Consider the following 72,089-nt stretch of genomic DNA (forward strand, 5'->3'; position numbering starts at 1 on the left):
GAGATTGATTAGCAGAACCAAATATAATATCATCAACATAGATTTGCACAAATAAGATATCATCTTTATAAGTTTTGCAAAAGAGAATTGTATCTACTTTACCCCTTACAAACTCATTCTCCAGGAGGAATGAGCTGAGTCTCTCATACCATGCTCTGGGAGCTTGCTTCAGACCATAGAGTGATTTCTTCAATTTGAACACATGGTCTGGTTTCTTTTCATCTTCAAAACCTGGGGGTTGATGAACGTAGACTTCCTCTGAAATATAACCATTTAGGAAGGCACTCTTCACATCCATCTGATGAAGAACTATGTTGTGATTCACTGAGAAGGAGATCAACAGTCTGATTGCTTCTAGTCTTGCTACTGGAGCAAACGTTTCTGTGTAGTCTATTCCTTCCTGCTGGCTGTAGCCTTGTGCAACTAGCCTTGCCTTGTTTCTGACTACATCTCCTTTCTCATTCAGTTTGTTTCTGAACACCCATTTCGTTCCAATTACATGGACACTTTCAGGCTTCTTCACTAAGATCCAAACATCGTTCTTGGAGAATTGATTTAATTCTTCTTCCATGGCCAGAATCCAATCCTTATCCTGAAGAGCTTCATCTATGGACTTGGGTTCAATTAAGGACACCAATCCTTTCAGACTGAGCAGAGTCTCTTCAGAGGGTCTGAAGGCTTATCTGGTTCTGACTGGTTCATCTTTGTTGCCCAGAATCAATTCCTTAGGGTGAGCTGCAGTGATTCTGCTCTTCTTCAGAGTCTGTGAATCAGAGGGACCAGCTTCTTCTTCTGGTTCAGCTTCCTCTGGAGCTTTGCCTTTGTCAGAAACATTTATACTTAGATATGCAAATTTCTCAACTAGCTTTAACTGGTCAGAGTCAAGCTTATCGTCAAATTTAACATGAATAGACTCTTCAATAGTCTTAGCATTAGTATTATAAAATCTAAAACCTTTAGATCTCTCAGAGTAACCAAGTAATAGACATTTAGAAGACTTAGCATCAAATTTATGCAGTCTATCCTTAGTATTAAGAACATAACAAACACAACCAAAAGGATGAAAGTAAGAAATGTTGGGTTTTATGTTCTTCCACAATTCATAGGGAGTCTTATTCAGAGTTGGTCTCACAGAGATTCTGTTCTGAATGTAACATGCTGTATTTACTGCCTCTGCCCAAAAGTGCTTAGCCATGCCAGTTTCTTGGAGCATGGTTCTAGCCATCTCCTGAAGAGTTTTGTTCTTCCTCTCAACAACACCATTTTGTTGAGGAGTTCTGGGACAAGAGAAATTATGTGCAATTCCATAGGAATCAAACAGACTCTCAAACTTGTCATTCTCAAACTCTCCACCATGGTCACTTCTGACACGCACAATCCTACAAGCCTTCTCGTTTTGCACTTGGGCTTTGAAGGTAGAGAACACAGCATGAGACTCATCCTTGCGGGTTAGAAACTTTACCCATGTCCAGCAGCTATAGTCATCAACGATAACCATCCCATATCTCTTGCCACCTATAGACTCAGTTTTCACTGGTCCAAAAAGGTCGATATGCAGAAGTTCCAACGGCCTTGAGGTTGAGACAACATTCTTTGCCTTGAAAGGGACTTTTGTGAATTTGCCTTTCTGACATGCTTCACAGAGAGCGTCTGAAGCGAACTTCAGATTGGGTAAGCCCCTGACAAGGTTTAGCTTGCTCAGCTGAGAAATCTTTCTCATACTGGCATGCCCTAACCGTCTATGCCATACCCACTGCTCTTCATTAACAGATAGGAGGCACTTCACATTCTAAGCCTCCAACTCAGATAATCTGATCTTATAAATGTTGTTCTTCCTCTTGCTGTTAAACAGAACAGAGCCATCGATCTGACTTACAGCCCGGCAGGACTTTTGATTGAAAATAACATCATAACCCTTGTCAGCTAATTGACTTATAGACAATAAGTTATGAGTTAAGCCGTCTACCAATAACACATTATCAATGCATGGACTACTATCTACACAAATACTACCAGTACCAACAATTTTACCCTTTTCATTTCCTCCAAAGCCAACTTCGCCTCCAGGCTTAAGTTTTAGCTCTTGGAACATACGCCTTTCTCCCGTCATGTGACGCGAGCATCCACTGTCCAGATACCATGACTGGTGTTTCAGTGGAGCTATCAAGGATATCTGCAACATATATAATCTTGTCCTTAGGTACCCACTTTTTGGTCCTTTCTTGTTAGTTACCCCAGAGGTTCTGATCACCTTGGGTTTCTCAACATGATAGTGTAAAGGAATTTTTGCATGATATTTAGACATGGAGAAAGATCCCTTTTTAAGAGGGGTTTTAGCAACTTTAGCAGGTAAAGGATCAGGAAATATGGTACCAGAGGGAACAAAGCATTCATACAAAGATTTAGCTTTAGACACAGAGGGCTCATTTCTAATTGGTTTAGAATAGCCAATGCCATGCATTCCATTTCTGTTTACGCCATAGATCATTGAAGCCATTAAGCTTCTATCTACGCTCTTAGCCAGGAATCTTTGAAAAGACTTTTCATACTTAGATTCATTTCTACAATCAGAGGCATCACAAGTAACTATTTCTTCTAACTTAGCAATCTGGTTCTTAAGCACAGAGTTAGAATTGATCAAAGCATGATTATCATTTTTCAAATCAGAAATAATTTTCTCATGTTCAGAAGGAGTCTTAGAAACAGCAGATAAGTTCTTTTTCAACTTCTTATGCTTAGACAATAAAGAATTATACTTATCCATGATATCAGACAAAGCATGTTTCAGTTCAGAGGTAGAGAAAGAAGCGAATACCTCATTTTCATCGTCTGAGTTGGGATCTCCTTCTGATTCTGAGTCAGAGTCAACAGCTTCTTTTGACTCTGCTCCTTTGTCTTTGACAATAGCCATGAGTCCTTGGACTTCACCATTAGAGTCAACATCCTCTGACTCTGATTCATCAAATGTCACCATCAGACTCTTCTTTGTCTTGAAGTGCTTCTTTGGCTTCTTGTCCTTCTTCAACTTTGGACAGTCACTTTTGTAGTGCCCTGATTCTTTGCACTCAAAGCATGTGACTTCCTTAATTGATGACTTCTTCTAGCCTGATGATTCAGACTTTCCTTTTGCCTTTCCAGAGCCTTTGTACTTGCTCTGCCTGTGCTTCCAGATGCGGTTGAGTCTCTTGGAGATCAGAGTCAGCTCATCTTCATCAGAATCTTCTGATGCTTCTTCAGATTCTTCTGCTTCAGCTTGGAGAGCCTTTGACTTCTCAGTCTTAGCCTTCTCAGATTTGGATTTCAAGGCTATGGACTTTTTCCTCAAATCTTGCATCTCAGAGCGCTTCAGCTCATGGCATTTCAAAATGCTTATGAGTTCTTCTAAACTCATATTCTCGACATCTCTCGTGAGCTCTATTGAAGTCACTAAAGGCATCCAGCTTTCAGGAAGACTCCTGAGAACCCTTATGACATGATCTTTTGTTGTGTAGCTCTTGTTGAGAGGTCTTATGCCAGCTACAAGCAACTGAAATCTGGAGAACATTTCTTCAATGGACTCATTTGGCTCCATGATGAAGGATTCATATTTTTGGATCAAAGACAATGCCTTTGATTCTTTGACTTTCTTGTTTCCTTCATGAGACATCTTCAGAGATTCAAAAATGCCTTTTGCAAACTCACGATCTGTAATCTTCTGGTACTCCTCATAAGAAATAGCACTTAAAAGAATTGCTCTTGCTTTGTGATGTTGCGAGTACAGCTTCTTTTGATCTGCAGTCATCTCTGACCTTGGGATCATCTTGCCATCTGCATCAACTGGACGCTCGTAGCCATCCACAATAATATCCTAGAGATCTGCATCGAAACCCAGAAAGAAACTTTCCAGTCTATCTTTCCAATATTCGAACCTTTGACCGTCGAACATGGGAGGCTTTCATTGTAACCATCTCTTTGAGTTTCACTGGTGGTGGCAGCCATTGTTTTTCACACCGGCCCGGATCACTGAACACTTTTAGGTGTGGTAATCAGAACTTGCGCTCTGATACCAATTGAAGGTATGAAAAACGGTAGAAAGGGGGGGTTTGAATAACGTTTTCAAGATAAAGCTTCCACCTTAAAGATTTTGACAAATCTTTCGAGACCTTAAGAGTTAAAGATAAGAGATAGAAAAGCACACAAGGATTTTATCCTGGTTCACTTGATAAATCACTCAAGCTAATCCAGTCCACCCGTTAAGGTGATTTCTTCCTTCTTAGAATGAAGGCAATCCACTAATCAGGTAAGAGTTACAACTGCACTTGAAACCTACAAGGACTAACAATTACACTGACTTAGCTTACACTAAGATTCACTCTCTTAGTCTTCTCTAGGATCCGATCAACCTTGATCTCCTAAAGGAACTAAACAAACTGTTTAACAAAGAATGTTTACAAGAGATTTGCTTCTGAAAAGCTAATAGTAAACACAATGAAATTCAGATGAAAGAATGCTTGAAGGTTTTGAATATGGCTTATGCTTGTGTGAATTCTTCCAACCGCATCTTTCAATCTTCAGTCTCTATTTATACTCCAAGGATTAGGGTTTGAACGCTGCATGGAAATGCTACCGTTGGAGGGCAGTTCTGGAAATTCCAGCTTCTGCTGTGTCTGAGATTGTTAGGTAGGTCGCCAGGATAGTACTGTTGCTTTTGTACTTTGAAAGTGACTTGACCTTTAGACCTAGGAGACTTCTGATCAGGGGAATGCTTCATGTTGGAACTTGTGAAGCCGGTTGATCAGAGTTAGAGGGAAAGCACAGATCCTCTGACCGTTGTATCTTCTGATTCTGAACTCAGAGGGAAGTACATGGTCTTCAGAGTTTCTTGCTTCTGGACATCAGAGTTTCCACTATTCAGCTTCTGGATCTTCAGAGTCTTCTACACCATCAGAACATCTGAGCCTTTAGTGTTTCTTGGTTGTCAGAACTTCTGGATCTTCAGAGCTTCTAGTGACTGAGTCCACATCAGAGTTTGTGTAGCTTCAGAACTTCTGAAGCTTTTCCACTGTTCATATTGAACATGGTCAATGCGAAAGCGTTGCTTGGGTCACTCTTTATGCACAGTGCTTCTGATTTGTGTGAGACTGAATCAAGGTCAGAGACTGAAAATAGCACACTCAGAAAAACACGTTAGAGTACCACAATTGTTCATATCAAAAGATTAACTTGTAATCATCAAAACATAGAGTTGTACTACTAGATCAAAACTTGATCTTACAACTTTGTCAGATGCTGAGTACCCATTGGTACTTACTCTGAGACAAGACAGCAAACGTGTGTCAGTTTATTTTGATGCATCATTCCTTGTGCCCCTCCAGACAATCTGTTGTAATGATTGTAGATGTGCTTATTCTCCACCGTGTGTTTTGTGTATTAACTGTTCATAATCATGTCTTTAATTTCTAGCCATTGATTTTACTTTTTCCTTTACAACCAACAACGGTTACTTTCTAAAACCACTACGCACACACGTTCTCCACCACTCTTGTTTTTTGCTTCTCTCTCCTGTTTACAAAACCCTCATCTTCTCTGTAAACTCTCTCTCTCCTGTTCATCCCTCTTCTACCCAAAACCTTCAACCTTCAACCTTCAACCTTCAACATGGTTAGATCTGGAAGTTCTGATTCTGCTAATGGAAGAGTGTTTCCACAGTTGGTAGTGGGTCTTCCAACAAGACAAGATGGTCCAGTTCTCCGTTCCAGATCCACCGAGGCTACTCAAGCAGAAAATCAAGAAAATGGGAAAACGATTCCAATTACTCAATGAGACTGTGCAGTTACTTGTGTTTTTCCTCCAAAAGAACTTCAAGTTCTTGCTGAATGGCGTTTTGACCTCGACAACATTGCTGACAATGGAGTTGATCTTCGTCTTGAAGTTCAAGCTCAAGGCTGGGAAGGATACTTCTATAGACTACCTAGTCCTGTCTATGTCAAGTTGGTCAAAGAATTCTGGAAGCATGCTGATTGTGATGAGCATCATGTGGTTTCCTTTGTTCTGGGCAGGAAGATCATCATCACAGAGCAGTCTTTTGCTAAGCTTCTTGGTTCAGAAACCAGTAATGGTTACAGGTTTCAGTTACAAGAATCAAAGGTCAAGACAAAAACCAAAGAAACCGTCAACAAGGCCCTTTACTCTACATGGAAACCAGGTAAAACTGATTGCAAAACAAAGGAGCTTCGTCCTGATCTGAGGATTTGGCACAAGATTATGTTGAACTGCATTAATCAAAGGCCAAAGGGAAGTTCTCCTGATTATATCAACTTCACTCAGAAGGTGTTGCTTTTCTTCATCAAGGAACACACCAAAGCCTGTCTTCCTTACTTTCTGTTCTCCTATCTCTAGGATTGCATCAGAAAGTCAAGAACTACTGCTTCACCCAAGTCTACCATCAAATACATTCCTTTTGGCAGATTGTTATCTGATTTCTTCATTGAGAGCAAATTGATCAAGGATCTGACCACTGTTGGATGCACTGAAGATCTTTCAATCATTGTTGGAGATATCTTCACTCCTACATCAATGAAGAGGATGGGCCTGATTGATACAAAAGCTGAAGCTGTCATTGCTACCACAAAGGGTTATGTGAGTAAAAGAAGAGTCCCTCTGAAGGACTATCATCTCTGGTCAAAGGCTGATGATCCAGAGGCCATCATGTACTATCTTGATGATCTGAAGAGGCAAGGCTATGAAATTGATGTGGATGAATTCTTCAAAGCTCAGACCCCCCGAATTTTGAGTCTCCTAAGAAGAAGAAGACCAAGAGAAAGCAAGAGGACACCACTGAGACAAAGGATCCCTCTAATGGTGATGATGATGATGATGAACCACCACCTCCGAAGAAGAAGAAGACCGTCAGAATTGCAACCAGAGTCATTCATCTGGAACTAACTCCGGAGCCTACTAGGGCTGCAATTTCAACCAGAGTCACCAGATCTGCAGCAACTGCTTCAAGTAAGTTTGTTGCTGTTTCAGATGATGATGATTTAAGTTTGATTGATGCAATTCCTACTGAATCCAACCCTGATGCTACCACAGCCATACCTTCTCCTCTTCCTGAACCTACACCAAATGTTCAACCTTCATCCTCTCACATCCCACCACCAAGACCTTCATTCTTTCAACCTTCCATTCAAGAAGAACCCCTCTAGCAAATGCTTCAGAGTTCCAAACCCTCTGAAACACACCTATTATACTTCCATACCCTCCAACGGCCTCTGAAACACAAGCCCTTGAAACACAAACCTCTTAAAAGCCAGACTCTGAACCTCGACCCTCTGAAAAGTCTGACTCTGAGCCAACACCCTCTAATCACTCTCATCAAGAACACTCTGATAGAGAACATCTCTCTCCTGCTCCTTCTATCTCTTTTCCTACCAAAGTTTCTTTTTCCTCACCTTCAAATAAATCTGAGGCTACTAGGCAATTCTTTCAAATTGCTAGTCAAAGGATCTCTGAAATTCCTGAATATTACCTGAACGTTCCTAGCCCAAGGCAATATCTTGGACCCAGACCAGAACCTCTGGTTGCTCCTGATTTTCCTATCAGAGCGGTCCCTCTGACTTCAGTGTCACCACCTCGTCCTCTTTCTCCTCCGCCTGAGCAAGAAAAATCTGTCTCAAACCACTCTTCAATCAAATCTCCAAATCCTGAGATTGAAACTGCTAATCCAAACCCTGAGACCAATGTCTCTGCAGCTCAGACTCTGGATATTGGCTCTCCTCATGGTGCCTCTGAAGCTGCTAGTAGTAATCACCCTCACTCACCTGAAACCAATCTCTCAATCATTCCCTATACCTATCTAGGACCAAACACCCTACTTGATTGCATCAACCTATTTAATCAAGAAGCATCTATCAAGATTCGCAATGTGCATGGTCGCACTGATCTCAGTGAGAATCAAGTCATGGTTGCTGAAGACTGGGATCGTCTAAGCACTTGGATACATGACCAAGTTGAAGCAATGATGGGTTTTCTTACTACTGAGAAGGGTAAAAGAGTTGAAGCTGCTGGGAAGTGCTTCAGAAGAAGAGAAGCACTAGCTGAATTGAAGTTAAGAGACCAACTCTTGGCCCCAATTGAAGAAGCTAAGAAGAAGAAAGAGCAAGAAGAAGAAGCAGCAAGGTTGGAAGCTGCCAGGTTGGAAGCTCTGGAACAAGCTGCTAGACTACAGGCTGAAGCTGATGCTCTTAGAAATCAAGCGCTTGTGATTATTCCAAATCCTGATATTGCCTCAACCTCAGCTCAAGTTCCTCACTCTGAACAAGGCTTTGCTATTCCATCCTCTGATCAAGCCACTTCGTCTACTTCTAATCAGCCAAGTGTAACACCCCGATTTCGGTGGCGTCACTTTAGTAACCAAAAGAAACTTAATGCGGAAAAACGTGAATATATATTTTTTTTGATAATATAAACAAGACTAAAATAAATAAACGCAAATGCGAAAGGCAACAGAACTAATATACAATATATATAACATCCCCCGCTGTAAGTAGCGACCTCGTCACGAGTAACCTCCAGTGACGGAAAGTGGAAAAATGTAACGCCCGTAGGCAAAATGTACAATCCCAAAATGATAGGTCAAGTGTCTACACAAGCCCTCAAAAATAAGAATAAGTCAGAGCTATGACACTAACACCCAACCTTAGTAGACTCTAAACACCCATCCCCCATACTTCCATCATTGACTCTCATCTGGTCATGCATGAAGTCCGGGTCCACGTCGAAGGCTCAGTAGTAGTCATTTCGCTCCGGGTCTTCCCCGAACGACGAAGAATCACGAAAGAATCCACCGACGACATCTGACAAAAAGGGCATACATAGCCCCCCAAACACAGGTAGCACGTGCAAGGGTCAACTTACGGAATACAGTATGGAGAATACAAGACATCAGGTAAAGTATAAGGGGTATATATATATATATATATATATATATATATATATATATATATATGTTGTATATATACATATAAGTTCTGCATTGTCTACCCTAAGGTTTAAACATAGCATGTTATCAAATCTCTAGTACAATTCAATCATCAAAGCACATAACGATATTTATCAACATCTACTCATCAAAACACATAACGATGTTTATCAACATCAACTCCTATAAACACATAACGATGTTCATCAACACTAACTCATCCAAATCCCCAACGAATATAATTAGAGTGCATGATATGTCAATGCAACGTCAATCTCGACTATTCCGGAAGAAGTAGGCTGGGCACGATCGAGTCGGTCCTAACACTGGCATTGTGTCGACCATAACCCTCGGGTGTCACTTACAACCTTGACATAGCCAGATCAGTCCTAACCCTGCGGGTCGACTTTTCCCTCCGCTATGCCCGACAATCAACAGGTCGATCCTAACCTCACGGTCGATCATATCCCCCGTCGATGTCCGAATTATCCGAAGGCATAAACTGTACCCGAAGGCATAAACTGTACCTGAAGGCATAAACTGTACCCGAAGGCATAAACTGTACCCGAAGGCATAAACTGTATCTCATGATGATGTCCAAATCATCCGACTCATCTCTATCCGATGGTCAACACTGCTCAACGAGCAAAGAGCATCAACATGCTCGGAAACTACCCGTTTCCCGGCTTATCTCTCAGATAGCCCAACAACACAACTGCTCCCAGAGCACAAGAGTATCAACATACTCAAAACCTCTCAATATCTCGACACTTGGATCCGACGACACTTCTCGTTTTCCAAAAACTAAGATTTGACTCCTAAGCTTTCCTTCGAGATTATTATCATTATTAAAAGGTTTACAGGTTGTTTAATGTCTTATGAGTTTTCCTTACCAAATAGTTTCCACTTTATCTTATCGCAAATCTTATAAGTTCTCGGGATCTCCTAATCCCAAATGACTCCAGAGAATGTCTCGATCCACTAAAAACACCATAACAAGGCCCGAATCTCATTCGTCCTATCAAACTTTCTCAAAACTCTCAAAATAAAATCGGCATGACCTGCCCGCTATTCTCACTACACAGAATCTCAGATTTCATTACAAAAGCATAAATAACTCAGCCCAATCAACCAGCATGTCATATATCCACATATTACGCAATAACCACGTAGCACTTAGCATATAAAGCATGCACCACACATCCTAAATTACCCACTTAGCACTTAGCATGAAATTCAATCTCAAAAGCATTCAGTAGATGAATCATCTACATTGTCAGCCGAAGCCTCAGAAAACATTTTACCAGTCAAACACAAACAAGTGCATAAACAATAAATCAAGTCGAATTCATCGACACCTAAATCATTAACTAGCAAGGTAAGTTGCCCTTACCTCTAGTTATTCCAGCGTTCTCCTCAAACGTTCCTTCACAATGAGCTCCTTGATCTTCAGGAAATTCTTCAAAAGAACCTTTAGAGTAAACCACAGAATTCCATCAAAATCTATCGGAAACTAAGCTATCAATACTCACTAAGGTTACACGAAGTAGTACATACTCCGAGGTACGATAATCTAGCGCGAAAGGACAAGTTTTCGAAAAAGGAATTTTTTCCCCTCCCCCCTTATAGGGCTCGGCCACTATTGGTAATTGTAGGGTTCGATTTTTCTTCGATCAAACTTGGTTCCTATGCTATCATTAGCTGTAACTAAGGGTATTCTAAACTCGGAAAAATTATCGGATCAAAAACTGTCGCATGGGTATTTTGGTCACTATTTTTAACTTAGAATTTCAAAACTGAAATCCCAAAAAGCAAATTTGACAAGGACGTCACCAACGACGTTTATGACAACTAATCCTACTAGCACTAAGCTAAGGCGATAGTTTTCAGCCTAAAGGTTGAAGCTTTACTCCAAAAATGGGTATTTAAGGCATAAATTGATTCCGGCGGAATTTCAACGACATAACGGAAAAACTAATCCGACAGAAGTGATCTTGGGCACGTAGGGAAGATGTTTAGAATCAAAAATGAAATATTCAGGATAGTTTTGCAAAAACCTCAAAACTGTCAGCTCAGAAAAGTCTAGAGAAAAGCTATGGAAAAAGCGATCAGAGGTAAGGATTAGCGACTATACCTCGACACCTTGAAGTAGCAACTGTCGAATCAACGATCAAGCAAGAAATGTAGAAAATCTCTTCTCCTCCTCCCCTATGCAAACTCGCGGCCCTCTTGGTGGAAATGGGTAAGATTTTGTGATATTTTCTCATTCTTGGCTATATATAGAGGTTGGCAAAACGCGGTAAAATGAAAGTTTCGCGAATCTGATTTTTCCGGCGTCATTCTCCGTGAATTCTAAGATAGGTTTTGGCGAAAGAATTCCAAAACTAAAATGAGGTCTCCTTGTATTTTTGGCAACTAATGCAAAGTCGGTGTAAAACTATTTTACCCGATAAGTTGCTTTTTGCATCGAATGTCGGAATAGAAAACTTCCTTCTGAAGAAAGATTGAAATCATCAAGAGAAATGGGTGTACGCGTGTAGAATCTTCATTTGATGTTCCGAATAGAAAAAGTCCTCATAGTCGGGTGATTCTAGGGTTTTGAAATACCAGGGTTTCAGTTTCGGCAAACTTCCGATGATTGGAATCGGACGTTCGTAGATCCTAGAGTTTCGCCTTGAAACGATTGTGATATATGGAAAAAGAGAAGTTCTAACATTTCTCTGAAGATTTTTGGAATTAACTTCCATCATGCCTATAAGTGAAAACTAGCTATATACTAGGGTTTCTGACCTAGGTTTAAGCGTTTAACGATCGGTCTATAACTTAAATCGACTTCGATACAATCCTTTGACTTTTCCTGAACTTTCTCCTTCATAAATTTATTTCATTTGGTAAACTCTAGTTCAGGTTTCCCTTCACGATACATCAACCCTAATCGTGAATAGGATTCTATTTAGTTGGCATAAGTTTAAAAACTTGGGCCTTACATTACTACCCTCCAAAAAGAAAGTTTCGTCCTCGAAACTTAGGGTTCAGTAAAAGCTCCGGATATTATTCCTTGATCTTCTCCTTAGTCACCAATCAAATTAAAACTCGACTTGAGTCTTAATACCTCGTACAGGACAAGACTGACTCCCTTAATCATAACTTCATCAACCACTCATAAGCTAATCACCCTCTTACTATCTAACAATCCATTATTGTCGTCTTCGTCATCAAAACCTTCCTCACTCAAATCAATTTAGGCTTACTGAAATCCCTAACACTTCGCATAAATCGAGGTTTATCCTCTAAAAGATCCAATCATAACTATACCTCAAGTATTCATCTTGATACGAACACTTCCCTTTCTGTAATTTGATCATCCTCCAATCATCCCAATACTTAGTCTCTCGATCAAAACTTGACAAGACTTCATGTCTCACGCGTTCGTGATCAAATCGATTGATCTAAAATCTAAGCCTTCACTAAGTTTGGACCTCTAATATCCTTTAATTCTTCAATACTTCTTAAATGAATATCCATTTCTTAAAACTATAACTCCTTCGCAAGAAAACTAATACTTAACGCGAACTTTTACTTCCAAACTCGACTAATCTTCGATCCAGTTCAAATTCATCTTACACATCCTTCTATCAAAGTCCATCGCCAGTTGTGATTCCGAATATCACCCCCTCAATATTAAGTTGATCAGGCCTAATACATCGAAGGTGGAAATCTAGAAAAACCTACTGGAACAGTCAATGAGTTCCTATCATCCAATAGTCACAAATATCCTGACATCACATCCTCAACGATTCCGCTACGGAACTACACGCCCTCGACATCATACGTATACTATCCATAAGAAATCTCTATGAGATTCATTCTTCAGCTTCTAGCTTCCTTTTAAACGCATCGGTAGAAGACTACTTTCTAGGCTTAGCGTGTCATTCTAAACCTCGTATAACTTCTATAGCTAAAATACGAGCTACGGTCAAATAAGGTATCAATAGGCGTAATAACTATAAGGTCAAAGCTTAGACAGTATAAGTAAGTTAGGTGTGTTTGCACACGCTACGAGAGTAATGGAATATATTATACTGAAATGAGAAAGAATATTTAGAAGGTTACCGTCGTTCTTGCGCTCTCCTCTGGCTAACTTCTTCGATCCTCCTCCGTCCATGATATAAACTCTTCCCCTAGTAGTGAGGCGCTTTCCCCTTGCAGTGTTAACAGATGGCTCCCTCTTGGGCGCCTTACAATCCACAGCTAGATGTCCCACTCGGTTGCAATTAAAGCATCTTGGTCCAGTCGCTGGGCACTTGTCAGCAAAATGTCCAGTCTTCCCACACCGGAAACATGTCACATCCGTGTTGCCGACTTGATTCCCTGCACCTCCAGTAGCAAGGGTCATCGGTTTGTACTGTCCTAGGGTATAACCTTCCCCCATAGGGCGCTGATAAGGCTTCTTCATCTGAAACCTTCCTTTTCCAAGATTGTCTTGGGAGCTCGACCTCATCGGTCCCCCAGTTCCTGCTCTATTCATCCTTCTATTTTTCATCAGCTCCACCTCTGTGGCCTTCTCCACCAAAGCTTGAAATCGTATAATCCCCAACGGCCTCACTGAATCTTCAATGTCTGCTCTCAGTCCATTCAGAAACCGCTTACACATGTAGCGTTCATCAACATGGTTGTTGAAAAACTGGAAGTGCTTAGCCAATGATTCCAGCTTGGAAGCATACTCAGGTACGGTCATGCTCCCTTGACAAAGGGTCAGAAATTGTGCCTCTCGCTCGTCTCGAGCGCTAGTTGGAAAGTACTTCTCTAGAAATGCAGCACGGAAAGAGTTCCAATTCACCTCTTCGTGGTTAGCTCCCATAATTCCTCTGGTACCCTTCCACCAGTACTCAGCATCGCCCAGCAGCAGATAAGTTGCCAGGCCCACCTTAGCCCCTTCAGCAGTCTGCAATACTTCGAAAATCTTCTCAATTTCTTGGATCTACAGATCCGCATTGTCCGGGTCAGTCCCACCCGTGAACTTGGGTGGATCCTACCTTCTGAAATCATTCAGTCCCCTGTTCTGGTCCAGGGCTACTTCTCTCTGAAGCCGGTGTAGCTCACGTGTATCCTCAGTAGCACGCCTATGTGCATTGTCATTCATCTGTACAGTCATTGCTTGGACCAAAGTGGCCACCATCTTAGCAAAGTGGTTAGAGTTCACCATGTTCTGTTAAGTTAAGCAAACAGTCAGTACTCATCATAAGATAGCATCTAGCATGACTATACAATATGATTAAGCAACAACTCCAATCAATTCTATGCGAAAAATCGCTTGCAGACAATCAATTTTTTACTCTTTGCAGAGTCACACAACCTAGCACAGAAGACCTATTCCCCAACAACTCCCGAAAGACTCGACAAGCTCTGATACCACAATGTAACATCCCGATTTCGGTGGCGTCACTTTAGTAACCAAAAGAAACTTATTGCGGAAAAACGTGAATATATTTTTTTTTTGATAATATAAACAAGACTAAAATAAATAAACGCAAATGCGAAAGGCAACAGAACTAATATACAATATATATAACATCCCCCGCTGTAAGTAGCGACCTCGTCACGAGTAACCTCCAGTGACGGAAAGTGGAAAAATGTAACGCCCGTAGGCAAAATGTACAATCCCAAAATGATAGGTCAAGTGTCAGCAACACAAGCCCTCAAAAATAAGAATAAGTCAGAGCTATGACACTAACACCCAACCTAAGTAGACTCTAAACACCCATCCCCCATACTTCCATCATTGACTCTCATCTGGTCATGCATGAAGTCCGGGTCCACGTCGAAGGCTCAGTAGTAGTCATTTCGCTCCGGGTCTTCCCCGAACGACGAAGAATCACGAAAGAATCCACCGACGACATCTGACAAAAAGGGCATACATAGCCCCCCAAACACAGGTAGCACGTGCAAGGGTCAACTTACGGAATACAGTATGGAGAATACAAGACATCAGGTAAAGTATAAGGGGTATATATATATATATATGTTGTATATATACATATAAGTTCTGCATTGTCTACCCTAAGGTTTAAACATAGCATGTTATCAAATCTCTAGTACAATTCAATCATCAAAGCACATAACGATATTTATCAACATCTACTCATCAAAACACATAACGATATTTATCAACATCAATCCTATAAACACATAACGATGTTCATCAACATCAACTCATCCAAATCCCCAACGAATATAATTAGAGTGCATGATATGTCAATGCAACGTCAATCTCGACTATTCCGGAAGAAGTAGGTTGGGCACGATCGAGTCGGTCCTAACACTGGCATTGTGTCGACCATAACCCTCGGGTGTCACTTACAACCTTGACATAGCCAGATCAGTCCTAACCCTGCGGGTCGACTTTTCCCTCCGCTATGCCCGACAATCAACAGGTCGATCCTAACCTCACGGTCGATCATATCCCCCGTCGATGTCCGAATTACCCGATGGCATAAACTGTACCCGAAGGCATAAACTGTACCCGAAGGCATAAACTGTACCCGAAGGCATAAACTGGCATAAACTGTACCCGAAGGCATAAACTGTACCCGAAGGCATAAACTGTACCCGAAGGCATAAATTGTATCTCATGATGATCTCCAAATCATCCGACTCATCTCTATCCGATGGTCAACACTGCTCAACGAGCAAAGAGCATCAACATGCTCGGAAACTACCCGTTTCCCGGCTTATCTCTCAGATAGCCCAACAACACAACTGCTCCCAGAGCACAAGAGTATCAACATACTCAAAACCTCTCAATATCTCGACACTTGGATCCGACGACACCTCTCGTTTTCCAAAAACTAAGATTTGACTCCTAAGCTTTCCTTCGAGATTATTATCATTATTAAAAGGTTTACAGGTTGTTTAATGTCTTATGAGTTTTCCTTACCAAATAGTTTCCACTTTATCTTATCGCAAATCTTATAAGTTCTCGGGATCTCCTAATCCCAAATGACTCCAGAGAATGTCTCGATCCACTAAAAACACCATAACAAGGCCCGAATCTCATTCGTCCTATCAAACTTTCTCAAAACTCTCAAAATAAAATCGGCATGACCTGCCCGCTATTCTCACTACACAGAATCTCAGATTTCATTACAAAAGCATAAATAACTCAGCCCAATCAACCAGCATGTCATATATCCACATATTACGTAATAACCACGTAGCACTTAGCATATAAAGCATGCACCACACATCCTAAATTACCCACTTAGCACTTAGCATGAAATTCAATCTCAAAAGCATTCAGTAGATGAATCATCTACATTGTCAGCCGAAGCCTCAGAAAACATTTTACCAGTCAAACACAAACAAGTGCATAAACAATAAATCAAGTCGAATTCATCGACACCTAAATCATTAACTAGCAAGGTAAGTTGCCCTTACCTCTAGTTATTCCAGCGTTCTCCTCAAACGTTCCTTCACAATGAGCTCCTTGATCTTCAGGAAATTCTTCAAAAGAACCTTTAGAGTAAACCACAGAATTCCATCAAAATCTATCGGAAACTAAGCTATCAATACTCACTAAGGTTACACGAAGTAGTACATACTCCGAGGTACGATAATCTAGCGCGAAAGGACAAGTTTTCGAAAAAGGAATTTTTTCCCCTCCCCCCTTATAGGGCTCGGCCACTATTGGTAATTGTAGGGTTCGATTTTTCTTCGATCAAACTTGGTTCCTATGCTATCATTAGCTGTAACTAAGGGTATTCTAAACTCGGAAAAATTATCGGATCAAAAACTGTCGCATGGGTATTTTGGTCACTATTTTTAACTTAGAATTTCAAAACTGAAATCCCAAAAAGCAAATTTGACAAGGACGTCACCAACGACGTTTATGACAACTAATCCTACTAGCACTAAGCTAAGGCGATAGTTTTCAGCCTAAAGGTTGAAGCTTTACTCCAAAAATGGGTATTTAAGGCATAAATTGATTCCGGCGGAATTTCAACGACATAACGGAAAAACTAATCCGACAGAAGTGATCTTGGGCACGTAGGGAAGATGTTTAGAATCAAAAATGAAATATTCAGGATAGTTTTGCAAAAACCTCAAAACTGTCAGCTCAGAAAAGTCTAGAGAAAAGCTATGGAAAAAGCGATCAGAGGTAAGGATTAGCGACTATACCTCGACACCTTGAAGTAGCAACTGTCGAATCAACGATCAAGCAAGAAATGTAGAAAATCTCTTCTCCTCCTCCCCTATGCAAACTCGCGGCCCTCTTGGTGGAAATGGGTAAGATTTTGTGATATTTTCTCATTCTTGGCTATATATAGAGGTTGGCAAAACGCGGTAAAATGAAAGTTTCGCGAATCTGATTTTTCCGGCGTCATTCTCCGTGAATTCTAAGATAGGTTTTGGCGAAAGAATTCCAAAACTAAAATGAGGTCTCCTTGTATTTTTGGCAACTAATGCAAAGTCGGTGTAAAACTATTTTACCCGATAAGTTGCTTTTTGCATCGAATGTCGGAATAGAAAACTTCCTTCTGAAGAAAGATTGAAATCATCAAGAGAAATGGGTGTACGCGTGTAGAATCTTCATTTGATGTTCCGAATAGAAAAAGTCCTCATAGTCGGGTGATTCTAGGGTTTTGAAATACCAGGGTTTCAGTTTCGGCAAACTTCCGATGATTGGAATCGGACGTTCGTAGATCCTAGAGTTTCGCCTTGAAACGATTGTGATATATGGAAAAAGAGAAGTTCTAACATTTCTCTGAAGATTTTTGGAATTAACTTCCATCATGCCTATAAGTGAAAACTAGCTATATACTAGGGTTTCTGACCTAGGTTTAAGCGTTTAACGATCGGTCTATAACTTAAATCGACTTCGATACAATCCTTTGACTTTTCCTGAACTTTCTCCTTCATAAATTTATTTCATTTGGTAAACTCTAGTTCAGGTTTCCCTTCACGATACATCAACCCTAATCGTGAATAGGATTCTATTTAGTTGGCATAAGTTTAAAAACTTGGGCCTTACACCAAGACTGTCCAGACTTGATAATATTGAACGACGTCTTGAATCTCAAGAAGCTCTGGTCAAGGGTATGGCAGAATCGCTTGCTGAGCTTCTCCGCAGGATACCCAAGCCTTAGTTTAGGAACTCTCCTCGTGTTTAATTTTCTTTACTCTGATTTTACTATCTTAGTAATTTATCTTTCTTTATTTGTGCTTATTTTATGACATTTTTCATTTTGTGTTATATGCTTACCTGTTCTATCTATGATATTTGCTTTCTAACAACAACATATAACTGAAAATCTTTTTATTCAAATTCAAACAAGCGTAAGCATTACATCATTTAGAAAGGAGGATCTCTCCTCAATCTCCTACTTTTCCTACGTATCTCTGTCCTATCTAGCTCCAGACGATACTGCCTATACTCTAAATGGACCATTCTTCGGCGCGGCTCCTGCCTCTCAGGACCCTCTGCCGTAGTCTCCAGAGCCGCCTCCACTGCTCTGATTTCTTCATAAAGGTCCAGCTCCTTCTGGCAGTGCTCTTGGATCTCCTCCACGAAGCTGAGGAAATCTCTCAGGATGATGTCCATCGCTGGACTCAGCTCCATCCCCAGCAGTTGATTGGTCAGCTAATATATGCTAGGATCCTCTGGATGCCTAACATTGATGAACAAGTCTTCATCAAATGTTTTCTTTCTGAGCTCCTCTAAGCATGCTATGTATGATGCCATTGCTATTTGAATTCTGAAGCAGATGTGTTGTGAAGACTGATTATGGATTTAACCGCTATTTATAAGCTAAGTTACAACTCCATAAGTTAATGCTGAAGCAGTTTCTCGAGATATCTTCATTGGAAACCGATGCAAGCATTTATCCGTTTGGCCGGTAGTAAACGTTCTTCTCTTTTTGCCGGTGTTTCTGTCTTCATTTATTCTTTTCTACATCTGCATTAATTAACTATTTTCTTAATTAATTATATTATTATCCTTTTCTCCATTTTTTTAACTTAGACCTTCTCTAAGGGGGAGTACCTTGTACTTCAAGCTAAGTTTTTCACATCTCATACTTTTTTCTTATGACAAAAAGGGGGAGTACAACCAGTATTTGATGTGTAAGTTGTGTTAGTGTGATTTCTTTTTCTTTTGGAGAATTTAAGAGTTCCATTCTTTATGACCATAGATCTGTCGGTGGGCATTTCCAAGGAATACATTTTCACTTCTTCTGAAGTGATCGTATGCTAAATCGGTTAACTCTGTTGTTTTTATCTTGCCCTTGACTCTGAATAGTTATGCGCTCTGATATTCATATATTATCTATGTCATAAACTCTCACTATGAACTCTTTCATTATTTAGCTCAGAATCTAGACATTACTAATGCTTTCATTAAGTCTTAGATTCAGGGGGAGCTAAGCTCAGAATCAAGTTGTGACTTGGATTCAGAATGAGCAACATAAACCATTCACCTCAGGATAAGTTTATCTCTATTCTCTAAACTCAGAGTGAATTCAGTTTATTGTTTAAGAATTGTTCATCAAAATACTTGGTTTTGTCATCATCAAAAAGGGGGAGATTGTAAGATCAAGTTTTGATCATGTAGTACAACTCTATGTTTTGATGATTACAAGTTAACTATTGTGTATGAACAATTATGGTACTCTAGCGTTGTTTTCTGAGTGTTTATATGATAGGCTCTGACTCTGGTCTAACTACACACAAATCAGAAGCATTATGCTCAAAGAGTAACCTACGCAACGCTTTCGCACTTACTATGTTCAATCTGAACAATAGAATATGCTTCAGAAGATCTGAAGATAGTTAAGCTCTGATATAGATTCAGATCACTTGAAGTTCTGAAGACCAGAAGTTCTGAAGGTCCAGACGCTCTAATAGTCCAGAAGTTCTGAAGGTCCAGAAGCTGAGAAGTGAAGACTCTGATGTCCAAGAGTAAGCTGGCTCTGAAGACCAAGCTATCCCTACTCTGAGGTCCCGATGCAGAGGATACGAAGGTCAGAGGATTCAAGCTTCCCTCTTACTCTGATCACCAAGCTTCACAAGTTCCAACATGAAGCGTCACTCTGATCAGAAGTCTTCTACGTTAAAGGTCAAGTCGCTATCCAAGTACAAAAGCAATTTTACTATTCCTGACGACCTTACCTACCAAGTTCAGCCATAGCAGAACCTGGAATTCCCAGATCTGCCCTCCAACGGTAGCATCCCATGCAAACCCTAATCCTTGGAGTATATTAAGAGGCTGAAGATGAAAGATGCCGCTGAGAAACTTTGTTGTAGCTCAAGCAATATTCAAACGTTCTCTTAGCAATCTTTCTTCAACGAATTACATTGTGTTTACTTTAGCTTTCTGAGAAGCATTTCCTCGTAAACTCAAAATTCTTAAACAGTTGTTTGTTTTCCTTAAGGAGACCAAGGTTGGTTAGATCCTTGAGAAGACTAAGAGAGTGAATCTTAGTGATAGCTAAGTCATTGTATTGTTAGTCACTTTGCTGGTTGCAAGTGCAGTTGTAACAAACTTTGATTAGTGGATTGCCTTCATTCTAAGAAGGAAGAAATCACCTTAAAGGGTGGACTGGACTAGCTTGAGGGATTAATCAAGTGAACCAGGATAAAATCACTGTGTGCTTTCCTCTTCTCTTATCTTGCACTTTACATTACAAGTTCGAGAGATTTGTCAAAATCTCAAGTGAGAAACTTTTAATCTGAAAATGCTATTCAAACCCCCCTTTCTATCGTTTTTCATACCTTCAAAGTGCCCCTAGGCGAGGGCCCCTGGGGTCTCGCCCAGTCCATTGTTGATTATATAATTATGTTATGATTCATTTTAAGTATGAGTGTTAATTTTTTCTCCATGAATCCCTTTCTCATCATTTTTTCTCCATGAATCTCTTTCTCATGCTTGTTTGCAGCCAAATACATGTGGGGCTACCTATCTAGTTCATTTTCAATTTGAAAATTGGTTTGGATCAAGATTTTGGAATAAGTCGATTCAAATTTTTACTATAGTAATTTAATTTGTAGTTTCACATAGCTAAGGGATGGGTGGGGTGGGTAGCTCATGGAACATCCCGATTTGACGATTGGCCTCACAGTAACAACACGAGTCTTTTCAGCGCGCTTTGTCCTCACTTACGCGCTTCCCGAGAAAACTTCCCAGGAAGTCACCTATCCCAATATTGCTCCAAGGCAAGCAACTTAACCATGGAGTTTTTATGAGTTGGGCTCCCGAAAAGAAGATGCATCTTGTTGTTATGAGTAGTACCAATCAAATCTTTTATATGCCCTCCTCAACTGTATAGTCTCATACATATACAGTCTCGGAATACCTCTTTGAATACCTCTTATAAGAACATATCTCATGGGCTTATAGAACAAAGGAGAGCACAGGAGAGAACAAATCCGATTATGGAATTCTCCCAACACACCAAAGCAATATATCAATGAGAATTTCCTTCACACTCTTACACTTACTTTAATTTTAACCAATGACAAAGTATTGAAAATATTATTGAAAAAGAGTGTTGGTAGTATTTTTCTTGTCTAATGACTCCGGGTCATGATTAATTATGTGATTTGAGGCTTGGGCTCAAATGGCCCAACCTTAATCCATAATAAAATCTAAATATAAACGAGCTTATGCCATACTCGGGCAATCTAATTATGTGGTTTTTATCATTTTTCTCTCTAGTTTAGCTTTGGGCCCAGGCCCCTTGTACTCTCCCACTTTGGAGAACTTGTTTGGGATTTTAAGCCCGTGATATAAATTAACAAACAACCTTCGACAAAAAAAAAACATTCTTTTTGTAGAGCTATGTCGATTGGTTGTAAATCGTTGTACGTGGGCCAAGATGGTTTCGCACACCATCACCATTAATGAAATTATTAACCTTCCCCAAAATTAATATATCATATCAATTCGAATTGATTCTTTATTCTTAGTAACCAAAAAAAAATAATCACCATTAGATGATAAGAGCTGATCCTCTTATGATGACTAGTGCTAAATATTACTATCGAAAACTCTCTAATAAGGTGTTGTTGATAAAATATGCTTTACAAAAAGAAAAAAAAAAAGGTGTTGTTGATAAATAATAAACTCATGCATGTTAATACAAAACTGAAGATAGTCTAAACTGAATAACCAAATTCATATTACAGCGGGCCCAACTTGCAACCAAGTTCAATCACAAAAGTCCAGAGTCATTCAAGCCATTTGAAATGTTATACATGAACATGTTGCTGCCGTAAGTGTCTCTTTCATCTTCTTTGGTTCCTTTGACAAATATTGTGGAAGATGATGAATTCAAGGTACTAGGGCTAGAAGATGAAGGCCTGGAAGATAAAAGTGAGCTTAAATTGAAGTTCAGAATTCCCTCGCTGTTACTGAAAAGCAAAGACAAAGATTGTGTAGCTGATGATGGTTCAAGCTGTTTTCGATTCAATGTGAAACCTCCATTGTACTGCAACAAATTTTGCATTGGGTTTTGATGGTTAAAAGGACTAGCAATTGGAGAGATTTGATGCTCTAAGTTTATTTTCATGAGATGGGGTGGTTCCAATATATGCAATGGATTAGATGTAGTACAATGGTTTTCTTCATTGACCTGGTTTGGTTGGAAGGCATGGATAGAATTATCAAGCTGAATTGGTTGGGAGCACTGTGTTTGATGCTGCCATTGTGTGCTCCCACCAAAGTTGATTTTGCTGGTAATTATTAGTATTCCAAACATCATGATTTCTATTTTGACATGATAGAAGAGTGGTGAGTAAATTTTAGTAGCTGAAGCTGGCTTGGTAAAAATTAATTTTACAAAGTATCCCACCATTTAGATATAGTAAAAATTTCATCCATTAAGAAAAATTGGATTCACAAATTTAAAAGTATTCATTTACAAATTAATTTTAATACTTATAAAACATATTATTAATAATATGCACCAAATATCAGTAGCAAAAATATGATTTGTGGAGAAATCAATTTTCAACTTGATCCATTAATGGTTATAGGAATTATCTGGTTTTCCAGAATAGGAGATTTATCCACCGTCAGAATCCTTGCCTTGCCACATTAAACCGTGAATTGTTCTTAGTTTCCTCGTCCATGCATACGTAAGTACCCAAGCTACAAATCAACTTAGCAAAGAATTTCTCACCCTAGTAACCAATTGAGACTTTCCAGAGCTTTACCCAGATCAGGTACTCCTCTGGGAATGACATTGGATTTGCAGGGCATATTGAATCAAAAATAACATTTAAATCTGCATTTCCATCGGCCCTAAAATCCTTGCATTTCTCTTAAGAATTAAACTCCAGGACCTTCTCCTTAGCCCCGAATGGTTTAATCTTAATATCACTATACCCCTTGCTTTGAAGCCACCGAAGAATGTCTTCAAAGCTTAACACTTCTCTCGATTTAACCACCGCTAATCTGGATAGGCACGGATTTAAACCCACCTTTACCGTATGAATTCAACTTTCTGTTTCTGATTGCGATTCATGATTCTGGCTGCCTCGTATCTTCTTGAGTCTCCATACCTTCTTGACCTTAGGGTGTCTCTTGACATTAGTCCTAGGCTGGACTTGTTGATCTTTTCTCTTCCATGCCCGCTTCCCTCTTCGTCTCCTGGTCTCTTGCACTTTCATCTGGGAGCCTTAAGCCTTTGTCACGGATTCTAGATCCCCTCGGGTATCTTGCTGGATTGATCAAAAGAAATGACCTATACCATCTCTTTCGATCTAATGCCCTCATTGCCTCCAACCCTTCCTTCTTTCTACAGAAGTGAACAAAACTGAACTTGGATGGTCTTCCCATTCTTCTAGTTCTCGATACGAAAACACTTCTCAGTTCACCATACCTCTCGAACAACCTGTTAAAAATCTTTATTCTCATAATGTGTAAGACCTCATCAATATTGAGACATATTATCATTTTATTATTGTAAAAAAATTGCCAAATTTTAATTCTGAATGCTAAAATTTTCAGGCTTATCATCACCGATGAAGCACGAACTTGGACACGGACATGAGCAGGAACGACGACACGGTTATAATCCAAAAAGTAGGATACAAGGACACGACTTATATATTTTAAAAAAATTATATTTTTCTTTATAAAGCAACAAGATAATAAGTTCATAAAATTAAGAGAACATGAGACAAGTTAAAGTTTAAATAAAAAAATTAAAATAAATAACCCTATAAGTGTCCGTTTACATGTGTCAAGGTACAAAGGTGTGTCAACTCAATGTCCAAGCCGTATCCCAACTATATAAAAATAATTTTTTTATTCAGACACTTCTCACACGTGTCGGGCACGCGTTGCACACTTGTCGGTGTCGTGTCTGTATGTCGGGTTAGACACACGGACACGCCCCTATCCAGGTGTGTTCGTGCTTCATAAATCATCACATTCACCACAATGATCAACAGAATAATGAAAGAAAATATATTTAAGGTGCCATGCTTTATTATCTATTAGTTTTGCCATTTTCATGAAACCCGACATCTAGAAAGAAAGCTTCCTGAAATTTCTCAAAAATGCATATTCGAATAAAATGGGAATACAACACAAGCATATATAAACCAGTGACAATTAAGTAATTGGCACTATCTATCTATATATATAATATATATAATATATATATAATACATAGACAAATTCTCTTCTTATCTCCAAGCTTCCATGTTATCTTTTATAGGATCCAATTTCAATTCAAGCCATTCACTGGTGACAAAGTAATGGCTGCAGAACAAGTTCTGGGGTTGCTAGATTCCTTCTGGTTTGAGACTACAATTCTTTCAATCAAAACCCCTTTAACGTTTCATCCAAAGGTGGATCCAATCTCTCAGACCAAGGTAGAGGAAGTGCTTCCTTTAGATAAAAAGCTTCTACCAGCTCCAACACTTGAAATCAGGTCCCATAGTGACCAAAACTTGGGCACCACATCATGCTTTCTCTGTGATTCCCCACCACAATATAAGCTGAGGACAATCCCTTCTGGGAGGGAAATCAGAGACTTCTCAAAAGGGAGTAGTTGTGAAAATTATGAAAAGGAAGGCATAAACACTAGGATAAAACAAAGGCATGGTCATGGAAGAAGAGGTAGCACTAGCAACAAAGGGAAAAACACCAGCAGGAGCTTGACAGAGCTTGAGTTCAAGGAGCTGAAAGGGTTTATGGATTTGGGCTTTGTGTTTTCTGAGGAGGACAAGAACTCAGGGTTGGTTTCTTTGATTCCTGGGTTGCAGAGGCTGGGAAGCAGAGAAGATGCAGGGGAAGGTGATGATGATGATGAAGAACAAGAAGAAAACATTGATGAAACTGTGATTTCTGATCATAAGCCTTATCTATCTGAGGCTTGGGATGTTTTATACAGAAGACGAGGGAGAAGAAATCCATTACTGGATTGGAGGGTACCAGATAGTGGTAGTGAGATTGACATGAAACACAGTCTTAGGTTCTGGGCCCACTCAGTTGCATCCATTGTTAGATAACAATGAGCAAAAAAGTTTTTTTTTTCCTTTTCTGGTGGAAGTTTTAATTGGATACTTGTTTACTGTCTTCAGCAAATAAGTGATGGTAGATATGAAATCAGATTCCAACTTGAATAACAACTGTACTTAATGATTTTCCAAGCATTCCTCATACAAAATTTTTTTCCATTCCCTCTCCCTCTCTCTCTCTTGTGCAATTTTGTTTTGTCAATCTTACCTAGCAAAATGTAGTGAATGATAGGGAAAGATGCTACAGGATTACGATATAAGCTTTGGTGAATGCTCTCCAGGCCTTATGGTATTGGTGGCGTTTACTATTTTCATATGATTATAATCTGTTTTTTCCTCGAAACAAAAGAATCTTTGAAAATTTATTCCAAGAAACTGCAATAGCATAAAGACACAGTACTATTCCTTCTTTTGTCTTCTCTGTTCTCAATAATTGAGCAAAACAATCCAATTGGCTGAGCTTCAAGACTCTCATTGAATTAGTTTTTTCTTTTCTTCATCCCTTTGAGAATAAGACTAATTTATTTTGTTTGAAAAACTGAGAGAGTTCCTTTTAATAAATAATTTTTTTAAGTTTAAACTTGTATCATTTCTCATGACTTCGAGTCTAACTTACCATGACTAGACAAACACTTATTAGTGACGTAATTCACATTACGTTATACCAACCCAAATTACATAAATAATAATGTAGTTTAGTGATTAACAAGAGGGCTGAAGTGAAAGAGACACAATGAAGGAAGAAGTAGTAGACACGTGATTTGAACCAAAAAGATATCCACTAGCAAACTGTAGTAATGTTTGAAAATACTTCTAAAATTAATTTTAAAATTGAAATCAATTATAGAAACTTAGTAGCTTCTGGTAAGATAAGAGAATTGATTATGCTAAAAAATAAGTAGTCCACATTTTGTAATAGTGTATGATAGAGAAAGAAAATTCTGGATCATGGTCCAAGCTTTGGTGAATGCTCACTAGGGCTTATGGTATTGGGTGATTTTACCATTTTCGAATAATAATCTTTTTTGCTAATTATATGTGTATCATCAAATAGTGTTGACAACGTTTATATTATGGTAGTTTTTGACCGCCACTAGTGTAACATCCTGATCTGACGACTGGTCTCACAGTAACAACACGAGTCTTTTCAGCGCGCTTTGTCCTCATTGCTCCAAGGCTAGCACACTTAACCATGGAGTTCTTATGAGTTGGGCTCCCGAAAAGAAGTTGCAACTTGTTGTCATGAGTAGTATCAATCAAATCTTTTATGCCCTCCTCAACTGTATAGTCCATCCCTATACAGTCTCGGAATACCTCTTGTTCAGGTGTGAGATCGGTTCATTCATGTGCTCCTCCGCCTAGAAGCCTGCCAGGAGCCGCTCCTTGTCTGTGCCTCACTGCACCGGCGATCACTCCCCGCCCTCGTCGGCCCCGGGCGTCACAGGCCCACCAACTTCCGCTTGGTTCGTCCCCGAACCACACCGTACTGGGAGAGGTCGGCTCTGATACCATTTGTAACATCCCGATCTGACGACTAGCCTCACGGTAACAACACGAGTCTTTTCAGCGTGCTTTGTCCTCACTCGCACGCTTCCCGGGAAAACTTCCCAGGAGGTCACCCATCATAATATTGCTCCAAGGCTAGCACACTTAACCATGGAGTTCTTATGAGTTGGGCTCCCGAAAAGAAGTTGCAACTTGTTGTCATGAGTGGTACCAATCAAATCTTTTATGCCCTCCTCAACTGTATAGTTCATCCCTATACAGTCTCGGAATACCTCTTGTTCAGGTGTGAGATCGGTTCATTCATGTGCCCCTCCGCCTAGAAGCCTGCCAGGAGCCGTTCCTTGTCCGTGCCTCACTGCACCGGCGATCACTCCCCGCCCTCGTCGACCCCGGGCGTCACAACTAGATACACGCGTTCAAGAAATGCGGCAATAACTCTAGGGTGGCTAATAATGCTATACAGTGTGAGTGTGTATCAGGACTCAATCTATTCTTCTTCCAAACAAAATAATCTTTGTAAATTTGTCCAAGAAACCGCATAGCATAAAGACATACTTTTCCTTGTTTTGTCTTCTCTGTTCTCAATATAATTGAGACTCAAACCCGCGCGATGCGCGGTGTAATAAAATGTTTTATGAGATTTGAAACTAATATAGTATATTTTAGTAATTTTAAAATGAAATTGAAGTGAAACTAAAGTATTCTTAAAAAAAAAAGTTCTCATTATTTCAAGTAATATTTTGGTATGTATTAAACTTAAAAAATGAAGATACACAAAATATTTAAATCACTCTAAAACAAAAGGTAAAAATTACAGGTAATATGTTCCTGAATTTTTTTTGTTCTGGACCATTTATGTGCATTAGGATCTCAATGAAGAATATTGTTTTAGAAAACAGAAATGTAATTCAAAAGAGCATTTACATTGGCAGCCATTGCTCTCGTATAGTCGGTGTTGTGTTGCAGATTCGAGCCCAAGCCATGATGTCCACCCTCTCTCACTTTTTTCTGGAAGCAAAATAATGTTAATTTAAATATAGATAAAACTTGAGAGGAGTTTGAATAGCAATAACAACCACACCAATAGAAAACACTGAAAAAGACAAAATACCGTAGGACGTCATCCAATAGTATGGATCCAAAAACCAACTAAAGTGCTAAATTAACCAAAGGCCATGAAACTTATTATCAAAATCTGATCTCCTTTCTAAATATAAATCCATGAATCTCAAGGAGTGCGAAATGACATGTTCAACCAAGTATGTGTTTGTTAATCTTAGGCACAGAACTGCTTATGCTATGCTCACAGTTATATAATACTGCTTTGAAACGAATTATAAAACCTAAAAGGAAATATATCCTTGCCAACTATATTTTCACAAGAGTCAACCAAACTGATGATAAAGTTTAAACATATAAAAAAAAAATTAAATCAGATGCAACTAAACAAAGTGATAAGGGATCTATTTGTGTGCTTAATCTACATAAACATGGTTAGGTTGGCAACTATGTAATTTGAATTCTGACCTCATATGATAAGGGAATCTTGCTGCCCTGCCAGTATACCAGTATGTTTTAGCACAACTGATGAAAAGCAACTTTCGGGAAAAGATGGGAAGGCGGAGTGGCTATTAAGATGGCCGCAATAGCATCATAGCCTCCAACTGCAAACCATGGGGGAATCTGATCTTTAAGAAAGATATGCTTGTGGCGCTCGTCATCATAAGATAGCGAAGGACTTGAGGGAGATCGAGTAGGATCAGCAACAGGAAGAACATTCTCCCTTTGTTTCTCCCGGATTTGATAATTCCAACCCAATAAGTTATGAATTAGCACCTTTATGAAGTCATATAAACCATCTCTCAGGATCATGGATATGGCTATAAATACCTGAACTCAAGGTGTAAGGTGAATCCAATTAATTGGAAGACCTTAGACAGAATGAAAAATATAGTGACTCTATAGTGTATAAGGTGCTTTGCATCTTACCCTATAACCTTGGTTGTAATGAAGGTTATCGTCACCAAGTTTCTCAACGTACAAATGGCCCTCTTATTTTATTATGAGCGGCCACATTAGTCCCTAAGAAAGAATTCCTCCAAAGAGCACTAATAGTGATATATTTATGAATATGGGAAAATCATTCCTACTCCAATAGATTGCAGCAAAATAAGAATAAAGTTGCAAATAGGTGAAGGTTAGATTAAAACTTCAAAGTAGAATGTAATTAATCTGAACCTTGAAGTATCTAGCTAGCAAATTAAGGCAAGTTTTTATCTTAGGATACATAAATTTGATTTAAAACTAAGTGGATGTGATGTGAGTGACAACATACCTGTTTTCATATGCTTTGAGCCTCAATGAGGGGAAGGCTTGAGATCAACATTGACCAGTGTAGAAGAACCATTGAAAGAAACCTTAGAGATAAGCTTAATACAAAGAATTTCCCCAACGGCTTCACTTGCTTCCTGGAAGAGTAGAAAAGAAAAGTATATTAGTATGAATGTCTAACTCCTCAAGCAGTCACATCTTGTAATATGGAGTCTGCTACAGTGCTTACTTTGCTAGTTTTTTCTCCTTGAGGAGTGTGGAAGCTATTGATGAGATAGTCAGTTGCAGTAGTACTACTTGGACATGCCAAATTGAAGTTTATGACCAATTATAAAAACAAATTAATCAAGACTGGGTGGCAAGAGATACTGATATATAATTGCTAGAGGTAAAGCAGTAAAGATAAACCATTTTATTACTTGAATCAGTTTGTACAGTGCATTTTCCAAGATTGAAAAAGTAAAGGTAAAAAGATTATTCATAGGTTGGAGAGACAATGAATGGTGAACCTGGATGGAGTAGTACGATGTGAAGTGTTTTCATGAAAAGAGTCAATATATATACACTCACTAAAGAGCAATTCCATATGCATAACCTTACTCACCACACAATCAGTGAGGGGTCAGGGGACTGATACTCTGGATCAGGAATTGACATTCAAGAAGTAGCAATAGTGAATCCTCTTTCCTGCATAGACAATAGGTGATCATGACGTCGAATCGCGCCAATTCACCAGCGAAGCTACCGGGGCTCCTAGAAGGTTCCGTGGGAGGAACGAAGAGCTTGTTGGAGTTCAACAATTCATGGCAGAGCGGTTTACTCTCTTTATGCATCATCAGAAATCAGCGTGAGCGAAACTGGTCTTCGGGGCGCGACGAATACGACAACCTCGAGCACTTCGTTGATGATTCCGATTTCCGACATTCGCAAAGCCGTTTTGGGTTCAGACGGCGCGTTGAGGAAGCGCTTAGAATATGGCTGGCACGGTAATCCTCAAAGAGAGGCAGGCATCAAAGGCCCGTGTTTCCTATCTTCTTGGACGCTTGGTTTTTAGGGTAAGGATTCGTTAACTCGTTGTTTAGAGATCAGCAAGGATCGGGGGATCGGTTTGCGAAAGCTTGGAAAAACATCATAGCCTCGTGAACAAAGAATGAAAGCGACACGTAACATTAAAAGCTGATGTGGCAAGTTGAAGTTGAAATGTAGCGCTGAGGTGGCACATTAGGGAAGAAGGAATAATATATTCTAGATAAGAGAAGAAGAATATTGAAGTTCTCTTTGATGAGAGAAAAGGAAAGAATAATAGAACAACTGGAACACTAATTAGCCAATGGAATCAAGAAAATTGCTTAAGCTTTTCAAAAGAAGTTCTATTCTTAACCGAAGACGCGTGAATATATGCTTCAACGAATTCAAATTCTCTGCAGCCAATTTAGTCTTTGTATTGAAGGCATTGCATTAAGGGGAAGCGCAGAAGAAATGCTCATCATGCACACGTTTACACAAATGCCACCAATTTGGTTTGTGGCATCTACCACAAAGTGATTCTCTATCCTATTCTGATAGTTATACTTATCCCGAATCGTGTGGAAACGCGTGGTATCTCTATCATAAAGTTGTTCTATACGCTCTTAGCGCTTTCTCTTGCCCATCTTTGCGGAATATGCTTGAAGCCATTTCAACAAACCATTTGGGGTCACGACAGTAGCCTCACGTATATAACCATTTGGGGTCATCACAAGTTCACGGTATATGATTCAATCTGGCGGTTTCTGGAACAAAACTGAACTTGTTACAAGCTGGTTCTCAACTAGGATTCTGTAACCCAAATGAAAAAACAAACATACATACAAGTATTGGAAGCCTACAGTTTTGAGGAAACTAAAGTCTAAATATATAGAACTAAAAGAAGACAAAAGTAGAGCACAGAAGTGGGGTAGGGGGATGTTGAATTGTTGGAGAGGAAATCTTAGAGGGAAAGAGGTGAAGATGAATAGTGAAATGTAAGAGTGAGATGAAAGAGAAGAGAGACTTATGGAGAAAGTCACACACAAAAGCATGATTGCAGCTACATATGTAATTAGATTTGCTACAAGCTCACATACAATGGGTTTACACCATTGAGTTTTTCTATCATCTCTAACATAACCAAAATACTGAAAGACTGTTCTAAAATGTTTGGTTGAAGCTCTCCTGTAAGCATCAATCAATATGAGAAGCTCCATAAATTGCTATCTATTTGCTCAGTAAAATAAATTGAGGGACAATCCAACACATGAATGATGAGACCAGGAACTCAAACAGGGGAGAAAAAGAAGAAAAAACATCTAGAAAACTTCTACTAGATCTGACAGTTCAATATTTCAAATTTTGAATACTTACAGTAAGACTTTTGGAGCTAGTGATCTGCAACACCATAAGAGGTAATGGCAAAGAGTACGCAAACAATTAATTTCAACTTCTGACCGAAATTATAATAGCTCCAATTCCCCTGAACACGTTAGTGATAAAAACAAACAACGAAACAGAGGAAAAACATCATCACACATAACTAAAACTTTCTTCAAAGATCTTTATAGCAAAAAGTACACAGGTAATTCTATAATTTTATAGATCTCACTCTATTGATGACCTTCCAAAATTTGAATCAATACATAATCTGATTCAATGTGACAAAATAAAAACAGCATCAGCAATTTTTCCAATAATCAGAAGTTTATTCAGACCTTTAACAATTGAACCACACGTTCCTAACATATAATCTTGGTACACCAGAAATTGAGTCTTTCTAAACGCATTGGTAGCATTTCCCGCATTATAATTTCACTCTGTAGTAAAATAGAAGACCAAAAAACAGGGAAAGGGGAGGCGAAAATGTGGTATCTGCCAGAGGGAAGTCTCTTTATCAGAAAAATACATGAGAGGCAAGTGCATAGATAAAGATATATATTGGGAAATTGTCACCAATCGCCATAAATGAATTGTTTTCATCAAAGGAGGCTTAATCATCAACTTCAGCTTTAATCTCTTTCAGCAAATCATCCTTGTAATCCTCAAATGTTCCAGGGAAATTTCTGACAGTGCCATCCTCAACAATCCATATTTGACTCCTTTCTTCATCGTCACAAACACGTGATATCAATCTTGAATCATGACTAACAAGAACAACTCCTCCAGTGAATTCATCCAATGCATCAGCCAATGCATCAATACTTTGCATATCCAGATGATTTGTGGGTTCATCTAACAATAAAATGTGAGGTTTTGACATGGATATCGACGTGAAGACCACCCGAGCTTTTTGCCCTCCTGATAGTTTCACAATAGGGGTAAGATGGTTATGACTAGGCAGCCCAAACTTACCAAGCTTTGCACGAACAGCCTCTTGCTTGCTAAGTCCCTCCTGGTCTGGGTGGAGACGGAGAAGGTACTGCACAGGAGTTTCATCCATTGTCAGAAGGTCCACAAAGTGTTGGGAATATCTTCCTATCCTCAACTTCTGACTCCTTCGAACTTCACCTTCAGATGGAACCAAATCACCAGCCAGAAGATTTAGCAGTGTAGATTTTCCAGCTCCGTTAGGCCCAACAATGGCAACACGAGTCCCCATATCAATGCCAACATCAACATTTGAGAGTCTGAAATCATCTCGGTTTGGGTAGCTGAAGCTCACTTCAATAAGCTGCATAAGTGGAGGTGTGAGCTCAGTAGGTTCAGGAAAGTGGAACTCAACACTGTAATCCCTCCATTTCTGTGGTGCCTCTGGTGCGATCTCATCCTCATCAACCTTGCCCTTGCCCTTACCCTTGTTTTTAGATGCTTCCTTAGCTGCTGCAAACTTAGCTCGATCCTTCACCTTTTCTTGTTGAGCCCGGTTTCCACTCCTTTTAGCCGCTTTCATTTGCTTGTCATAAATCTCATACTTCTTATTAATCTCTTTACGACGCTGTTCATACCCACTCTCAAAATCATCAAAGTTTCCACGATAGAGATGAAGCTTCAAATCATGGAGATGAATAATCTCAATGCATACTGTATTCAGGAAATCCCTATCATGAGAGACAACCACCAAAGTTTTTTTCCAACGGCACAAGTACTCTTCCAACCAGAGAACAGCCCTCAGGTCAAGATGATTTGTGGGTTCATCAAGCAGTAATAGAGTTGGCTGCACAAAAAGTGCTCGAGCTAAAGAAATTCTCATCCTCCAGCCACCGCTAAAGGATTTTGTAGGACGGCCCTGCATATCCTTTGTAAAACCCAAACCAGCTAATATCTTTGATGCCTGAGATTCAGCAGCATCAGACCCCATCAGCTGCAATTTTTCATACAGCTCTGCTAACTTTTCTCCTGCTTCATCTTCCTCCAAATTATTATCTTTATCTACACTTTCCTCAACAGAAGCTGCATTTGTGAGAGCAGCAACTTCTTGTCGAACATTAACAAGTTCAACATTAGCTGAAACAACAGCTTCAAGTGCTGTTTTATCATCCCCAACTATCTCCTGCTCAACCAGAAGGACATCGATATTTTTAGGTACTGGTATCTTCCTCCAAGCAAGAAGCTTCAATAGTGTGGACTTGCCCATTCCATTGGGCCCAACCAAACCATATCGCTTCCCATGAGATATCTTCACCGATGTATTTTTCAGAAGTTCCTTACCTCGAGCAGACACAGAAAAATTTTCCACCGTTATATCTTTAACATTAGCATCAGCATCATCTTCTCCATCAAGCACTGAAGCCCGGCTTCCAATGACAACAGTAAAAGCATCATGATCATCCCTAAGAGCTTCCTTCTTTGCCTGCTCAACAGCATGGGCAGCCAAAATATCTTTCTTCTCACGTTTTTTCAACTCTTTGTCTGTAACAGACACTTCAAGTGGCTTGAAATCAGGTCTGGACTGTTTGGACTCATCTTCAGATAGATCGTCATCATCATCATCAGAGGGAGGAAGATCAATACCATCAGTGTAAGTAGAAGCTTTCGGTTTTGGCTTGGGCTTATTGGAGGAAGAAGCTACTTTTTTGGCTTTATCAGGCTTTTCATCCATACTGGCCAGCATGGCAGAGACAGAAATTTTTTCTTTCTTAGGAGCATCTTTGCTACTAGCTTTGGCCTTCGTAGACTGGCCTGCATCGTCCGTCTTTTTCTTTCCCATCGAAGAAATCTGAAACGATCGAAAACCATATTAACACAAGCCAATCAAACATCAAACCTACCCACATCATTACTTCTATGTCCTTTTTTCTGATAAAATTCAATTAGACCTATTCAAGCATAAACAAATAACCCAATCACAAGAGTGTGGATCTAGGATAAGTGACTAAGCTAGAAGTTCAAATGTTTTGATCAGCTTTTCTTTCCTCGGAATCAATTCTAAAACCTAGAAGCTACCCAAAAATTGATTAATAGGGCTTTGCACATAAAGTTCAAAACTTTTAAATGATATATCAACATTCCCTAATCCCTACTCACTGTGATTCACTCATAATTTCATATCATATCAAATTAATAAAAAAAATAAAACATACCATAAATCCATAATCATATTCATCAAGTCATGTCAAACAAGTAATACATACAAATATATTTATTTCTCGGGATGAATAGTGGAATACAAAGCATCAATGGAACTATATAATGATCAAGTTTTATGGGATCTTTTACATGAAAGTTCAAAATAATGAAGGATATGAGTAAGAAAAACAAAAATTATACAACTCAATCAGATTACAACTCAAAAATTATACAACTCAATCAGTTCAAAGTATTACAAACTCATTTGACAAATTTACCAATCTAGTCAATTGGGCCATTATGTCTATGAGCATTGAGTGAAAGTATTGTTATTTTCATCACAACACCTTTTTTCTCTTGGTTTGTACTCCACTTATCAAATCAACACCTTTAAATGCATCTAGGAATGAACTACAGAAAATTTTGTTCTGTCAGTATACCATAGTGGAGCACTACTTGGAACTAAGTTTTTTTCAAGCATTAATTGGTTATAGGAGGCTATTTTCTTTGAAACTTACACCGTTTAATTTTCTTTATTGCAGCAAAATTGAAGAACCTTGAAAAACCTTGATAGAATCCATTCTATAAGACCATGATTACCTTCATAGCTCAGGAATATATGATAATCAGGTTGAACTTGAACCAGACGAGAAGCTCATGACTAAAGACCTGTGCAAACTCTCTCTCCCTAAACTTGGGCTGGATTTTTTTTGGTCAGCAAATAAAATGAATTAAATGGAATACTAGGTGTACTCCAAACCAATTACAAAGAACAAAATTAAAGCTGTACAATTGTCCCTAAAACAGGACAGCAGCAAACTGACTTACAGAGGAAACAAACTATCTCTAAATACACTTGCTGCTAAAACCTCACCCCTATAAAGAGCACGCAGGTCTCAAGGTCTCACTGGACCAACACACACAGCACACTAGCACAGACAATTACTATCAATCTCATAAAAGATCAACCACACGAATTCATCAAATACAATCAAGACCAAGATAGACTTGTCCTTTCATTATGCAGCAACCCGTGAACAATAGAAACCAACAGAATCCACAATACCTTACGGCTTACACTCCCAAGCCCAAATTTTGGTTTCCCATAGTAGAATTTCAAAATTTCTTTGCAAAGAACATAACTTTTCCAAAACCTATGATTATAGCAAAAATACACAAATATATACTACAAAATACAAAGTAAGAATCAAGCTAAGGTGATGGGTAGAAGGGATCTGAGTAGTCTAAAGGCTATGATTATGACCAAATCACCAAACATGTCATCAAAATCAAGTTAGGGTTAGGGAAATCAACCATACCTAGGGTAGAGCCGCAACAGAGGGGCGGCTGGACTGGTGGTCGGTGGACGGTGGTGGCGTGGCGTGGCGGTGGCCGGTGGTGGTGGTGCGCCGTGCGAGAGGGTGAGGGCGTGGTGACTGGTGTGCGTGAATCGTGAATGAGAGAGTGACTGCGTGAGGCTGTGAGTGTGAGAGAGAGGAGTAAGAAGTCTGGGTGCAAATATAAAATCTCAGGGAGTTCAAAAAAAAAACATTACATGGCGTAAGTAGAATGTTCTTTTTTTTTCAGGGGGTTCCCCTCAGCTCTATGTGGGTCCGCCCCTGCCAACATTCCCTAATCCCTACTCCCTGTGATTCACTCATAATTTCATATCATATCAAATTAATAAAAAAAATGTTTTAATTGATGAGAGTATGATCAATTTTCATTCCAGAACTCATTATCAAACTACCCACCAATTTCCCTCCCCTCCAAATCATCTCTCCCTAGAAGAATTGAACCAAAGAAAGTAGATTTAATAGAATTTCTCAATTTCTATCATCTTCCCCCAAATTTTCAAAACTAAACCTAGTGTAAGTGATACAGTGATTGAAATATGCACCAAACAGATGACTCAGACACGAGAAATCAACATAGTAGTTCATAGAAGCTATAATAGAGACAACAACTCACGTTGGCGGTGGAAGCGCAGCGGAAGAATCTGGTCGGAGCTTCGAGACGGAGGCGATCTCTGTTCAAGTTCGAATATTTTATTTATGACATTTTTTATGTTTTTTTTTTTAACTACATTTTTGGTGTTTAAAGTTTTTTTTATTAATGAATTCTTAATAATTAAGTAAACAATAAAACATATTATTATACATTTTTCCCATATAACTTAAACGACATCCTTTGCGCGGCGTCAACTCCCTCCTCTTTTGCTCTCCTTTTTTCTCATTTCCTCCCTTCCTTCTCCTTTCCTCTTTTCTCGACTTGTACCTTCTTTTTGAGATCTCGAGTCATTCATCCCTTCCTTTACTCACCTGTTTCTAGATCCTGCGACCTCCCTTCTTCTTCCTCTTTCGTCACGGTGCCATTGCTCCCAGGACATTGTAATTCGCTGTCAAGTTGCTCTCCTTTGGGTTTGGCACCTCCTTGCAACTGAATCTTGGTGGATCGAGCATCAGATGCATTGGCGGTCCTGCAAAGTGCAATGGTGGCATGGCGGCGACAAGATGGTTGCTAGATTAGTCTCTCTAAGGCTAGGCCATTGTCCAGCGTCTGGCGGTGATGTCTCGGTGGTTGGGGAGTCAAAGGGTGGCCCTCACGCTCTATCGATCTCTCCTTCTCCGGTCTCTTCGCTCATTTTGTTTCGGATCTACATGTGGTGGAGTCGTCGTTAAGGGAGTGCTTTCCCTTTTCGCTCTAATTGCGTTTCGAATGACTTCTCTTTGTGCTATTAAGTCATGGAGATAGTCATGGTTGTGTGGTGGTTTTTTCCCTGAGGATCTGTTGCGGTCTTGAAGCTGAAGGTGGTGTGCAGGCTCAGGTGGCAATGTGACCGTTGGCTTGTTGCGGCTTTTTTCTGCTTTTGTCTTCCTTTTTTTCTTAGGTATATTAGCTCTATGGAGCTTGTGGAACTTTGGTTGTATGAAGCTGTTGGTTTGCTTGGCTGGTTGGGTCTTTGTTCGGCAGGTGTCGTGCGGTTTGATAGATCCGTTCGTTGTTTTTCAACTTGAAAAAATCCTTCTTATGGGGTAGACGTTAGGGGCTTTGTGGGTGTTTGTTTAGGTGTTTAGGAGGTTTTTTTCGTAATGACTGAGTTTTTATTCGTTCTTTATTGATTAAGTTTATATACCCATATAAGAGTGAATGTTTATCAACATTATTATTATTATTATTATTATTATTATTTAACTTTAGAAACATAACTGAAATCATATGTATCGAATTTTAAAATAAATTCCAAAAAAAATTAATTTATCCGTTTTTTATTGATTAGGTTACTATACCCATATTAACAGTGGATGTTTCTCAACATTATTACTATTATTATTATTATTAATTCACTTTAAAGAAAAATAACTGAAATCATATGTATTGACGCCCTTGTCGATCTCCCTTCCTGTCTCGGCGGCGAAGATTTGGATCGGCCGATCTGGGTTGGCTCGCCTCCTATCGCTCTGCTCCTTCCGCCAGCGTCTTAACTCTGTGCTCTATGCTGTTCTCGTCCGCCGATTGGCTTCTCACTGTGGCCGCATGGTTCTGCAGGTCTAAGTACAAGATATGTGATCAAAGGTTTGTTTTAGGGTTTTTGCTTTGGGAAAGAGATGTTGAAGAAGGTTCTGAAGAAAGTGGGGGAGAAGAATTTGCGTCCAAGAGCCAAGGAATGGTTGCAGGGATGAAGTCCAAAAGGCCAAAAGCAAGTTTGTGATGGGTCGGTGACAACACTCTCTGTTTGGCAACCAAGCTGCGCCACCAGTAGCGTCGACATGAGGGGTTTATTTCCATCAACATTAGACTGAACTTATAAAGGATCAGCAGCTCAATTTAGAGGTTTTGATGGAAGAAAAGTGCAAAGGGGTTTATTTCCTTGTGTGTCGTGGTTTGATTGGGTTCATTGGATGGTTGGATTGGGTTTATTGCTACTTTGCTATCTTTTTTAGTAATGAATTCATTTGTTGCAGCATGATTTAATACCCTTAATTCAGAGCAATGTTGCATTGGGTTTTTAATATACTGGATGAATGGCACAAAATGGGTTTTACTTGTTGGAGCTCAAAGCTTGTTAGAACTTGTTGCTGGCTGTCTCGTATGCAGTTAGGGCACTTGGCTGGGTTTTTTGCTGATAGATTTGGAATGGAAGATGGATGTTAAGATAGCATTGTTGTGTAGTCTTCCTTTGTTATTGAGCCAAAAATAACATTTTTTTTTTGGTCAACAACTTACGATTTCATTCATGGTAAAATAACCCGTTACAAGGTGAACAGAAGCCCACAAGAGTAGGATTGCCAGACTACATAAACAAATACAAGAGAAATGACAATACCAGCTTAACTCTAGAAATAAAATCTAAATGGCAAGTAGATCTAGTAGTCAAGTAAAGGCGCGTGTAGAGTCATCAAAACTGGAGAAAGCCATGTCGCAGGGACCCTCGTGAAAAGAGAGAGGAGAGAACGCATAGGATATAACGCCTATGTGGAACCACTCGAGGGCAATCTACAACAAGTTAGCATGATGCTCTAAGTCTGTACCTTGTGAGAGTTCCATTACCGGGGGATATCAAAGGCAAGTGCTTGGATAATAGCAGGGGGCGGGTTGGTAAACCAGTACATAGGTAGGTTCCTCTCTCTTTGGAGCTTTGCCAGAAGGTGCGCAACTCCATTACCCTCTCTCTTAGTCTAAGAGAAGCTGCAGACAGGGATTTGTGTGCACAACTCTTTTATATCTGCTAGTATAGCATGAACCTCCCTTAAGTTTTTCTCACCCTTACACGCTCGAATAAGCTCTTGGTTGTCTGACTCAATGATGACCTTTTGAAGTTGTAGGTTGATTGCTAGAGAAATGGCTTCCCGAATTCCCTGAGCCTCAGCAGCAAGAGGGGAGTGAGAGAGTCCTGTCCAAGTAGTTCCTGCCATTCTAGTTCCAGTAATGTCTCTGATTATGCAGGCTGTGGCGCTTATAGGGGAATCCTTGTTCCAAGCTGCATCAGTATTAATTTTCAGTGTATCACTTGGGGGAGGCTTCCATCTTGCAATAGTTGTTGGGCCATCCTGGTGAGTCAATGGGCCATTCTTGTCTTCCCTTCTGCTAAGTAGTCTTTATGTTGCAATCTCGCCTTGATAATGGTGGAATGTGGGTTCAGGGGTTTGGATTGGAACACTAACTCATTTCTGCTTTTCCAAATTTGCCAAAGGGTAAATCCCAGTAGTGATATGCCATCTGGGTTGCCCTTGTACACTGTGAGAAGGTTCTCAGTCGTGTCCAGTAACCACACATCAAACCGGGTGATATTGGAGGCTTCTATAGGCATGTGGAGGCTCGAACCGAACCAAACAGGACGAGTCCAAGGGCAAAGGAGCAGGAGGTGTTCCACCGTTTCAACTTGGGCTAGGCAAATTGGACAGAGGGGAGAAGGCGAGCACCTCCTTCTATTGAGATTTTCCTTAACTGGTAAGGCATTTTGACATGCTTTCCAGAGGATAATCTTAATCTTCTGGGGTAGGGAGCTGTTCCAGATATGCTTCCAGATTTTAGGTCGATGTTGAAGGAGGTAGTGGAGGAGGTGGAGGGTGGGTTGGCTTCAAACTTGGCCACATGATACCCTGTTTTGACAGTGTAGTCCCCTGTGTTAGTGTGTGGCCAGACAAGCTTATCCACGACCCCGGTGATGCTGATTGGAGTTTGCAGGACTTTCGTTGCTACAACAGGTGGTAAGAGCGATCTGATTTTTGTGCTATCCCATCTCTTGGTAGAGTTGTCAATGAGGTCAGCTACCTTAGAAGCAGCTGGGTTCGTGAAGTCTTCCAGAGATTCTCCTGACCAAAGCCATCGGTCTTGCCACAGATTTATGCTTGCCCCAGTGCCCACTGCCCATCTACAGTTACGCTTGAGGAAGTCCCTACCCTGTAAGAGACTTTGCCAGACCCAAGATGGGTTTCTTCCCCTGTTTGCTGAAAGGAAATTTGAATTTGGAAAATACAGAGCTTTAAGCGTCCTTACCCAAACAGAGTCAGGTTCGTGGATTACCCTCCAAGCTTGCTTTGCCAGGTTGGATATGTTGGTGTGCTGGAATTCGCGAAAGCCCATCCCTCCATCGCTCTTGCATTTGGTCATGATCTCCCAGCTTCTCCAGTGGATCCCCTTGCCATTTTCATTATTGTTCCACCAAAAATTGGACACCGCAGCATTGAGTGTGGCACAGAAAGACTTGGGGAACTGAATGAGGGCCATGGCATAGGTAGGTACCGCTTGAATGACTGATTTTATCAGGACCTCCTTGCCGGCCTGGTTTAGGAGGTTCTCCTTCCAGCTGGCCATCTTTCCCTGGATGTTTTCCCGAATCCAATCCAACGATTGAACCTTAGATCTGCCCCAAATGGCAGGTAAGCCCAAGTACTTGCCGGGGTCTTCCCAACACTGAATCCCCAGGATGTTAGAAAGTATGGTGCGGGTGTTGTGGTTGAGGAATTTACTGCAGATGATGCCAGACTTGGAGGTGTTGACACATTGCCCTGAGGCCAAGGAGTACATGTTAAGAATGTGGATGATGTTGTACGCCTCTTGGGGGGTTGCTCTGGCAAATATGAGTGAGTCGTCGGCAAAGAAGAGGTGTGAGAGATGAGGGCTAGTGGGAGCAATGCTAACGCCTTGGATCAGATTATTAGCTTGGGCCTTAATAAACATTTGGGAGAGGACATCTGTGGCAATGACAAAAAGGTATGGGGATAGTGGGTCACCTTGGCGGAGTCCTCTCTGTGGAAAAACCTTGTTGCTAATAAAACCATTGACCTTGTATCGGTAAGACACACTCTTAACCAGCTTCATAACTCGATCTATCCATCTTTCATCAAAACCTTGGGTTCGGAGGGCGACTTCCAAGAAGTTCCACTCTAACCTGTCATACGCCTTACTCATGTCAAGCTTGATGGCAAGGTTGTTCTTATGTTCTCTGCCCCTCTTGGAAATAGAGTGAAAGATCTCTTGTGCAATTGTTATGTTATCTTGTATGTATCTACCTCCTACAAAAGCACTCTGGAAGGGAGAGATAATATCCTTGAGGCCTCCTTTGAGTCGGTTGACAATTATCTTGGATATAATCTTGTATAAGAAATTACAGCAACTGATGGGCCTATATTGGGAAACTTTCTCAGGTTGTGGAATTTTGGGCACCAAGGCAACTAAGGTTTCATTAATCTCTGAAGGCAAGGCCCCTGTGTTAAAGAAATTAAGGACAGCTGAGCACACACTTTCCTTTATAATCTCCCAATGCTTTTTGTAAAAGTGCCCATTGAGCCCATCTGGGCCCGGGGCTTTGAGGCTCCCTAGGCCTTCAATAGCAGCTACTATTTCTTCCACTGTAATCTCCTCAGTAAGTTCATGATTGAATTGGGTCGTGACCTTTGGGGTGATGGACCGCATGCATTCACTCAGATGGGTGGTGGGCTCCGATTGAAAAACCCCTTGGAAGTGCTGGACTATGCCTGACATTACGTTGGGTTGCCCTTCAAGCCACTCACCTTGCTCATTCTGGATTCTATTTAACCGGTTTCTGCTGCGCCTTTGGATAGTTGTGGCGTGAAAATATTTTGTATTTCGGTCTCCCCATTTAGCCCATTTCAGCCTTGATCTTTGAAGCCAGTACATTTCCTCTTGCTTCCAAAGTTCATTGATGCGTGATCTGATAGTCCCAACTTCCTCCCAGTCAATCTGGTCCTGAGCCTTGTTCAACGTGTCTTTAAGGGCAGCTTTTAATTGATTGATTTCACCAATCGCTACAGAGAAGGTTTTTTTGTGCCAGTGCATTAATTTTCGCTTACAATTTCCTTGATTCTTTAGGAGTAGCCGCCAAGGGTCTTCACCTTCTCTAGGACTGTCCCAACTAGCTGCAATGACATCCTTGCATTCCTCTTTTTCATCCTAGAAAATTTCATATCTAAATTGTTTGCCACTTCTCGTGTTGGGTGTTGGTTCCAGGAAGATGGGAGAGTGATCGGACCCAACCGTGGGGTAAGCTGTCGAAGAAGCATGAGGGTGAATCTGTCTCCAAGCCCAATTAACAAAAACTCTGTCGAGTTTCTCCCGAGTGATGATATTATTTCTTGGGTTACTATGCCACGTGAAACGACAACCCTTCAAATCCAGTTCAACAAGCCCAGCCTCCTGGACGAAGGTTCTGAAACGCTGTATTCTTCTCACGGGTTGCAGTCTAAGTCCCTCCTTCTCCTGCTGGTTGAGGATGTCATTGAAATCCCCAACACAGCACCATGGGATGGTATGGTCAGTGTGTAATCTACTGATTGTGTTCCAGAGATGGCCTCGTCTGGTGGGTTCTGGGTCACCGTAGGTAAAGGTGCATATCCAGCTTTTGTTGTCCGCAATTTCCGTGATAGCAGCATGAATAAAATTATTGTGGGAGGATAAAATCTCAATTTTGGTGTCATCCTGCCAGAGGAGACACAAACCTCCGGAGAAGCCTCTAGCACCCACTGTGAAGGAGTGTTTAAACCTCAGTCTACGTCTCACTTGCTCGATCCTGTTCCTCTGGGCTCTGGTCTCCATGAGAAACAGAATGGACAGTCGGAGTTTGCAGGTCAGGGCCTGCAACTCTCTCATTGTTGTGGTGGCCGCCACACCACGACAATTCCAGCTTAATGTACTCATGGTCCCGGTGGGGGCATGATTGGGCCCGCCTCCTCGGCCATATTATCAAAGGTGTTGGGGTAGCTTTCTGGGAAAAGTTCATGTAGGTCTTGTGCATTTGCTCTGGTATCCTCCTTTTCCTTCTTCCTTCTCTTGACAATAGTTCCCACAAAGTCCCTAGTAGGGTCGGAGAACTTCTCCCTGTTCCTCTTCAGATTGAGCACTTCAGATAGGTTGTATGATAGTTGGTTGATTTGGTATTGGTTGGTGGGGATAATGGACGTGTTTAGTTCAGGGTTCTCTTCTGGAGGGAATTCTACTGTGTAGTTGGGTGTGGGGTTTGTTGGGGGAGGTGGGTTTGCTATTCTGGCTGGTTCCAGGGAGGGGTTAGATGGTGGGTTGGTTTGTGTTGGATTAGGAGTGGAGGGTACTTTCTGTTTGCATTTTTCGAATTCCTGGGCTGTGAGGGTAATACCAAAGTGGCTAGTGCTGTAGACTTTTGGGCTGTTATATTCCATAGTTATTGCAGGGAAGGTTTGACCAATATCTTCTTGAACTGGGTCCAAGTGAGAGAGGTTAGCGGGCCCCAGTCCAACTCTATGTTTGCCTCCTCTGAGATCAGTGGTTGTTAGATTCAGGTTGGTTTTTTCGTATGGGCCTGGTGGGGTAGTGTGCAGGTCATAGTGTTGACTAGGGTGGGCCCGATTGTTTAGGTTGGTCAGGTCACTGGCATAGGCTGAGGGTGGGAATATGGTGGAGGGATTAAGGTTAAAGGGGTCAACGCTTTTCACAGCCAACGGCTCTTGTTGTCTGGTAGTGGCAGGGCTCTGAGTGGGAGTACCATGGTGACGTGATGGGAAAGGGTCAAAGGTAATAGCTTCGTCGTGTTGCCTGCAGTGAGGATCTTTGTCAGGTTCAGAGATGTCATCAGGATCCACGTCAGCGGACACTTCAGCCCTACTTCCCTCATTTGATTTCTCCGAATTCCGTTTGGCTTCCGCCGCCACCACCGCTAGGGGAAGGGCTGAGGGAGCACCGGTCTTAGGGCCATATCTGGGTTTGTTCCGATCAAAGGCCGCCATGGCCCTGCTGAGTTTGCACTTTTTGTAGTCATGGCCGACGATACCACAGGTGTAGCAGAAATCAAGTAAGCGCTCATACCTTATTGATGCCCAGACCTTCGGCATGTCCTTCCGGGGTATCCAGACTCCAGCTAGCAGGGGCCTTCTTACATTGACAAGGACCCTTGCTCCGAGAAAGGGCCGGAGAAGTTGGTTTCCCACCACTGGGTTTTCTACCTCCAGAACTGAGCCGACATTGATAGCTATTTTGAGTGCGATTTTGGTATTCATGGTAGCAAGGGGCATTCCATGGATTTGGATCCAGAAGGGGATTTGGTGGAAGTTTATTTCTTGTAGGGTTGCATCTGGGTTCCACCTCTGGAGGCTAATGAGGTGGCTCATGACTGTCCAAGGGGTGCCATTGTGTATTCGTGTAGCTTCCATCTCCGAACCAAGTTGGAAATGGAAGAGGTTTGGACCCAGGTCACTGATCTGCAGATGGTCAGGAGATCCCCAAGCCCGGGAGATTAGCTCCTTGACAGCATTCTTGTTAAGAGGTCTTTCAGCAAGGATCTTTCCCACTAGAGACGAGGAATGGTCTTTGGTGTTTTCAAGCTCCTCCTCCGCGATAGTAATGGTGATGTCGCCCTTCGGGTCATGTTGTAGTTGTTCATTCATGATGCAGGGGAATAGGCGAAAGTGGGAAAGTAGCAGAGGAGGGTTTGGTTGGTGTGTGTGAGATTTGGGAGATGTGGTGAGGATGTGTTTGGGGTAGGAGAGGGTAGGGGTAGTGAGAGGTGTAGAGAGAATAGTATTATCTATGTTGTGAGGTTACACAGAGAAGCGGTAGGGATGAGTAGGGGTAGTAAGGTAGGGCAGGGCAGACAGTAGTAGCAAGACAGCGAGGCTACACAGAGGTAGCAAGGGCTACACGGTGGTAGACAGGGCTCCACTATTGGGAGAGAAAACTACACGGTGGTAGACATAAAGCCGAGAGACTTAATTTGAGCAATTGAAACTATATGGACCAAAATCATAACATATTTATCTTAAGAGCCAACTTTAATTTTAACCAATGACAAAGTATTGAAAATATTATTGAAAAAGAGTGTTGGTAGTATTTTTCTTGTCCAATGACTCCGGGTCATGATTAATTATGTGATTTGAGGCTTGGGCTCAAATGGCCAAACCTTAACCCATAATAAAATCTAAATATAAACGAGCTTGTGCCATACTCGGGCAATCTAATTATGTGGTTTTTATCATTTTTCTCTCTAGTTTAGCTTTGGGGCCCGGCCCCTTTGTACTCTCCCATTTTGGAGAACTTGTTTGGGATTTTAAGCCCGTGATATCAATTAACAAACAACCTTCGACAAAAACAAAAACATTCTTTTTGTAGAGCTATGTCGATTGGTTGTAAATCGTTGTACGTGGGCCAAGATGGTTTCGCACACCATCACCATTAATGAAATTATTAACCTTCCCCAAAATTAATATATCATATCAATTCGAATTGATTCTTTATTCTTAGTAACCAAAAAAAATAATCACCATTAGATGATAAGAGCTGATCCTCTTATGATGACTAGTGCTAAATATTACTATCGAAAACTCTCTAATAAGGTGTTGTTGATAAAATATGCTTTACAAAAAGAAAAAAAAGGTGTTGTTGATAAATAATAAACTCATGCATGTTAATACAAAACTGAAGATAGACTAAACTGAATAACCAAATTCATATTACAGCGGGCCCAACTCATTGAAGCTGAATGCCTTTCTAGCTCTTCTGTCTTTTTCTGTGGGATTGGTAAGAAGCCAAGAAATTGTAAATAAAAGTAGGGTGTAAGATGTATTATATTTGGACAAATTCTAAGGCCAGGTAGGAAAAGGATTAGAGGGACTTAGATGTGAATGGTGCAGATGGATTCAAAAGAAACATTTCTAGGAAAACTCATTATCTCATTCTGGACGAGGTGTATAAACAGTTTCAGTTTGGAAAACAACGTTATTTAGAAATTGGACTGATATGGGCGGACCGAATCACTTTACTTTGGGTTTATCATTATCGTGTAACAAATGGGCCGGGCAACCCATGGTCCAGCCGGGCCAAAACCCAAGCTATAAATAAAAGAGGACCGCCCAAGCGGTGGGGATCCTATCATTTCACGCATTTTACTCACTTTGTTTACTCTCGCTTGCTCTCGATATTGGTTAGCCTTAGTCTGCGGTTCCATACCGGAACATTGGCGCCCACCGTGGGGCCTTGGATACTTTCCTAGGCTTCGTTTCTCATCGCGATGGTGACTCGATCCGGGGCGAACGGAGAGAGGAATCATGTTCAACAAAATGATGTTCCTCCCGATGTTCTTTAGCGGATCATGGACGATCTCAATGAACTTCGTCAACATAATCAGCAGTTGCAAAATCAACTTACTGATCTTAATCAGACTCAGGGTTTACGAGAGGGCGATCGAAGAATGGCTGAGACGGTGGTGGACTTTCAACCTTTCACAGAGGAAATAGCGAACACTGCCGTCCCAGACAATTTGAAGACGTTGAAGCTTGATTCTTACTATGGCGATTCAGATCCAAAGGACCATTTAGTGTATTTCAACACGAAAATGGTCATTGTAGGCGCATCAGATGCGTTGAAGTGCAAAATGTTACCGTCAACTTTTAAGAAATCGGCGATGATTTGGTTTACAACTCTACCGTCAAGGTCAATCGTCAATTTCACAGAATTATCTACAAAATTCTTGTCTCAGTTTTCTACCAGTCGTGCACAAAAAGTGACTCCGGCGACATTATTCAACATTCGGCAGGGAGTAAATGAGACTTTGCAATCTTATATGGGGCGTTTCAATCAACTATCTGTTCATTTGGAGGATAAGATGCCAGAAATTTGCATTGCAGCCTTTGAATTGGGTTTGAGGCCGGGCGGTCTAAACAGTAATTTAAGCAGGAAACCGGTGGAAACAATGGTGCACCTACGCGAAAGGGTTCAAGGATACATTAGGGAGGAGCAAAGTGATCAGATCAAGAATAACCGCCCGAATGCGGTGGTAACTGGGCAGAAACAGCAGTTCGAGGCGAGAAAAGGAGCGGTTACAGATCAATATTCGAAGGGATGGACCGAACGTGGCAACGCAGGGTATAATAATCGTAACCGTTATGACGGCCGATTTGATAACCGTTCTAATTTCAAAAATCGTGCTCAACCGTATGGAGTGCGTGGGCCAGGACATTCGATGATGTGGACTCGGAACCAAAATGACCGTGCAGTACCTTTGGCGGTTAATTTGACTGAAGCTTTGCACACGTGTTTGGAGGCGAATGTTATTCGTTTTCCACGGCAGCCAAAGCCGTCAACGGGTTACGTGGACAAGAAGAAGTGGTGCGAGTATCATAGGATTTCAGGGCATAATACTGATGACTGTTTTACTTTGAAGAAGGAGATTGATAAATTGATAAAGGCTGGGTATATGAAGCAGCTTGAGGGGCGAAGCAATTCAGATGAAGCAGGAACTTCAACAAGACGAACCGAAGATGGAAAAGAGATTGAGGGTGGTGGTCAAGATAGGCAATCGGATGGAAAAGCAAAGGGGCGAATTCATTCTATTTTTGGTGGATTTCGTGGCGGAGGAATGACTAATTCAGCTCGTAAGAGGTACGTTCACTCCATTAATGCTGTTTACTCTAACGATTGGGGAAGTTGGGCAACCAATCAACCCGATATAACGTTTACTGTGCGAGATTTTGAGGGAGTACAGCCTCACGAAGACGATCCAATTGTTGTAATGCTGAGGATTGCTGATTATGAAATTGAGAGGGTACTTCTGGATCAAGGAAGCTCGGCGGATTTGATTTATGGTGACGCTTTTGAAAAGTTGGGGCTAAATGAATCTGATTTGTTGCCTTATGATGGTTCTTTAGTGGGTTTTTCTGGAGAAAAAGTATTTGTTCGAGGATATGTGGAATTGAAAACTGTCTTTGGAGAAGGGAAGAATGCGGAGGCATTTGCTATTAAGTTTTTGGTAGTAAAATGTACTTCACCGTACAATGTACTCATTGGGAGGCCATCACTAAACAGATTGGGGGCGATCATTTCTACAAGACATTTAACGGCGAAGTATCCATTGAGCAAAGGAGGAGTTGGAATTTTAAAGGCTGATCAAATGGTTGCTCGAAAGTGTTATTCAGAATGTTTTAAGCAGTATGGGCACATGGGTAAGAAAGCAGTGAAAGAGGGGCATCGAGTCTATGAGGTGGATTTAGAACAGTCAGAAATTATTTTGGATCCTCGAGAAGGATTCAGTGAGTACAAGATGAAATCAGAAGAGGAAACTAAGGCGATCCAAATTGGTGAGCGAAACTTGAAAGTTGGTGTCAATTTAACTACAAGTCAGGAAAACAGGTTGGTAAAATTATTATCTGAGAATATGGATTTGTTTGCATGGAGTGCAAGAGATTTACCAGGAATCGATCCGGAATTTATATGTCACAAATTGGCTTTAAATCCCGGGGTGAAACCTATTGTTCAGTTTAAAAGAAAGATGGGCGAAGAAAAGGCAGAGGCTGTAAAGGTGGAAACAAATAAGTTACTGGAAGCTGGATTCATTAGGGAAGTAAAGTATCCAACTTGGTTGGCGAATGTTGTTATGGTGAAGAAGGCTAATGGCAAGTGGCGAATGTGCACAGATTATACAGATTTGAACAAGCACTGTCCTAAGGATTCTTATCCTTTACCGAATATTGATAAGCTTGTGGATAGGGCATCTGGATTCGGAATGCTTAGCCTCATGGATGCATACTCAGGATATCATCAAATAAGAATGTATCAGCCTGACGAGGAGAAAACAGCTTTCATGACAAATCAGGCGAACTATTGCTATCAGACTATGCCGTTTGGGCTGAAGAATGCGGGAGCAACATACCAAAGGTTGATGGATAAGGTGTTTGACAAGCAGGTGGGGCGGAACATGGAGATTTATGTAGACGACATGGTGGTCAAGTCAGAGGAAATGGTGGCGCATTGTTCTGATCTCGAAGAAGCTTTTGGCGAACTAAGAAAGCATAACATGAGACTTAATCCGGAAAAGTGTTCGTTTGGAATTCAAAGCGGAAAGTTTTTGGGTTTCATGATCACGAGGAGAGGAATTGAGGCGAACCCTGATAAGTGTAAGGCGATACTCGATATGCAGAGTCCAACCTCAGTTAAAGATGTGCAGAAGTTAACAGGAAGAATAGCAGCTTTATCCAGGTTTCTTCCGTGTTCTGGGGAAAAATCAGCACCATTTTTTCAATGCTTAAGGAAGAACAAAACTTTTCAGTGGACTGAAGAATGTGAGAGGGCGTTCCAAAGTTTGAAGGATCATTTATCCAAGCCACCAATTTTAGCCAAACCAGTTCCAGGTATTTCATTATCAATGTTTATTTCCATCTCTGATAATGCAGTTAGTTCAGTTTTGTTGCAAGAAAATAAGGATGATATGAGGATCATATATTTTGTGAGTCATGCTCTTCAAGGAGCTGAAATTAGATACCAAAAAATTGAAAAGGCTGCATTAGCTCTAATCATATCCGCCAGGAAATTAAGACCTTATTTCCAAGGCTTTCCAATTGTGGTAAAAACATATTTGCCACTTCGCCAAGTTTTGCAAAAGCCTGATCTGGCTGGACGAATGGTTTCCTGGGCTGTTGAATTGTCAGAATTTGAAATCACTTTTGACAGGAAAGGTCTGGTTAAAGCACAGGTATTGGTGGATTTTGTTAATGAAATGTCTTCCAGTGAGAAAAATATGGAAGTTGGCGAATGGAGTTTGTCTGTAGATGGTTCGTCTAATGTCAAGGGAAGTGGAGCTGGAATAATCTTAGAAGGGCCAGGTGGCGTGACAGTTGAGCAGTCACTCAAGTTTGACTTTAAAGCAAGCAATAATCAGGCAGAGTATGAAGCTATAATTGCAGGTTTGAAGTTGGCGATCGAGATGGGGGTCAAGAGCATAATGATTAAAACAGATTCTCAGATAGTTTCCAGGCAAATTCAGGGTGAATATCAGGCGAGGGACGCACAGCTGGCTAAGTATTTATTGAAAGCTCAGGGATTGATAAAGCAGATAGGCACAGTGCAGGTCAATTATGTTCCGCGGGAGGAGAATACAAGGGCGGATATTCTATCAAAGTTAGCAAGCACCAAGAAGCCGGGAAACAATAAGTCGGTTATCCAGGAAGTTTTAAGTAGCCCAAGTATCGGAGAAGATGAGACAATGATGGTGTTAACTTTAGCGAATTCAGATTGGATGGGGCGTATCAAACAGTGTTTGGAGGCAGAAGGCTCTAATGTGTTGACATTCTCTAAGGATCAAATTCGCGAGGCAAGTCGTTACACATTGTTGGGCGATCAATTGTACAGAAGAGGGATTGGAGTTCCTTTATTGAGATGTGTCTCTAAGGATGAGGCGGAAATAATCATGTTTGAAGTTCACGAAGGTGTGTGTGCAAGTCATGTAGGGGGAAGATCTTTGGCGGCGAAAGTGCTCAGGGCAGGGTTCTATTGGCCAACTTTACGAGGGGATTGTATGGAATATGTGAAGAAGTGTGGTAAATGTCAAATTTATGCATATTTACATAAGGCGCCGCCTGAGACTCTTAGCTCAATGAGTTCATCGTGGCCATTTGCAATGTGGGGAGTAGATATTCTGGGACCGTTCACTCCAGCAGGTTCTCAAATCAGATTTATTTTGGTGGCGGTGGACTATTTTACTAAGTGGATTGAGGCGGAATCAATGGCGAAAATAACAGCAGAAAAAGTCAAAAAGTTTTATTGGAGAAAATTGGTTTGCAGATTTGGCGTTCCAGCAACTATCGTCTCAGACAATGGAACACAGTTTACAAGCAGGAGTGTGAAGGATTTTTGTGCAGGAATGGGAATTGAGATGCGTTTCGCCTCAGTTGAGCACCCTCAGACAAATGGACAAGTGGAGTCAGCGAATAAAGTCATTCTCAATGGAATTAGAAAGCGTCTAGGCGAAGCTAAGGGATTATGGGTTGAAGGGTTAATCACGGTCATTTGGGCGTACAATACTACTCCTCAATCAACTACTGGCGAATCACCTTTTAAGTTGACTTACGGGGTAGATGCAATGATACCAGCAGAATTACAAGATGTAACTTTCAGGGTGGCAACTTATAATGAAGAGCAGAACGACATGAATAGAGTGGTTGATCTCAATTTAGCAGAGGAAACGCAAGCAGAGGTTCGTTTGAGGCAGGCAATGGTAAAACAGAGGTCGGAAAGGCGATACAATTCTAGAGTGGTTCCGAGGCAAATGAGAGTTGGTGATTTGGTTCTGCGTAGGAAGGCAAAGGGGCCTGATGATTCGAAGTTATCACCTAATTGGGAAGGACCTTACAGGATTCTGCGAGAGCTTGGTCAAGGGGCGTATCATTTGGAGGAGTTATCGGGGCGAAGGGTCCCAAGGGCTTGGAATGCACAGCATCTCCGTTATTATTACAGTTGAAGTGCAGGGTGGTTCGTTCGGTTTGTTTTGTGTTGTACAGTTTGTTTCAGTGTATGTTTGTCCAAGACTGTGCTTCGTTGTTTCAGTTTGTGTGTGTTGAAGTCTACGTTTGTTGGTTGTATCGTTTAAAACTATGTTTGTTGTGTAAGACTAGATTTGATGCACTCTTTTCTCTACCCCAGGCGGGAGAGTTTTTAACGAGGCATCAATTATTAATGAATAACAGGTGTGCACTCTTTTCTCTACCCCAGGCGGGAGAGTTTTTAACGAGGCATAACCTTTTTAAAATGATCAAGGGCTTATCATTTTACTTATTTCTTTTACCCATAGCGGAAACTTATCAACTAAGGTCTATCAATTGGGCGACGTCAGACAATTGAGAAAAAAGTAAGTCTCTTAAAACAAGAGCATTCGGCCACGAATTCATAAGCACAGTCTTAAATTGGATTTAAGCTTGTCCAAACTAAGCACAAGTCTCCACGCGAGCATACTAATGAAATCAAATATGTTGACTTTGATTTCCATGAGTAACTATGTCAAAAATGAAAAATTTGACTAAGTTATGTACACAAAGGCCTTATGATTCCAAAGTAGTTGATTAAGTTTAAACTTTAGCATATTTCATTATGTACGGCAAAATGTGGGAATAACGTATTCAACTAAACGACGAAGGCGGATCAAATTTGGTGAAAGGTTAGTAAAAATTATTCATGTTAAGTTATACTTTGAGATTACTGATTGAAAGGTTAGTAAAGCGCGGTATTATTAATTATATTAATTTGTCTAATTAATCTAGTTGTTGTTGGATGAATTATGTTATTGAGATCGAAAGAATAACTTAATGGTTTCTATGTTAAGTTAAGATGTGATGTCTTCATAGAATAGGAATATGAACAAAAACATATTAAGTGTTGGAAACATGTTATTAAGTGTTGAAGTAATTTAGACGGGAGGCAGAACCATTAGAATTATGCAATTTGAGAGTTGATATATAGAAAACACATCATATTAATAGTGCTTGATAAACATTACATAATTATCTTAGGATAAACCGTGGAGCTAATTGCTCAACACTTACAGAGATAAAGATAAAACATAGCAGATTTAACTAACTTAGAAAATAAAAAAAAGAAGACTAAAGGATAATTCATGTAGTACATATGCTTGAACAGGGGTGGAACTAATGATTTTCTCCTTCGCCTTCATTGTTGTTGGCGTTCCCATCTTCTTCATTTTTATCTCCTTCATATTCTTCTTCTTCTTCTTCCTCATCGCCAGTGTCAGGGTTGATCAACTTGCCATCAACAATCCTGGCATAAGGATTGGAACCGGCAAGGTTGATAGAAACTTGAGGATTTAAGAAAAGAATTTGCTCTTTGGCTTTTGAAAATCCAGCTTCCAACTGATCAAGGATGGAGTTTTTTAGTTCAGAAATTTCATAATGTAACTTAGAGTTTTCATTCTTCAATTCAGAGTTGGCAGAATTGAGTTCAGTGATTTCTGCTTGGGATTTCACAAGTTCTTCTTCCTTAACTTTCTGGGTGGCGCTCAAAGCTTCAGCATGTTTCTTCAAGCGCTCATTTTCCAGGGCCAAATCTGCGGCCTTCTTCTCACTTACTTTATTGGAGGAATCCAATAATTTCATCGTAGCCTTCATCTTTAGGATCTCTCTTTCTTTTTCTTCAAGTTGTTTGGCGGAATTAATCCCGTCAAAACCAGCGGTCTCCAGGTCGACCATTTTTGAAATAGCCGCAATTTCCAGTCCTTTTGTCATGATGGCTTGACAAGCTTCCTTTAGCCCAATCCTTTTGATCTTTTCCTGATCCGCCTTGAACACCAAATTGGTTTCCACCAATGCGTTGAAGTCAATCTTTGAATCCCATAGTGAAGTTACCTCTTCAGAAGTAAGTTCTTCGAATTCCTTCAGCACGCTTTTCCATGTCGGGGGCGGAGCGCTTGAAGACCCACTTTGATGCGCCAAATGTTGAGGGTTATTCTTCATCATAAATTTCTCCATTGAAGGTTGAGATGCGTCCTTTCCTTTGGTTGGTTCCGGAGTTTCATTCCTTTTCTTTTTCTTTTGAGGGCGATTAGATTCAGTGCCTGAATGACTAGCATCGGCATCAATCAAAGTCTTCGCCGGGTTTCTTTTTTCTCTTGCAGCTTGTTGTTCACGACGGAAGCGTAGGATATCATCATCAGAAAGGCGAGTCATTTTCGCTGAAACAGAAAAGAAAAGTTAGATACAGCCAACACTTGAAATACAAAGATACTGAAATTCAAGAGTCTTACCCACATATTCACCCAATTTGTTTTCATAATGGGCATTTAGAAATTCAGTGAGGTTCAAATCAATGCTAGATAGAAATGTGCAATCTACCATTTCTTCAGGGGTAAGGGAATCATCAGGAAGTTTGATGATAGCTTCATAACGAGCGGTCCAGTAGAAGGGGAACTTTGGGCTTCCGTCATTGAAGTAAAAGACGTCTTTGCATTTTTTAGATTCGTTTAGCCTAAAAAATTTCCCTTTGAATTGTTTGTAATGGCTTCTAAACAAGGTAAATAGACCTTTTCCCCTGGCGGCGGCTAAGGAAAGATATTCACCTTTAATGCTTCTACTACTGGTTTCAAAAAAGTAGAAAAATCTATTGCTCGTGGGTTCAATACCTAACAGTTGACACAAAAGTTCAAACGCCCTGAGGTATGCCCAACTATTACAGTGAAGTTGTGTCGGAGCAACATTTAGTAAAGTCAAAACGGTGCAGGTAAAATCTGAGAGGGGGAGTTTATACTTTAGGTCAGAGAAAATGTTTTCAAAGAAGTAGGTGTGGTTTTTTCCGTTAGGGTCAGGAGCCCCAAAGCAACAAGGTTCAGTAGGCGAGCAGGGAACTATGTCAAGGTACACATCTTGGCCGTCAGAACGAAAGGTATTTTCAGTGATTAAATCCATTACAGTTTTAACATTGCAGAATTTAGTAAACCTAGTTTTGACTTTGCTAGTAACCCACATATCAACTGCAAGAGTAGAAGTTTTAGAAGCTTTAGAGACTTTACGGGTGCGTTTTGCATCCATTTTGAAAAGAATTCCTGAAATTGTAAAGGATTCAGGGGTTATGACATGTAGCGGGGTACAATTTGAGTTATAGTTGTGAAGGAGAGTAGTTTTTAAGAATGATTTGGGTAAAACAAGAAGCTGAAGAGGGAAAGATTTTACATGAAGGGTTTAGTGTAGAAAGACGAAAAAATTGCACAAGCAGGTTGAGTGAGGAGTGCTTACCAGGAAAAGGATCTGATGAACTTGGCTAATTTGGGGGAGTTCTGGCAATGTTGGAGAACACTTGCAAGTAAATGCAGGAAACTTTACGAGTACACGAGGTTAGTAAAATTTTTGAAAGAGAAGAGTGAAGTAGTTTGAGGTAAAAAATGATTGCTATATATAGAGAAACGGTGGAAGATGAAGAGATGAGTTAGAAAGGTGTGGTTAAAGGCACTTAAGGTAAATGATGAGCAAACGCGTGGTTTGCGTGAATCCACACGTTCATTCAAGCCACACATTCAAATTCATCAAGGCGGTGAATCAGCGCGCCATAAAGAGACGACGTTTGGCAGAAAGGTAGCGATTGAATGAAGAGTGACGTCAGTTAATAGGTGAATGCGTCGTTTCGAGGAAGTCGAGTCTTTTCAGAGAAGAGTTACTCTATGAGTGGGTTTTAAATGCATATCTTAATTAATGTGAGTAGCATAGCTTAGGTAGGCCTTATGCATTACAAGTTTCAAGATATCTGTGGAATATTTGTGATGATTACAGCAGGTACAAAAATCCGGAAGGGGATTGATTTGGTGCACAGTGATTGAGGTGATGGGCAAAGCGTCATTTAGACATCACGTGTCACATAGAAAGAATTATTTTATAATGATTAGCCTAGTAAATTTTTACTTTGTTGTTAGCCTTATTTCATTGAAGCCTGCGTGCTCATAAATTGGTTCACATTGTACACGGGCGTACCAGAAGTTGTGGGCCTCAATAAGACACTTTCGTTTTAGTTCTAAAACATCAGTGTCTTGTGGGCCTGTGGACTGATATGGGCGGACCGAATCACTTTACTTTGGGCTTATCATTATCGTGTAACAAATGGGCCGGGCAACCCATGGTCCAGCCGGGCCAAAACCCAAGCTATAAATAAAAGAGGACCGCCCAAGCGGTGGGGATCCTATCATTTCACGCATTTTACTCACTTTGTTTACTCTCGCTTGCTCTCGATATTGGTTAGCCTTAGTCTGCGGTTCCATACCGGAACAGAAATGAATGTTTAAAATTACTTGAGATACATGATTTTGTTGAGGAATGCGGATAAAATTGGTTCGAAGACACTGATGTTCTAAAGTGCAACATGTGTTATGTTCATGAGAGGAAGTGCATGCCAACTCTTCGGCAAGTCTTTGTTGCTGCAAGTTATTAATTTACTGTTTTTGCTTACTGTTTGGAATTCTCCAGCCTCGTAACAAAAAATCCAGAAAATTACAAGGGTTGATTTATTTGTACATATTGCAATGAGAATTACTTGTAGTTATTTTTAACCTTTAGATAGATAACAGATGTTGTTTTACAAGTTGCAAAATCTAATGAACTGAATTTTATTATTATTATTTTTTCTTTTTCTGATAAGCGAATTTTAAAATTTGTTTAAAATTTGTGGATGGAAGGTGAGAAAACCATGAAGAAAATGTTTGCTCTTATGATTCACAATGAAAGAAGCTAACCACATTGTGCACAATTGTTGATTTTGTTTCTGCTCTCCGGCAAAGCCACATACTCATGCCTTATGAATGAGAAAATATAATCTAAAGAAGAATTTCTCAAGAGACCACTAAATATCCTTTCTTAACACACTTATTTAAAAAAAGTAATAAAATTTTCAGAAGTTTATTGTTTAATCCAAATAAGTGCTTTGGATTTCAACTTTACAACATACTCAATGGTTATATCAGTCAACCATAATTGATATGAATTTTCATATGCAAACCCAAGATTTCATATCAGTTGAATATGTGAGCCAAGAGTGGTTCATAATAGTTTTAAGTTATAGATAGCTCGATCAAACCACTCATTTACAAATATTGAACCAAACGTATGCCACAAGCACTAGTTGACAAGCTATGACTATTCTTAACTTCTTCCCAAGACAAATATTTCCATTCTTACTTGCTTCCCTCCAAGGTCAACACTTGTGCATTTTTTGCTACCACTTCTTCACCTGTTTTATGTTCTTCAATAAATCAATGCGAAACTTCATTGATCTTGGACTTGTGTCATCACACCAAAAAAGGAAATCACAATGTGTGGAAGACCCACCATGTCTTCTACAACCCAAAAACTTCCTCCCGGGGTTCCTTCAGTTTTACAATCTCGAACCTTACATGGAGCACCACAATAGCATAGTTGGTTGTTGTCCCCCCAATTGATGATGAGAAACTTCTTGAACCAGAATCAGACCCTGTTAACAAATATCAGCGTTTAGCGTTAGAATTTAATTTAGCATTAGAACTCAATGCTAGCCACAATAATATTTTCAACCAGATTTCTTCTGTTTAGCATTATGTTAGACCATCAAAATTCATTGGCAGCCACGCTTTGCACTAGCTTTGCAAGAATAGTATAAACAAATTCTACAATCTAATACATGTGCAGAAATCAAAACTCATGTAAGACCATAAACTTCAATGGTATTTACTTCATGGCAAATAATAGAACAAGTAATAGAATACAGTATTGTGAAAACTGAAAATTTATAACAAACTTCATTAATAAACTTCATAAACTGCATGATAGCAAAACAACTAAAAACCATATATAGTGAAAGTGAAAACGTAAAGGCAAAGATGCTTCCATCTTTATCAGGGAGTAAACTTCAATCAATGTAAAATAGGACACAAATCTCATTTTCCCCCCTTTCTATTTAACCGCAAAAGGTGAGCATGATTTAACTCAACGGTTCTCAAGATTAACCAAACCTCAATCTAATCAACCATACCATCATCAAGCAAACACATAAATTGAAGCAAAGTCCAAGGTGCATGCATCAACAACCCCATCATATCATCTAAATTAAATAAAGCAAACAATGCAAAGGCAGTGCACCTGTTTATCTTCTCTAAGAACCAGAGGTCTTCCAGGTGAAAGCAAATCTATCACAGTTTCATTATAAACCTCAAGATAGGACAGATGAACGACATGGTTTCCATCACAACTTCTCTGACTGATTTTACTGAAAAGGTCCTTATTTGCCAACACCATCACCCCTGTGCTCTAAACTGTACCAAGCATTGCGTAAGTTTTCCCAACTCCAGTGGAACCATAACAGAAAACTGGCCCATCTCTCCCTTGCAGAACCACTTCCACAAGTTCCGAAGTTCTGAAAATGCAAAGAAGTTTTCACTCCTCCATAAGGCAACATTTCCCTCTCCCTGCCCTAATACTCATATTATACCTCAAGTATTTGGATAACAAAACATTTGTCTTTTAAGCCAGCAATCATTCCTTCTAAACTTTCATTAAGCAAGCAATGAGACAGGGTATTCAACAATTGTAAAAACAAGCCTTCACTCGAACTAATAGAGACACCCGAATCACATGGGGGCCAAAAACAAGCAGAATTGAAATTCAAGAAAAAGACCTAACTCATCAGTAACAACAATATCATTTATTTACACTAACATGAACACATAAATTCTAATCGTACTAGTGAAGTTTAAGGTGCATACATTGTCAACCCCATCATCAAGCATGTTATGGTGGCAAGGAGTGAACACCTACAACTAAAACAATACAAAAACATAACATGAAAAAGAAATTCAAGAAAAATAATAGTATAAACCTGGAGTTGTATACTTTGCTTTGTCCCAGACAAAGCTGGCTTAATGGAAGGGGTGGGAAGCAGAGAAACAGAGAAACCCCAAACTCGTTCTCGGGCAAATGCCACGATTATTGAGACTTTGCAGAAAGACCCTCGAAGAACACCAGCATACACACAACGAGGATCGCCTCATACGTTGACCCCCGAGTGGAAGTGCCCCCTAGTCTGCAAGCAGAAACTCGCCTGCGACATGGGTCTCATGAACCTTTTAGGGCCATTGGAGCCATCAACGACATCACAGAGTTTGTCGTACCTGTACGCCGTATTCCCGGTGCCGTTGGTGCGGCGGATGTTAGGCGTGGCAGAGAATCCCCGTCACCGGCGAATAGGGCGAGGGCATCGCGATTGGAGCGGCGGGCGCGTTGGATTCGGGAATATAAGAGGGCGAGATTGGGAGGGTGAAAGCAGTTAGGTTGTAGAATTAGGGTGAACACTTACACAACAGATGGGGAGAGATTAGGGTTTACATGGAAAAGTCTTCAAAATGTAATTTTGATTTGATTTTCAGTTATAATTTAATTGTTTTACAGTAAATACTTAATTACCTAATGATAATTACATGAAAGTATAGGGACTGAAATTGGGATTTTAGAAAACTTGATAACTGTTATTGACGTAGTTGACACGTGGTTATACCAACCCAAATTACTTAAATGATAATGTCGTTTAGTGAATAACAAGAATGGTTGGGCTCAAGTGAAAGAGACACAATGGAGGAAAGAAATGGATCCACTAATAATTATTTTCACTCTAGTGGATGCTGTCTATTTTTGTATCGTGTTGTATTAGACAAAATTTAAAAAGAATAAAGGGAATTTGATATCACTCCACTTGCCATCCACTCATGATGTATTGCAATACTCAAGTGAAACCAAAACATCCACCTCAGCATATTAACTTTTTTTTATTTTAAATATACAATAGTAACATATATATTCGAACTTATAACATGGAAAGTAAATAAGTCCTTCAACATTAGACTAGTTGTCACTAACTGAATTATCATTTACAACACTCTCCATCCCCCATTCACATAAGTCATATTGGAATAGCAATTTGGCATTTTAATGTGATTGAATTTGCCAATGGATTCGTTCAAAAAAAAAAAATTGCCAATGGATGGAAAACCAAACATAATTTTATATTGTGTTTGTGAATTGAGATTTGGAGGAGAGGGGAGGAATAAGTTAGGAGGAGATTTTAAAAAGGAGGGAGGAGAGGGATTTGGGGTAGTTTTAAAAGCCCCTCCAAAACCTTCTTCTAGTTATGTTTTTAAGTTCCCTCAAATTGGGGATTTTAAAGAATTTGAAACTCTCAAACAATGGAATGGCACACCCCCTTCTCCCTCAATAATTATCTTACTAGTTGATTGTATCATTGAATCATGTACATAAAATGATTAATTGTTGAATTAATATATTCTATCTTCGTTGCGCGTTTCATGTCTCACTAACAAAATTATGTCATGTTAATTAATAAAATATGAATATAACAATTATAATCTTATACAAGTGACTTCTAAATGTTATAATTATTGGTAGACAAGACATGGACACCAATTGGAGATTGAAATTTTCGATCCTTAACTGTCATGCTCTCACAAGATGATCCCTTTTTTGTTTTTCATTACTGGTATAACTTGGTCTCCAACTTGTGTTTTAGAAACTTATTGCATGACTTATGTTATGTGATATTTATTATATACAGAGTATCAAAACCCAATTGCTACTATTGGATATAGATAACGAGTAGGCATCTAATTGTCACAGAATATTTTACCTCCATGACTCAAGATACTCTTATGCATATGTCTTGAAAAGAAAGATGCTTTGGTTGCTTAGAAACATTACTTATCCCTTTAGAGCTTTGCTACTAGCTTGAAAATCCTCGATTTCACACTAGTGTGTCTAAACAATCAAACTATAGTGTTGAATGATGAATCAGCAGTTCATTGCACGTATTGTTCAAATTTGTAGTGCAGAATTAGAAATTCAAGTACAAACAGCTGAAACACAGCAATTCTAACACAGCTTCGACTTGAATGCTATGTACAACAAATACAATAATATACCCTCAAAATAAAGCACTTGAGCTACCTATTATAATTATTCCCTGTATATATTATAAATCATTTGTGTTATATTTACCCAAATTAGATTTTTTTATATACAATTATGAGATCAAATGATGGATCGGATGAGTACTCCCTCTATCTTCTAGCAGTAGCAGCAGCTCTTAATGCTCTTTCTTTGATATTTCAAGCAAGAAATTTTGGCGTGTACTAGCTTTCCCACCAAAAGTATTTTCCATGCACAATGCGAAACTTTACTTAAGGAAAACTAAACATGTATCATTAAAGGTGCTTGCTACCATACCACAAGATTTAGTTTGGGTATGATACATGAGCTGAAGTGGACCAATCAAACAAATCTAAAGTGTAATTAATTAAGCATTTTCTCCTTTTATTTTTTTTTTCTGTGAAATAAGTGTTAATAAAAATTACATGCTTTACTTAGTAGTCCTTGGTTAATAAATCAAGGCTTAATAGCTCCATAGGCCCCTGAAATTGTACCCCGTATGAAAATAAGTCCTGAATTTTTTTTTTCCGATTCCCGGTCCCTAGAAAAATTTGTTTGATCAAAATAAGTCCCTGAGCGTGTATACGCCGGAGAAGACGGTGGTTGACGACAGCGGTCATGGCGGCGCTGCGACCGGGGTGTTGGGCCGGCTTCGTCTCGTCCTCAGGAACTCAGTGGTGGTGGTCTCGTGGGCTCGGTCGTCACAGTTGAAGAGAAAAGGTCAGTTGCAAGTTGATTTCTTCTCGCCGGAATTTATGGAGCTTCTCGGTTTCTTCGTTTTAGCTTTGTTTCTTGCGATCTCTTCGCCCAGATCAGATATATGAAGGTCTAGGAGTGTTTTAAACATGTTATTTCATGGTTTGTGGAAACAATGAGGAGGCAACCACCGTCTTCTCCGGCGTATACACGCTCAGGGACTTATTTTGATCAAACAAATTTTTCTAGGGACCCGAAATCGGAAAAAAAAAATTCAGGGACTTATTTTCATACGGGGTACAATTTCAGGGACCTCCAGAGTATTTAAGCCATAAATCAATTGAGAATGACCCTCCTCCTCCTTCATCAAGTTCTTCATCTTCATCATCAAAAAAATTTCCAGAAAATCAAACTCTGCACAATGACAAGCTTTGTTTGGCGAAACCCAGTAAAAACAAAACGATAAAAAACATCCAAAATCGAGATCAGAGCACCACCGCTATCAAGTTTGAAGCTTTGTAACAACCATCGAATTAGAGAATCAAAAACCCCAAAACCCAGAAGGAAGAGGAGGAGGCACCGTCTTAGATCTCTCGGTCGATTTCGAATCTCGATCTACGAAGGATGTGGGTTGAGCGATGGTGGGGATTCAACCCAGATCAGACCAAACCCCAGATCGAGGAGGAGGAACCATCTTAGATCTCTCCATCGTTTTCCAATCTCAATCTGTGAAGGAAGTGGGTCAAGCTCTCTATCTACAAAGGACGTGGGTCGAGCTTTTGGGGTCGAGGTCGATGGGCGGTGGTGAGGATTCAACGTCTGAGTGCGATCTGGAAATTTCACAAAAAAAAAAAAAATTGAAGAAGAAATCATCTGGGTGTCACCGTTTTGGTTCATGCTGCACAAAATGGAAGCGGGGTTTGTGCGTCGTGTAAGTGGCCAACTACGTTTTTGCTTGATATGTGGAAGATGTTATATTATGAAGGGAATGGATACATTAAAGCCTTGGGGTTGTGCAATTCGATCCTTGATGAGTAGGAGATCCTTGAAGCTGAATCAATCCTCTTGAGAGAATGGAGATTTGATATGGTAGGGAGGGCTTGTGGATCTTTTCTCCAAATCTGGATTGTGGAAGATGAAGTGGGGTTTTGATTTTGGTGAGGGAGATGCTAATAAAGAAGATGAAGATGAATTTCTGGGTTAAGATGAAGCTTAATATCTTTTTCTGAATGTGAAAATTCTAAAACGCACAAAAAAGAAGTTTCATGAAATTAGGTTACCACTTAATGAAATTACAAAATTTTTAAGACCATAACATAATTAATACAAATCTTTTTTTTTTGTTTTTCGTTATTTTTTAAAAAGAAAAATAAAGAAGTCAAAGTTTACGGTCAAAACAATTCTTATTGGTCCACATCACTCATGTATGATACAATTGTGGTATGATAGTATTTACCATCATTAAAATCTTAGTACAGGTAAAATGTTTTGATTACCCAGAACAATCTGGATTGCCTTTTAACAGAAAATCCCCCCTACTTCACCCAAGTTTGTATCTTCAAATAAATAATGAAATCATAGTGTTAGTGCATAATTTATTTGCATCATTTTAGGCATAATGAAAATTAGCTGCCTCCATTCCATTGCTGTAGCTTGAAGATATGGTGAATCATCAGTTCATTGCATGGGTTGTTTAAATTTGTTCTGCTGAATCAGTGATTCAAACGCCTAACAACTTAAACGTAGGAATTCCACCACTTCTTTGACTTTGTAGTCTATGTAAAACAAAACAAAGCACATTGAACTACCTTTCTATGATAGTATGATTAATCCCTGTATAGATTATAAAATTTATAAATCATGTGTTATATTTACCCAAATTAGAATTTTGCATATACAATTATGGAATGTGACAAACTATGGATGAATTAATTACATGGGACCAGATGTGTAGGGAAATAGGGGTCACTTGTCCTTGCTTGAGGCTGCCTCTGGAAGTTTAAATGTGGGAGGCTTGTCAACACCCTTCCTTGAGTACTCCCTCCATCTTCTAGCAGCAGCAGCAGCTCTTTTTGCTCTTTCTTTCACTTCATCTTCTGCAAAATGGTTATCATTTGAAACACTATAAGTCGTATAACAAAACCAACCAGACCAAACCTAGACACAATTCAATAGATGTCGCTATTACTGTCAATTTATAACATGACACGTGCGTTGGAAAATAATAAATTGAGGAAGTTATCACATTAACAAAATGAATAAAATATTAAGAAAGTGAGTGTTGTGTTTTCTTATTGGACCACAAACGGTACGTATAGTATTGTATGTAAGTTTCGTTCTAACCAATATAAACTTCATATATATGACAGTATTTGCCGCAACCAAATAATCAGAATTCAGGCCTACTAAAGCATATTTATAATTTAGATTCAAAATTTGTTAATAACTACTAAGAGGTTTGAAATTGCAAATATGAAAACTCTGCTCAAATAAAGTTCTGAAACTATACAATGAAAAAGGAAAAAGCCTTGGCTAACTAATATTATAGTAATTTCCAATAATTAAAACTATAAACCTTTTCACATATGCAAATCTCATACCTGAACGTTGGTAGTCTCTCGGTTTGCCCCAAAGATTGTCCCAGTATGAATCTGTTTCATCGGAGCCTTTCTGCTTCATCATTCTCTGTCTTGCTTGATCCTGCAAGATACACATCAATGTTTAATTGTGCAAATAATATGTATTATGCTGTGAAGCTAATGAATAATATTTTAAGGTTCCACATATTTTAAAACATCCTCATTAATGTGAATTGAGTAGTTTCTTTGTCTGTGTTCAAGCAGTTTGGTCCAAACCTCAGAACCAAGATTTTTCAGAAAGTGTTCTATTTTATTAAGCATGCATTATCGTAAACTATAAAGCCTGTATTTTTCTTGAAGGAATAAGCATTCTAGATGTAAAACTTTCAGTTACTTGTGCTCAAGAATGGATTGGAGTCTCTATATTATTCTCCATTTATATAAAATCTAGGGTTAATGGTCAAATTGGTCCCTGTGTTTGTAGTAAATTTTGATTTTAGTCCCTCCCCGGAAAAAACTTGCCGATATCTCCCTGCAGTTGCAAGAATTTTGGTATTAGTCCTCGTCGGAGGGCGGAGCTTCGGCGATAGTGCCCAGTGACAGCCCAGAGCTGACGTGGCTTTATCCACATCATTTTTCATTAAATTTTAATTTCCAGATATTTATTTTCTAATTAAAATAACAAATAGAAACTGAAAAAAATACAAAAACTGAAATTAGTTTCACTAGAAAGAAAGATAAAAAAGAACCTAAAAACCCCAAAAAACGATAAAAAAATGATGTCGATAAAGCCACGTCAGCTCTGGCATGCCACTGAGCACTCTCGCCGGAGCTCCGTCCTCCGGCGAGGACTAATACCAAAATGCTTGCAACTGTAGGGAGATATCGGCAAGTTTTTTCCGGGGAGGGACTAAAATCAAAATTGACTCCAATCTGAAAACATCTAGAATATAATAGAATATTAGGTTACAATTTTCTTTATTTATTTACCTATGTAATTACGCATGTAATCAGGTTTAGATTTGTATAGATTTTATTGTTTTGTCAAAGCAGAAAAAAAAATAGTTTTCTTTTTCCTATGGCAGATTCTGGCTCCGATCCCGGCTCTCCAACGCCCACGGTTATGGTTTTTTATTTGGTTGTTTTGTTTTCATTTAATTCTAGTTTCTGGATATTAAACAAACAACCAACCTTTTGAATCGTCCTTTCAGTAACAAAATTAGTGGAAATATGTACTAGATACCACAATCCTTTTGTTTGATCTTTTATTACTACGTAACGAATAGGTAGACTTGCCTAGGAGTTATAAATTGGGTTGTCATAAGTTTGGTTCATGAGAAATTGGTGACATCAGTTCATTCCCTTTCAACTCAATCTTTCAAAATGGTAGGAGAAGTCATGATATATAATTCCCATAAGAATAACTGCATGCAAATTAATGATTCTTCAACTATTAAGAAAAAACGGGGCTTATAAAAAAAAAAAAATTAAGAAATAACGGTGAATGTGAATATAAGAGGTCTTACCAAGACTTTTGCCTGCCTCTTTTCCCATCGGGAACTTGCCTGCCATTGTTATAGGATGGTTTAAGTATGATAGAGGAAGCACATAAATATTATATAGATGCCAAAACACTAAAATTGAAGGCATGCTGATTAAAAGGGTTTTATCTGAAAAGGCATAAAATCTATACAATGAATAACGAAAGTGCTAATATGAAGTAATATTCTGAATCATGATTTTTAGCCGTTGTTTTGAGAGTTAGAATGAAGAATTCCAACTTCAAGGCCTTTCATCCATGTTTCAGGGCTCCAGAATATATGATGATTTCAACCATATTTGAAATTATGAAAGGTTCAACAACCCTCAATATGTACAAAATGTAGATAAAAAAACTAGGAGTAAACAAACCTAAACAAATAAATGAGCCTGTACTGTAGTCTGTGACAGTGAGTAGTTCTTACCATTCTGAAAACATCACTCGATGCTGATCCCATCCCAGAAAGCATTAGGGCAACCTGCTCATATTGGATATGCTCAGTAGATATATTGATGGTACAAAAAAAATGCTTAACCATATGAATTTAGATGTTCAGAATCCATTTGGTGATAGAAATTTGATTTAAACCATGTGAAGAAAAAAATATGACCTCAATTTTAACCAATTTGTTAGCTATAATTTATCTTTGGAACATATTATACTTATGAGAGATGAACTTCATCTTTTATAAAGTGAAGCAAACACAAAAGTCTAAACAGACTGAAAATTCATATTGCTAGCATTAAGGATTATGTTAAGAGTTAGGGTTAGATGTAGAGTCTATGGGCCAGGCCCATATGTACTTTGTAGTTTGTCCTACATCTTGTAGTACTCTTAACCTAGTATTATATATATGAGGGAGGCTGCACATTCAGTGTATCCCATTACAATATTTCTTTCTCTCTCTTAGTTTGTTCTCTTTACATGGTATCAAGAGCCTAGGTTCTCAACCTGTCAAAAAAAAAAATCCGAAAATTATTTTTTTCCTCCCAGCCACTTCAGAAAGGGCCAACCAAGGTTACTCGGGTGGTAGGAAAAAATATTTTGGCGGCCAGATCTTGAAGAAATCGGCAGAATGCCGAAATCGCGGTTTATGCAAGTAATCGCGAAGGTGCTGTTTCGGAGCCAGATAGCATATGTTTCAGGTATAGAGCAGGGCGTCTTTGCTGTTTGAGGAAAGCCCAGTGATTTTCACAACCGTCGGTGGTGATTTGGTGACGTTTCGACGTGCGACGGTGTGTTTCGATGTGCTCTGAAGGTGGGAACTTGCGTTTTCTGTTGGTAACAAGCGTTCATATCATTCGCTGAGTATTGAGTTTCTTTTATTTCTTTGGTAATTACTATCTGCGTTATGGCTGAAGACAACTCTAAGACTAAGGGTGAAGGGAAGACCCCAGTCACTGTGTTTATGACTACTTCGTCCAAACTCACCGACATCAAGCTTGATGGGGATGGTGAGAACTATGTGGAGTGGAAGTATTTGGCGGAGGTCAGCCTTGGAGGAATGGGAAAGGATGAGCATTTGACGGGGACTTGTCCTGCAAACGACGCAACGGAGAAGGAAATGCTGGCCCTTGAGCATAATGCGACTTGGGATTTGGTCCCTTTACGTGCGGGGAAACAGGCGGTTAGGTGTAAGTGAGTAAACACTACTAAAGTAAACCCTAACGGTTATGTGGCTCGCCTGAAAGTTCGGTTGGTTGCCAAGGGATATGCTCAAACATATGGGGTCGACTACACTGATACTATTTCCCCTGATGCTAAATTATCCTCTGTTCGCATTCTCATTTCTCTTGCTGCTACTAATCATTGGCCTTTGTTCCAGTTAGATGTGAAAAATGCATTTTTACATGGTGATTCACAGAATGAGATATACATGGAGCAACCACCCGAGTTTGTTGCTCAGGAGGAGTGTGGGAATGTGTGTCGACTAAAGAAATCATTGTATGGTCTAAAACAATCACCTAGGTCCTGGTTTGGAAGATTCAATGTTGTTGTGGAGTTTGGCTTACGAAGAAGCGAGAGTGACTACACTGCGTTTTTCAAGCAAACTAATAAAGGCTGCATTTTATTGGTTGTTTATGTTGATGATATTGTGATTACAGGTAGTGAGAGCAAAGGAGTTGACACTTGAAGACTTTCCTTCAGACCAAAGATCTTGGAATTCTGAAATATTTTTGGGCATTGAAGTTATGTACTCGAAGAATGGGATTATGATATCTCAGAGGAAGTATGTTTTGGATTTGCTAGCTGAGACTGGTCTTATGGGATCTAAATCATGTAAGACCCGACCCCTATGGAACCAGGAATGAAACTTACAGCTGAAGGAGTTCCTTTCTCTGACCCACAGCAATATAGAAGATCGGTGGGTAAGTTGAATTACTTGACAGTTACCGGACCAGATATTGCCTTCCCAGTGATGTTGTAAGTCAGTTTATGTCCTCCCCAACAGACGCACATTGGGAAGCATTGATTCGCATTGTCAAGTATTTGAAGAAAGCTTCAGAAACAGGTATTGTATACAGGGATCATGGACATATGCGAGTGAAGGCATTTTCAGATGCTCATTGTGTATTTTTGGGACGTAATTTCATTTCTTGGAAAAGCAAGAAGCAAAATGTGGTTGCACGATCTAGTGCAGAAACTGAATATCGTGCTAATGCTCAAACTACCTGTGAACTTATGCGGGTAGGACAAATCTTGAGTGAAATGGGAATTGAGAGCATATCTCCAATGAAACTATGGTGTGATAATCAGGCTGCCCTACATATCATCAAATCCAGTTTTTCATGAAAGAACTAACCTATTGAGGTGGATTGTCATTTTATCCGTGAAAGCTTCAACAAAACCTTATGTCCACTTCTTATGTTAGAAGTAGAACAGGTGATCAACTTGCAGCTGTGTTTACAAAGGCTTTGAATGAGGTGCGTAATGATTTTATTTGTAACAAGCTGGGCATGATTAATATCTATGCTCCAGCTTGAGGGGGAGTGTTAGCATTAAGGATTATGTTAAGAGTTAGGGTTAGATGTAGGGTCTATGGGCCAGGCCCATATGTACTTTGTAGCTGTGTTTACAAAGGCTTTGAATGAGGTGCGTAATGATTTTATTTGTAACAAGCTGGGCATGATTAATATCTATGCTCCAGCTTGAGGGGGAGTGTTAGCATTAAGGATTATGTTAAGAGTTAGGGTTAGATGTAGGGTCTATGGGCCAGGCCCATATGTACTTTGTACTACATGTTGTACTACTCTTAACCTAGTATTATATGAGGGAGGTTGCACCTTGCAGTGTATCCCATTACAATATTTATTTCTCTCACTCTTAGTCTTTTCTCTTTACACATATGGAGGGACATTAAGGGTGCATGAGAATAATAATCAGAAACCCATCAAGAAATATTTCAGTATGAAAACTTTAAAAGAATGAGTTCTTTGGTCAAAATTATTTCTCACACATATCAGTAGCCATCCAACAGAGAGGGAAAGAATAAGATGTGATAACATTATCTTAGGAATAGAGATCGTAAGATATAAAATTAAGAAGAAACAGGCTCTATGGCATGGCCTTACATTGACTCTTTCCACACGTCGCATTTCATCTTCAAGTAATGATAGCTGTGCAGCTGATGTCCAATGAATGCAATCAACAGGGCTGAAATTAAAAGAAGAATGAAATTAATTTCAGGAATCTCCATTAGCTGAGGTACTTTACAAACAATGTCATTGTCATAGTGATAGACAATAGTGATTAAGGAGGAGCAGAAGTAGGTTCAATCACACTAATAACATACTTAAATCAATTTCAATAATAAAAAGTAGAAACTATGAACACAAAAGTGGGTGATTAGAGTGATGGTCAGAGATATACCAGCTATCAATAGCTTGTTGAATTAGTTCAGGGTTCCCACATTGGTTCTGTACTCTGGCTCTTCCAAAGTCTTCCTCTATTGCAAATACATCACATGCTACATTGGCACAATTTTTGCAGCCTGTTCAAGGATTTGAAGTACAATTACATAATATGTCTCAAAATTATTTTAGCTGAACCTGCAGGGATTTCTAGACGTATCACAGGCATCTAACAAAGATAATGAAGCATCATCGGTCTATCAATAAATGAAGCATATCATTTAAGTACACAGGAACACAGATATTAGATTTTAGACACTTAGACGTAGTCTTAGTCTCTTTTGCATTATTTGACTCATTCCTCATAGATTTAAAATTGTTTTTATACTAAGAGTGTTATCAGATTGTGAAGCATACTATTACAGCTAACTGCTAAATAGGAAATTAGGTGAGAAAATCAATTAATACATGAATTAAGGAAGGACAATTATGTTTACGGCTTTACGCTAAAGGATTTGGTCCCTCTAAAGGATTTGGTTCCTCTAAGGTGAGAGACTCCCTTTTGAAGGTAAAGTAAGTCATATGAAAATCAACAATTGTGATTTAAAGAATGTGATATACATGTGCAAGTATGTGATCACAATCACAACTGTCAATCAATGGCTGTGATGACTCGCTTTACCTTCTAAAGTGAGTCACTTTAGAGGAGCGAAATCCTTCACTAAAATAGATAACACCATAGTTCATTTTCTAAAAGGCGTGAAAGATGGCAGTATCAGGAGTGGTTGAGAAGAACATATAAGGTAACATTGTAAGATTGAGTGGAAGTACCTATGCAGCTGAATTCATCAACAAAAACATGATCCTTTGGGCTATCATCCAGGAAAGGATTGATTGAAGTCAAAGAATACCCATGAATTTCATCATAAACCATCCGCTGAACGGGATCACTGAGCACCTGCACAGAAATTGTTAATTTACATAAAGGAAAAGAAAAGGATTAAATAAGAATCACATTTTTCCCAATCTAAATATTTATGATATTCAGAATGAAACCCACCGCATAGACTTCATTGATGAAGGTGCAGAAATTTGTAGTCTCAGGATCATCGCCACTCAAGTCCGGGTGGCAAGCTTTCATGCAATTGTAGTATGCCTTCTTGATCTGCGCTGGTGTGGCGTCCGGAAGCTGGAAAAAGGACCAAAACAACCAATTACATGTTTGAAAACTCTTCTACAATTGATTCCAAAGACATAATCAATTCTAGAGAGAAACTTCTATGAGTAGCTTCTAGATTTCAAAATTGATTTTGACAAAAAGAGAAGCTTATCAAAACATAAAAATATATCAAAGCATACACTAGATATAGCAAAACCCCCCTAATTTATGATCTTGGATTTTCCCTATTGCCATTAAAAATTACAAAATTGTGAAAGACCCACTATAAAAAAACAAAGCCACCCTTCAGAAAATCAATCAAAATCATGGATTAAAATAAGTTAAAAAGTTCTATAAAACACATATTCATGCAAGTTAAGACTGCATAAAACAGGGGAAAACTCAGAGCTTGATGATGGATTACCAGACCCAAAACTGCATAATAGTCATCTGCAGCAGCGTTAATAGGAGAAAATGATTCCTCAGTAGCAACTCTCACCCTGCCAAATCCCTTTCGTTTGCCACTGTGTGCTGCAAAGGTAGTTGAAGTCTGTGGCAGCATGCGCCACATGCTTCTGGAATACAAATTCAATGATGGGTTGTGGATTTTGGGAACCTCTGTGTACACAGGAGATAGTAACTGAGCCATTCAAAACACCAAGTTCTTTGAAAAGATTCTTGTTGTAATAGTGAAGTTAAATTGAAGTTTTGAAAGAAGAAATAGAAATGACATTAATAAAAAAGATTGTTGATATTATCATGAATGGAAAATTGGGTATTTTCAATTATTTGAGGAGGAAGAAAATTTTGGGGACAAAGTATCAGGTTGGTGACGGTGACATGGCAAAGTTAGAACCAAAGACAACCACAGAACCTGGAGGAATCTAGGGAGTGAGAGAATCGAGGCAAAGTGGGTTTTACTTGTGAATAGCACGTGTCATCTCGTGGACACATGCTGCAACAGCATTGCTCATTCTTGTGGCTTGTGAAGTTTGCTCACTCATGTTGCTTGTGAAGTGGTTGTATGGAATTTGGATTTAAATTGTTTACTTTATCAGCGTGTTGCACAGGAAATATGTCTATTGTATTTGATACATCAATTAATACATTGAATTTTTAGATTTCTGTTTTTTCCCAATCATAACCTCAATATATGAATATGATTGGTTGTTAACAAATTCGTTGTATTCGTGAGATAAAAATTTGATCCATAT

General features: G+C 39.7%; 4 protein-coding genes and 1 long non-coding RNA gene across 6 annotated transcripts; 1 reads left to right on the forward strand and 4 right to left on the reverse strand.

Annotated features, from left to right (window-relative positions):
• Positions 1-22,167: 22,167 nt before the first annotated feature.
• Positions 22,168-22,716, reverse strand: LOC130744187 (uncharacterized). Its single transcript, XM_057596377.1, has one exon. It carries the CDS (start codon positions 22,714-22,716, stop codon positions 22,168-22,170), a length of 549 nt encoding a protein of 182 aa, XP_057452360.1.
• A 1,818-nt stretch (positions 22,717-24,534) lies between these two features.
• On the forward strand, positions 24,535-25,648 carry LOC130742838 (uncharacterized). Its single transcript, XM_057594937.1, has one exon. The coding sequence runs from the start codon at positions 24,722-24,724 to the stop codon at positions 25,475-25,477; it is 756 nt and encodes a 251-aa protein (XP_057450920.1). The 5' UTR covers positions 24,535-24,721; the 3' UTR covers positions 25,478-25,648.
• Positions 25,649-31,875: 6,227 nt separating this feature from the next.
• On the reverse strand, positions 31,876-36,375 carry LOC130742837 (ABC transporter F family member 4-like). Of its 2 annotated transcripts, XM_057594935.1 has the most exons (3): positions 36,160-36,375; positions 35,441-35,539; positions 31,876-34,490 (listed from the first exon to the last, which is right to left on the reverse strand). In XM_057594935.1, the coding sequence occupies exons 2-3, from the start codon at positions 35,444-35,446 to the stop codon at positions 32,325-32,327; spliced, it is 2,172 nt and encodes a 723-aa protein (XP_057450918.1). In that variant the 5' UTR covers positions 35,447-35,539; positions 36,160-36,375; the 3' UTR covers positions 31,876-32,324. The 2 variants fall into 2 exon arrangements, with proteins under 2 accessions (XP_057450918.1, XP_057450919.1); XM_057594936.1 differs by lacking the exon at positions 35,441-35,539 and having other exon boundaries at positions 36,160-36,374.
• Positions 36,376-57,067: 20,692 nt separating this feature from the next.
• Positions 57,068-59,461, reverse strand: LOC130742841 (uncharacterized). The gene is made up of 3 exons (XR_009021280.1): positions 58,934-59,461; positions 58,198-58,471; positions 57,068-57,553 (listed from the first exon to the last, which is right to left on the reverse strand). It is a non-coding gene; the product is annotated as an uncharacterized LOC130742841 (long non-coding RNA).
• Positions 59,462-63,567: 4,106 nt separating this feature from the next.
• On the reverse strand, positions 63,568-71,692 carry LOC130742843 (chaperone protein dnaJ C76, chloroplastic). The gene is made up of 9 exons (XM_057594940.1): positions 71,300-71,692; positions 70,777-70,905; positions 70,548-70,674; positions 69,736-69,856; positions 69,438-69,519; positions 66,290-66,343; positions 65,852-65,890; positions 64,347-64,446; positions 63,568-63,842 (listed from the first exon to the last, which is right to left on the reverse strand). Exons 1-9 carry the CDS (start codon positions 71,522-71,524, stop codon positions 63,712-63,714), a joined length of 1,008 nt encoding a protein of 335 aa, XP_057450923.1. The 5' UTR covers positions 71,525-71,692; the 3' UTR covers positions 63,568-63,711.
• Positions 71,693-72,089: the final 397 nt, after the last annotated feature.

Source organism: Lotus japonicus, chromosome 3 (genome assembly GCF_012489685.1).
Source record: "Lotus japonicus ecotype B-129 chromosome 3, LjGifu_v1.2".
Classification (NCBI taxonomy): Eukaryota; Viridiplantae; Streptophyta; class Magnoliopsida; order Fabales; family Fabaceae; genus Lotus; species Lotus japonicus.

What these genes read in the sequence shown, in the direction of transcription:
- LOC130744187 (XM_057596377.1), bottom strand. Translation starts at nt 22,716, where the DNA reads ATGATGTTTGGAATACTAATAATTACCAGCAAAATCAACTTTGGTGGG.
- LOC130742838 (XM_057594937.1), top strand. Translation starts at nt 24,722, where the DNA reads ATGGCTGCAGAACAAGTTCTGGGGTTGCTAGATTCCTTCTGGTTTGAG.
- LOC130742843 (XM_057594940.1), bottom strand. Translation starts at nt 71,524, where the DNA reads ATGGCTCAGTTACTATCTCCTGTGTACACAGAGGTTCCCAAAATCCAC. An exon ending in TCATCAATGAAGTCTATGCG is followed by an intron (nt 70,675 to 70,776) that starts GTGGGTTTCATT and finishes ATTTCTGTGCAG; the next exon opens with GTGCTCAGTGATCCCGTTCA. An exon ending in CGAGTGATGTTTTCAGAATG is followed by an intron (nt 65,891 to 66,289) that starts GTAAGAACTACT and finishes TAACAATGGCAG; the next exon opens with GCAAGTTCCCGATGGGAAAA.